The sequence below is a fragment of the Gallinula chloropus genome (genome assembly GCF_964237585.1).
Source record: "Gallinula chloropus genome assembly, chromosome: 11".
Lineage (NCBI taxonomy): Eukaryota > Metazoa > Chordata > Aves > Gruiformes > Rallidae > Gallinula > Gallinula chloropus.
The window spans coordinates 11,993,457-12,065,545 of NC_140096.1; the positions used below are offsets into that span (position 1 = coordinate 11,993,457).

Below are 72,089 nucleotides of genomic sequence, written 5' to 3' on the forward strand. Positions count from 1 at the left end.
GTGTATTCCATCACAGCTGGGCACACCAAGAGATGGGCACAGCTCTGAGACTGCTCTGCTGGGCAATGCGTATCTCTCCTGCTGTGAGAGGGAATCAGCTAACACAGGCTTCTGAGGCCAGTACTGCTGTGCTACCCTGGAGTCTTTGCTAGTTTTGGACTGCAGTGGGACTAATTCTGCAACTGGTTCTCAGAGATGAACAAATTCTCGTTGCGAACAAAGTCTCACTGCCATTTGACTAATAAGATGGTGATGGGCTTATCCACCAGAAGATTTGGAAGGCAGGCTGTAGGTTAGTCTGTTTTCTCTGAAGCTAAGCTAAAGAACTCCTTTTACTCAGAACTGAAGATCTGCAGTACCTGGTGTGACAACTGTAGATTCCAGTCTTGTCTGCGTTTGCTTAAGGACAGCACCTCCCAGACTCAGCAGACCACTCCTCCCAGTGCAGCAGAAAGGAAGGTGACAGCATCCTCAATTTGGAAGCTATTCTAGAACAAAATGCATAATCATCCTTCTTACTTAAAAGGTCTGTGAACCGCCTCCGCTCACTATAAAACATCCAATAGTTTAACCGAGATGAGGAAAACTCATTATCAAGATAGAAATCATTCATTCACCTTCATAAAGGGAAAGCTTTTCCCCCCTTTTTTTTCCCCTCCCAGATAGCTGTTTGTATTCTCAAGTCACAGTCTATTTTGGGAAGGGCCTGCTGAACTGTTTCAGGACAGAACATATAATACCCTCTAAGGTTGCCTTCAGCATTCAACTGGATGAACTGGCAGGAGGTTCAGTAATACGGTGCTAGATAATGGGTTGCCATGGCAACATTTCTGCCTCTGCCAAATTTTGGAGCTCAAGTTTAAAAGCTGATCTCAAACCAAGGTTTTTTCCAGAAAATCTCTAAGCTCTTATTAAAAAAAAGCAAACAGCCATATTCCTCTCCAAAAAATCCATCCCATATAAAAGAAGGCAGTCTTTTCTTGGTCGTGGACTTCCAGGGGTATTACTCCAGCTCTTCTGACCGTAGTATTGCCTTCTCTTATATTAAAATGAATCTGCCTGACTTAAAATCATGCATGCAATATTTATACACTTTTGTTGAAGCTCATAAAAGATATGAATGCCACTTCCTAAGCAAATAGAGGAAGTGCTTTTCAAAGCACCTTTATTCACTGCCCTGCAGAGTCACTGGCAAACCTTAACACAAGTCAAAGGAGAAGTCCCCAAATAACTGATTTTTCAGTTTCTTGGAAGTTCTGAAAAGCAGTAGAAATGGTTGCCTTAATTTTATGGACTTCAGGGGAGTGTGAAAATAACCCCAGACCTATCAAATAGGTTTTATTAATACCTAGATGGTAAGGCAGCAATAAGTTATATTCATAATAGGAATTGAATGTCATTCACAAACTGCAGCAGTGGCTAATTCTAGCATTATATTCTAACTGTTAAGGCATTTGAATTTAGGTTTATATTTCCCAGCTCTAAGTGCTCAAACACAATGTATTTTTAAACTGCATCACAGTGAAAAAAAATTCCAACAATCTGCAACAACTCAAAACCCCTAAACAGAGTAAGAATGACAGGAGATGCTGTATATAAAGGGTTTGGGGTTTTTTTTCCTTAAGAACATCAATCTCTTTCCACTTGGTCTTCAAAAAGGGCCCACACTTGGAATCAGCTAAAAATAAGAGATGCAGTTTAACAATCACTGGCATTTCAGATAAGATACATCTTCATCATCTTCAAAATCCCTCTCAGTGATGGATATGCCTATGGACTTTCTCAAACTTTCCCCTGTCAAGCAAATGCAATAATCCCTACATCAACAGCAAGGCACCCGCAGACCAGAATTTCAATACACACAGGCTGCCTTGCACATCTTGCTTGTCCATGCTAGAAATGAAATGCCTGGATAGCACCTCTGCACTGTTCAGCACTTAGAGAATCCTGCAGTGCAGCCCAGCATCGCCTCTTTGTGATAAGTGAAGGGGGCAGTTTATGTGCTCCGAACAGAGGAGCACAAATCAAAAGGAACGTGATGACAAGCCTTCAAATCGTGTGCTCTACTTTAGTCAGAAGGTTTCTTAAAAGCAAAAATATACAAATTCTGAATTCAGCATTTCCTCTTGCCTGTTTTTCTTTCAGAACATGATGGTTCTGTATCACCAGAGTGTTTCTCTGCAGATAACATCACAATATCAAACATATATAATGGATTACAAATAAATTCCATTTAGTCACTACAGGAGTGGTGAAAATCTACAAAATATGAGAGTTGCCTGTAAGAAATTCATCTTGTAGCCTAGAAAGCCTTCTCCAGAGGTTTTAGATCCTTGAGATGTTTGCTGCAAAAGGAATGGAATGGGGACAAAAAGCATAATGCACAACAGGTCGGCTGATTCATGCACAAAACATAAATCAGATTGCCTCACAAAATATTTTTAAAGAAATATCTTGGTGAAATATCTTGATCTAGGCTAATTATACAAATAACTGAGGGCAGAATAATTGCTTTGTTTCATCTCTTTCTTCACTAAGTGCACACATTATTATTGTATCTACTTTCCTAAAGCAAACTGAATCAACTTCACAAGCTAAAAAATTAAATAAGATGTAACTACTTAAATCATAAATCTCCCTGACTCTCTGTTGTCACTTTACACCCGGGTCTTATTTCTATTTCCTCTCATTATACCTCTGCACATCTGCTAATGTGTTTATTGTTTAGAGATTATGGCAACATGCTTGACTCTTTAGAGGAAAGTTCAAAGATAATGTTATACACACACAATGAGAAATAAGACTTTTTTAAGAGTCACATTATTTCCTCTGCAGTCATCTTAAGATATTATCCTGTCTTTAAAGTCTTAGTAAAAATCTCATAATCCTAATGACATAGTGATGTGCACAAGTTTCACTGCTTCCAACAAGTTCTTGGCTACGTAAGGGCTTTATAGATTCAGATCAGAGAAGAAATTACTTCAAACCTCTCAAAATATATTCTGGAGTTCAAGCAAAAAAGGCCCACAGTGTCATTTAAAAAAAATAATTCCAGAAAAGAGATCAGTAGAAATTATAGTAGTTTCATTCACAGCATTTCAAAGTAAAATAAACTCCATCCTATCCCATAATGGACCTAAAACTGTGGTATTTTAGAAAATTCTCTCATTACTGATGAGAGCTGTCAACGTCTCACTGACATTCTGTACCAATGACTTCTTTTTTTATAAATACACATAAATTATACACAGTTATCAGTACACACATACATTACACAGTACTGCAGGGAGGCACACTTCCCAAATGAAACCAGTATCCTCTAACTTTGGAGATGCGATGTCACAATTTTAAAAAGGAAATAGATTTTTAATTTTTTTTTAAATACAAGCATGAAATAATGCCTACTTTACTGTCATAATCCCTACATATAGCTGTTCCTAATGTAGTCAGTTGGCTACCAGAATCATTTGACTAGTTGATGGAAACACACAAAACTTTTGAGCTTCTGCTCCCTCACAGCTCAGTCTGACTTTAAATGAGGGTGTTTACAGAACTGTGTTCCCTATTGGCACCAGGCTTCTGTGAAAGCACGTACACAGCCTGACAGGCTTGCATGACATTAGTCCATTTGACTAAAAAACGATTGAACATGTGGGTTTTTATAATAGGAGCTATTTATCTAGATTAATTTACTGGCAACAAGATTTTCTGAAATAAAAAAAAAAAAAAAACTGTACAAGGCAAATAGACACTAGTCAAAGAAAAGCTATCCAGAAGTGAGTACCTTACTTTAAGAGTAAAGTCTAAGTAGCTTAACAGTTGCACTAATCTGTTGTGAGACACATTACTTCATTTTGAGATTTTCTTCTACTCAGGAGTCTACTCAATATAGACATTGGTTACCCAGTGAAACAGAATGGAGAAGGATTGGCTTGAGCATGTAAAAAAGTCTGTAGCTGCTGAATATATATTCTTTCCACCCAAAATTTCTTTCACAACTGTAATGAAAGCTGTACCATAAACTAGCCAAGAAACCAAGTGTGAGACATACAGTTTTGCAGCACAGCTTCAGTAACACAAATAATGATGGGAAGCTGTGTATCCCTGACATATTAAATTACTGTACAACATCTGCAAACTGACAGTCCATGCTACGTAATTAAGAAATAAGAGATTACTGGAAAGATTTATGGCTTGGGGAGACCCCAGTAAAGCCTAATAGATTTTTGACAGGACTGAAAAAGAATAGACCAAACCTAATAACTATGCTGGTGGACCACAAAATTTCCTGACTAAGGATTTATTTTTAATTTGAATTTTATATTACTTTTATTTGCTTTATAAACCAAGACATTCAGGCAACTGCCTCAAACTCAAAATGGAACTATTTCTATTAGTTAGGCTATTATTGGAACTACATGGATTACATAACATAATATGAAAACTTCCACATACATGTCTTCATTTTCTGCCCAATTGAGAGATGGGAAATGTGCATTCTGCTTAAGGGCAAATGATACAGGAAAAAATGGCTTTGAGGAAAATCAAGAAGACAGAGAAAATAAAGAATAAAATAAAACTGCTTTAAGCTAAAAAATACAGAGTAAGGAAAGGCTTTAACCATGCTATGGAATTCAGCACTGAATTCTTTATAAGAATGACAGGGTAACTGTGCATTTAAAAAAAAAAAAGTTTAGTTTGCAGTTAAAGAAAGAAAACATAACTTTAATGTGATCTTTTTTACATGGAAAGCAATGATCTATTTCAATTATTTGAGAGCTTAGCGAAGAGAACATAATGTAAGGACAATTTTGCACTGACCTGGACTAGGTGCCTGAGATCTTCCCATTTTGGATTATCTCATTAAACATTGTGATTGCAGCTCTGATACATTCTATTTCATTTTACACTGCTGACAGAGTATTTTGAACAGCCTTCAACAAAGAATATTTCTTTTCCAAGCATGCTTTTTAATCCTAGGCTGAAATGATTTCACATCTGTGTCTCACAGCCCTCCCAGGAGCGCCTATGCAGCATTTCTGATGTGTCTTGTTCCCACTAGGCAGAGCCCCTTTACATGGTGACAGCTCCAGGTGCCACAAAAACTGCGTCCAATGGTTTGAAAAGCCTCTTAATTCCATTGTTGAAACTCGCATCTCCTTCTGAGAGATTCACCTGGGCTGTCCCTGCACTGCAGAGCTCTCCATGGGTATTCAGTACTAATTCACAAAACCTGGGCTGAGTATCAGCAGCAGCTAATGAACACTAATTAAAATTTGTAAAGACTGGGACAGACCTAGTAGGTTTCCCTGATTCCCTCTTTACTTATATATTTTTTCTGCCATATATCAGTATCATGTGTGATTAATGTCTCCAGACAGCTCTGTGAAAAAGCTCTAATAATGGTGACACAAAGTAAAACCTATCCTTAGGTTTACTGTAGCACAAAGTAAACCCAAAGTTCCTATATACTGAGAGTTCAAGTACTGTATTTGTACTAAACATAAACTTCTATGTCCCACCCAAATACAGCCAGGCAACAAGCTTGCAGTTTGGTTTTCAGGAGACCATCCCCTACAATTAAGTATTCACAGAGCTTCTGCTAACATGTATAGCTCAGGATGCAGCTCTTCTGCAGTCTAGCTCTCAGTCTTACAAAAGCTGACTCATGCACTCTAACTTAATGAGTTAATGACATGCTGGCAATGCATGATGTTTGGTATAGGTAAGTGTTTTTGCAGGACTGGAGAAGCCTATTTTCCTTGCTCCCAGTGGTGGAGGACTGAGGCTGTTATAAACCAGCTCCAAAGGGCAAGGACAGGGCTGCTGTGTTTCTACTGTTAGGGCTCTGATAGGGAATGGTCTCAATGATGAAGATCCTAAAATTGTTTTCAACTGTGTTGTAGTTTTGCGTGGCTGGGTTCTGGTGGAGAAGGGGGGTGCAGGGTGGCTTCTGCAAGAAACAACTAGAATCTCTCTGCAGGCCCGACAGAGTAAACACCAGCTTGCTCAATGCCAGAGTTATTGTTGACCAAGGCCAAGACAATCAGGGATGATCACACAGCCTCTGTGAATCACATTTAAGAAGGAAAATCCACTACCAGCTGCTTTTTGCCACCACAGAAGGGAGTGAGAAGATGCAACAAACTGTGCAGACACCAAGGTCATTGAAGGGAGGAGGAGGAGTTGCCCCAGGTGCCAGTGAGAAAGATGCCCCTGCAGCCCATGGAGAAATCCATTGTGTAGAGGGTGTTCCCCCCCAGCCCATGGAAAAGGATGAGACCCCCACCTGCAGCCTGTAGAGAGGCCCCATGCTGGAGCAGATGAAGACATACAGAAGATGCTGTGACCTGCGTTGGAGCAAGCCTATGCCAGCACTTGCAGCCTGTGGAGAGAGACAGAGGATGTTCAGAATGAGGAAATAATATGCAACACTTCACCTCAAATCATTGAGTACTCAACAGACTGCACAACTGGCTTTTGTCATAAAAGACACAGTGTTTTCTAAATAGGATCTCTTATTTTCTGGCTTTCTGCACAAATACTTGGGGTTAGTGCAGTAGACATTAATATAATTTAACCAATTCAGACTATATACATTCATAGTCTTAAATTTAAATTAGAAGTCTCTCTGAGCAAGTGATTTTATTTGTCTCCATTTTCAGATGTAAACTTTTGTAAGAATGATACTTACATGAGTTGAATTTTACTTCCAGAAACACTGAAAATCTTGGAACCACTCTAGTTCAGTATTGTAGTAATATTGCCCAAGAGTTTAAAATGCTCTCTGGTCACTGATTTCATTATTAGTTGTACATTTTATTTTGCTTTTTAAGCCAGGTTTTCTTCACTAGGCCTTAGTTGATAATCCTGGAATAAAAAAGCCAAAACAAACAGGGTAGAATTAACAAGCTTATTCACCATTTAATGCTTCATACTCATGTATTATAAGCATATAATTATAAAACCTAAAAACTGAAAAAAACAATTTATATAAATGTTTTGTGTAATGTTAATCAAAATATTGACAAAAATAAGATACTTAAAGAATACTTAACTTTAGAACTAGGTGAAAAAGCAACTGTGATTTTGCAGGTTGTTGCAGAAAGAAAATAATTCTTATAGTGGTGTGAAAAAATAGAGAGAGCAATCTTCATCTATTTATTAAAACCTCTTGGACTCTACCAAGTCTGTTGAAAAGATCGTGATTAAAGATTCTCATATATATATAATATGAATCTCGTAGGCAGATTTTTAGAATTTCTGTATTGTTTCCTTTAGAGAATGAAATATGTGTTATTTTGAAGAGGACTATATGTCCTAGTAATGACTTTTCAGTGGCAAGTACTTGTTATTATCTAAGTGAGAGGTCTGCAAGCCAGAATGATTAGGCTGTGTCAGGCAGAAAAACAATGAGGTGTGTTCCAGCATACAGAATGCAATGACAGAGGGGAAAAAAAAACCCTAAATGGATCAGCATGGAGGAGTTATTAAGTAAGGAGAGCCAAATAGCTTTTCTTTTCTTACTGGCTTCTCCCATAACATTTTCATTAACATGAAACATAAAGTTATCAAATAAAGCATTAAAAAATAAATAAATCCACCGCTAACAGTGATTAATTGGCAAACACGTCAAAGCCTTTTCTACATGTTTCCATGGCTGGCTGAATCTTGCATTTTATAAGCGTGGAATTTTTACTGTGTTTATTAATCCCACATTACCACCACCACCACAATTACAGACTGTCCTTTAAAGTCAGGAGTAGTTTACATAAAAATGGTGATAGCATCAAGTATTCCTAAATGTTCACTGTATCAAGAAAGCATAAAGGCATCAGCTGCTCACTAACAGGAGCATTACTAAGTTCCTAAATTAATTTACTGGTAAACCAAAGTACCAATCACTGTCACTCCAACTGTATCAAGCATTTAAAGTGTGCTCTAAAGCACAGTACCTTATGACCCTGACGTTAAAATTGAGACCTCAAAATGATTTGATGCAAACATCCTTTTAAATTGATATAATCACTTAAGACTGTTTCTACTGTTTGTGACACGTGCTCAACTATACTAGTTAGAGATTACCAATTTATTTCAATAGAAGTTTGATTTCAGGAGACTTGCTAGGCTTAATTTCTACTACAACAGTTCTCTGGTTGTCTATTTCCAATATGACCTAATTTATTACAGAAGTGCACTCTTTGCTATCTCAAGAATTTCCAGTTAACATGCATTAACATACAGTTAATGTATACAGCTGCAACAGATTACCAACGAGAAAACTGCTATCTTCCATTGCCAGATCTCCTCTCTCTCTCTCTCTATATATATATATATATTTGTCCATGAGTGAAGAATATTTCTGTTCTGCATCTCTTCACATAGTTCAGCGATGGACCACGCAGGACATGGAGCTACCTGATGCTAACACAGAAGTACCAGAATTTCCTGCTGACCAGTACAGTACTGTAGAGTTGCTGTCTTCCAGACATGCAGAACAGACTACATGTACCTCACTCAAACACCCAAAACTGCACTGGAAACTTAAAATGGAATTTAAGTTTTTTGTCGTAAGGACTTCTTGTCTACAGTCCTTAACACAGAGACTCTGATTGTTAACAGAAAAGCCTCTCACTTCATTGATGTTTGGGATGGCACAAGTCACAGTGAAATTCCTGCTCAAGATTGAGAGATATGTGACTGGATCAAAGAAAACTATTGATGGAGTTTTGAAGAAAAGTTGAAGACAGCGTAATCTACTCTAAATCAAAAGAAGCTATTTGTCATCACACCCTTGGATATTTCAATCATTCCATGCTAAATAAGCAGATTTAATGTGTTGGATTCTGTTCTGTTTCTCTTTCAGCAGGCTGTACTTCTCTCTTCCTTTGGGAATCTGTCATGAATCGGCTTTGCCTCATAATACTGTATGTCATATTCAGTCACCTGTGCTTTGCTGGAGGTTCATGTTATTCCTCTCTCCCTGAAATTTGCTAGCACTTGCAGATTTCATTGCTGTGTTGGTTAGTAGCTTTTTATTTTTAATGAATCTACATGAAGATAAAACATACTATATTTTACTATCACTTCACCTTAGGATGCAGTACTCATATATACGACATCTATGTTTTTTCCCCAGGAAATATGAAAGCATTGACTAAAAAATATTTTTACACACCAAAAAATAGGTGCTGAGCCCATATATTCTAAAAATTGCAAACATGACAGATTTTTTTTCCCATGAGAAGGACGGGACTTGGATGTTTTAAATGTGGTTTTGTAATTTTATATTCTGGGCTGACATCACAGAGTAAAGTGCAGCCTCAAGGCGCCTTAGAAGCTGACAGCAGCTAAAGCCAGGCTGAACAACAATAATATTGTGATGTGTATCTGTATGGCTTTTTGTCAAAGCAAAAATTGAGTTATTGTGTGCTTTTACAGGTGACATGACCAAAAGGATGGTGTTAGGATGCTGGGAAAGAGTTTGCTGACAAGAATATTGGTCTATAGCACTCTTTCAGATGAGCTTTGACCATGATGCTTGTAATCATAGGATTTTGTAAAGTATTCTGTCCCTTGTATTCTTACAGCATCACAAAGGAGAGATCAAACATCAGTAAAAATTGGTTGGAAAACTGGTGACAACTGGGAGGAAAACTAAAAGTAGAAAGAAGGTTGATGGATTATTATGCTCTAAAAAGCCAACAGTAACAGTCTCAAACTTATTAGCCTTGTAAAAAATTGCATGCTTCCCTGTCTTAATCTAAAGGTAAACCAGATGGTATACCAGAATGTCTGTTTCCACACTTGTAGGCAGAACAAGCCAGCTTGTGTGAACTTGAGTATATGTCTGTGTTTGAATCAATATGTGTACTGGGAGCTAGATAAGTCATTAAGGAGAAAGACTTGAAGTGACTGGCTCAGACCTCTCAAACAACTGCCCCAAGGCAGGTCATTTTGCCATGAATAATCAAAGAGCTGTGTAACCTCTAGTGTCAGTGATCCAGAGGACATGCAGGGCCATATGTTTAAAGGAGATTTTATTGACATATAGCACCTTTCATGAGCCTCAGAAAACATTTGTAGGATAAAAACCTAAATGCATCTAAGAATCATTACATTCTACAACGCACAAAATTACAACTGCCTCAAGGGCTTCCCTCTCTTGGAATTAAAGGCAGCACTTAACGACTTTTTAAGAGTCACTGAACAAGAGTCACATTCAAAAACTTACCAGACAAGACTGACCTTGGGCATAAGTCCTTATTCTGTCAAGGCTTTGAGATGGCATATGATACAGACCTGTACTGACAAGTGTCAAATCTAAATACTAGGTTTTGTTGAGGGTATGCCAGATCCTTTCCATACTCTTTAATGTCCAATGATAATAATTGGTGGGTAAACAAGGGTTGCTATTATCAGTAAATAAGTAGAAAATTCAAGTATTTTCTATATGAACATACCTATCACAATCCTTTTAGAATTATGGAATATATGTCATCATATGCTAAGAACCAATGCTTGTTTTGATACAGTTACATGTAGTAAATGATGAAGGAAATTAATTCAATGAAATGAAAAGTTGCATCTACCAATCTACTTATTAGGCAGAGCAGTAGTCATCTTTTACTCACCCCTCATTAGACCACATAAGGAATACTGCCAAGTTTGCACCCCCTTTCCCCCCTGCCCCCAGCACCAGAAAGATACTGAGAAACCTCAGTGAGTTCAGCAGGGGGTCATCAAGATGGTTGGGGGCTGAAACACTTGCCGCAAGAGTAAAGGCTGAGGGAGCAGGGCTTGTTCATCCTGGAGAAGTGACAGTTTCAACAGCCTCCCAGTGCCCACAGGAAGGTCATCAACAAGACAGGGCTAAGCTTTGCGAAAAGAGAAAGGTCAGAGGAGGGAAGACATCAGGCAGGGGGCATAAATTAAAAAAAGGGAGGTTCAGACCCATTATAAGGAAAACATTTTTGCTATTAGGACAGTCAAGCACTGGAGCAGGTTTTCCAGAAGTGTTCTGACATCTCCATCCCAAAGATTTTCAAGACAAAAGTAGACAAAACCTTGAGTAACCTACTATGACCTCACATCTGGCCCTGTCTTGATCAGGACTTTGGGACAGAGAGCTCCTGAGATCCCTTTCAACCAGAATTATTCTCTGACAGCATAGCAGAAAAAGGTAAGGTATGCTTTTCTGTGATACAGCCTGTTATAGATTTACATTAAAACTATAAATAGTATTGTTGACAATATCCCCATAGTTCTAACCACCACAATCATATTGTGTAGGTAATTGTTTCCCCTTTTGATGGAAGATTATTAGGAAATGAAAAAGTTCTATACCAATTCATGTAGGAAGCACTGATAAGTTGATGGCATTTAATAAAGAAACAGTGCAGACGTACTTGCATTTGCTTCAGTTTCTACTTGTAATAACTGCTTTTGTAAATTGGAAACACTGCTATCAAGAAGAATTTAATCTCTCAGCAAAATGGAATTAAAACATGTAACAGTTTGCATGTCACAGTGTATAGTTAGATTTTCAAATTGCTTGGTTAGCATGTATTTTTTTTACATGAACAGTAATGATGACGAACTATATTTAGAGCATAGTTGCCTACCCAGTGTTCAAGGTTACTGCAGTATGGGACTCACAACTTACTTAATGCATGCATCCTGCTAATGACCTGTTCAGATCGTTTTCTTACAATAGAAAGGCTTACCTTACTTAGAACTCTTTCTTGCAGAGGATAATTAAGGACCAGTGAGAGAAGAATGAAAATAACAGTAGTTGAACTGGTAGGATACTTGAAGAATAAACAAACAACACTACTCCTACTTAAAAAACCACAACAAAACAAACAAGCCTGACAGACCCTTTCTGCCTTGAGTGTAGATACAGTATGATTCAACTTTGCACTTATTTCTAGGAAGTGTGACATTTGTGTGCTACTTGGAATGAATCAGGGAAAAGGGATGTTTCCTGCATTTCCAAAACACATTTTTCTGCATATCTGCTTTGTGCAACTCCCAGAAAACAACATATAAAATACTGAATCAGTTACACTGAAAACAAAAGCTTGCTGTCCTCTCACACTACAAAGATGTGGCATGCCATATGGAGGTTTAGTGATGTCAACACATTTCTTCGATGGGCTCTTATTAACTACGAGGTAGCAGGGAAGTTTGTTTTGATTTGGTTTATTTTAGAGGTCAATAGAGGGAACGAGACATATTGTACAAACTACATTAAGCAGGTCAGACTTGTAGTAATGTTTGTAGTAAGAAAAATTAAGCTTGAGAAAGAAGTGTGGCACCTTAAAGAAAGGAACTTCAAGACACCGTTCTTAGAGAAAAGCAACCTATTACTAGTAGAGTAATGCTGGAAGTTATGCTGAAACGGGTAGTAACCAGATTGAAATGAATAAAGCTATTTGCTAGAGATCTTTTGGGATGAAGGATTTAGAATGTTGCATGTGATATATTTATTATGGTCTACACATATTAAATTGCTTATATTCAAATAACATAGCATGATTTTCTTGAGTCCTCCGGCCAAAAAGAAAAGAGAGACTGTGTCACTGTATCTCTCCTCAACTGGACACAGATTACTGATGATGGCTTTGACTACCTCCTCAGTTCCAAGAAAGACTGACCTTCCATTAGTTGCACTAGCAAATCACAGTGTATCACACAGTGACTTGTAACAGTTTAATGCTAATAATAACACAGCTTGATTGTCAAGATCCTATTCTTTTTTCATTTAGGAGCTTGATGAGGATACAGTAACATTGCAAACATTAGTTTTAATCTAGATAGTTTCTATTGACTGTCTGTGAAGTGACAGATCAATTAGTGTGTTTTTGATCTGATAGCCATAGATGGTACATGTCATTTTTAAATCTGAGTTTCCCACCAGTAAGTAACAGCACATACATCGTGATGGCTTTTCATGTGTTCTCATTTGGTCAATGATCATACCTATTGGCAGTAGCAGTAATTGAAAATTATTTTCCCCCCATGTCTTCTCTTTCTTTTTTGAAAACCCATTTAAGATTTTTCTATTAGAAATACAGGGATTAGTTCTGTATTCAACTGGTTTGATTTTACATAGAAGAGAATGTTTATGTTTTGAATCGTTTTTCCAACAATAAATAAGTCTGAGGTCTTAGTCATATTTCTCGCTAACAAAAATCAATAGAACAATGTAATTCATTTAAATGCCTGGAAGAACTTAAAAACAAAGACTTAACTGGACAGGGAAACAATACCCTTCAGTAATTAAATTCAGTGTAGGATCTCTGCAGTTTTGCTTAATTAGTAAAAATTGAAAAGAGAGCAATAGGAATTTTTATGAAGTCACACTGTAAAGCACCTGTTTCTGAGACATGGAACAAAACCTTTCCTAGAAATTTAATTTTATCTCTCAAAAGAAACAATATTGTTTGAAATTTCAGAAGTTTTTTTAATCTTGAGTATATTTCATTTTATTTTAAGACAAAAGTTTCTTTAATCCGCTTGGAAAAATGTTTTTAGAAATGGGCTCTTAGAAAGTCCAAACACACCTATTAGCTTTCTAATCTGCATATAATTGTTTGCAAAGCACCACTGGTCCATGCAAAACTACAAATTGCCTTTTTCTGGCTCTGCTAATCCTTCTTGATGGTTGGGAACCTTACTCTTCAAAACGGGCAGATTTTCTAGAAGAATAGTAGCTCTTTGTAATTTCTCTTCAGATAAATTCCATGAATTTATACATACATGAGCTTTATCAAGAAAGTCTGCAATTTTCATAAGTACCAGGGAAGGAGCTGAGGAAAACCGCCCCCAGCACAGCTCATTCCAAACTCTCATACCAGCTGGCAGAGATTTAGAACAGCCACTGTTGCAGCAGAAGGGAAATGAGTTTGCAGAAAGGCTGTGTTACAGCTGTACCGCATACCTGCAGACTGGAAAGATGGATGCTGCAACCTGGCAGTGTGTTTACAGGACCATTTTCCTTGTTAGTATTGGACAGGGTAAGATTCGCAGAATTAGGGGATGGATGGAGCTGGAAAGGACCTCTGGAGGTCATCTGGTCTGTAGTAAACCTTAAAGGAAGATGAAGAGTTAGAAAAGATTTTCTAAACTGAACAGTATATTTCAACACAGTACCACTTAAATAACAGGGCTTTGGGAAGTGCTATGTTTCTGGTGCTCAGTTCTGTAAAAGAAGGCATCTGGAATAAACAATAATTTTGGAAAGTCATGGCTTTAACCCTTTGTCACCTTTCTTCATGATTCAAATCTATTGGCAATCGTCTTCTTTCTCTCATCTGCCTCAGTCCCTGGCAGCAAATAACAGGTATATTTTGATGGGTTGAAAAAGCTCATTAGCTTGGGCAACTGGTTCAATACTTCTGTATGCAGCAGAACAAGTGCGATGAACGGCTAAATTCCAGACTCAATAAATTAATAATTGTTACAAAGTTCCTGTACCTCTTCCATTTTAAGAGGCTGTAGTGTGGTGCTTGATTCTACCAGTATGTAAGTAAATAATTAATGTAATGATTGGCTTTTCTTGAGCATAACAGAAAAAAAATCAAGAAAAATATCTCAAATTGTACAAAATATTATAAATATCAGTATGAAATACCTTTATACACCTCTTTGCCTCTTTCCACATTTTTTCCACTCTTTTGTTTCTTGTTCTTGACCTGTGACACCCCAGTTTTGTTTTGTCAAGTCTCTGAGCTTACTTTTGCTGTAAAGTGGATATTTGCCATTTCCAATTTCATTCTGATATTTTGGATTCATTTTGAGGGTGACAGTGTTCTTCCTGTTTAGCAAGATCCCAATCAGACTTACAGCAGGCTTACTTCTCATGTTTAGAAATCTTGTGATGTCTCCCAGTTTTGGCATACAGCTTTGTAGGTGGGTTGCAATCTGGAGTACAGTTTCCAGTTATTTGAGGAAGCAATTGCGTTTAAATGTGTCAACACTTTTCCTTGAGTGGATCATCTCTCCGAATGTCTTGAGCTGATGTGCATTTACTGTGATTCAGAGTTTGCTTTCAAACAAAAGTTGAACTTTCCTGCAGGTTTTATATAGAGCTGTTTGTTTTTGTCATGTTCCTTTCCATTTAACTTTGACTTCAGTTAACTCTGGTGCTATGCAGATGTTTCCTGGAATATCTCTTTTACAACGGATGGAATAATGGGAGTTCTCTGGAAGAACTAGTTTCAAAACAGCATAATAAAAATATTCAGGTTGTTGTTCTCTTTATCTGGGCACATGTGCAGTGTAAATACACAGCCTGAATACACAAGCTGTGAAGACCCTGTAGAATACAGTGTTTAGGTAGGGAGGGTACAGCTTTTTTACAAAGGACCTTCTTTAGTTATCTACAATCTGCATATATGTAGATTTTATGATGCTTCCCCAATTGCGAGCACTGTGGAGTATACAGTATCGATACGAGCTTGCAATTACTTTCTAAAAAATGTAATATCAGAATAGGTACCAAATACCACAAAATAGACAAGAAACCATTCTTAATTTTCTGCGTGCAGCTTGCTTTTTTGATTGTCTCATTCAGTGTATGCAGGGTTTTTCCTATTTCGGTCAGTAATTTTGACATCAAAGACCTCTGGTCCAAAGCTATCCTTGACTTTTATCTAATAAAGCTCTTCATTTTTTCTGGTCTGCCTCACATCCAGCAAAGATCTACTTCATTAGCTCTTGCCAGTAATCTAGTCTTTGCAATACTCCTGACTTCAGAGTCCATAGATGGTATCTTTCTGGAATCATTCTACAAGAAAGATTATTGCTTTCTATTATTCTATGCTAGGCTTAGAAATCACAGAATCACAGGGGTTGGAAGGCACCTTGAGAGATCATCGGGTCCAACCCCCCTGCCAGAGCAGGCTCCCTAGCACATATTGCACAGATAGGCATCCAGACGGGTCTTGAATATCTCCAGTGAACGAGACTCCACCACCTCCCTGGGCAGCCTATTCCAGTGCTGTAACCCTCACTGTGAAAAAGTTCTGCATGTTGGTGTGGAACTTCCAGCTCCCTGCAGCCAGGATGGCACGCTGCCCCAGGTACGTCAGGGTCACAAAGAGCGGGACAGCAAAAGCCTCCCCCCCTCAGAAGGTGGGTGGCATCGCTGCCGCAGGGACAAACCAGGTCACCGCCAGCCTGCAGGCCTGCCACAGCGCAGGGTCAGGCTGATGCACGTCAGCATATCTGATGCATATTGGAAGATATTTTTCTAATAGGCTTTTCATACATAGTATCCCAGACTGGTGTGGGTCAGAGGGAACCTCAAAGCCCATCCAGTTCCAACCCCCTGCCATGGGCAGGGATATCCTCCTGCCAAATCATAGGGGTTGGAAGGGACCTTGAGAGATCATCGAGTGCAAACCCCCCAAAATTGGGTCCAACATGTGCCTGGTGCCTTCAGTCCTGTCACTGGGAACCTCTAAAATGGCCTGGCTCTGTCTTGTCTGTACTCTCCCATTAGGTACTGGGAAGCAGCAACTAGACATCCCTGAGCCTTTTCTTCATAAGGTTGTACAAAGCACATTCTAGCAGCCTCCCCTCATACATCATATGCTCCAGCTGCCTGACCTTTTTGATGGCCCCAGCTAGACTTGCTACAGACCTAGAAAATCCTGTTTGGAGATTTCTGACTGTGAGGGGAAAAATAATGCTATTATGGTGGATATTCATCTAAATGAGACCAGACCTATTAAATTAGGAAGAGCAGTAAGAGAAAAATCTTCTATCTTTTTTCACATTTAATAGATTGAACCCAGTCAGAGATACACCTAAAATACGTTAAGAGATTTATAACAAAATCATCAAGAACTAAATGCTCACATCGTACTCAGTTCCAAAGGAAATTATTTTTCTCACCAGCAGACAGATCAAAATGATTAAAAGCTGTTATATGGCATATATACGTATAAACATGATGCAGCTTTATGCCACATACCTGCTCCTAATCATTTCAGGCCTGAAGTTTTGCATTATCAAATCACTTACGTTGTCCTAGCACAGCAAATAGAAATTTTTGGTAACAAGCTGTGTGAAAAATAATCTACTTATGCCTTACCTGAAACATATTCCATGCTGACTCAGGCTGACTCTTTGAGGAAGACAGTCTCTTCAGCAAATGTCCAGTTTTACTGTTTTAATTTTAGCTGGATACACTTTACATCTGCCACAACATGTGCTGAGTTAGTAGGAAAGTGAGTAGTTCACAAACAGAATGCTCTTCATATATTCTCAGGTAAAATTCAAGGAATATGCTTTTGATGATATGCTGGGAGTAAAAGATGATTCCTGCAAAAGCAATTTAAGGGAAGGAAATCAACAGAAGCTTTGTGACACGGTGAAAAAATGTGGCTGAAATGTTTCAGAGCTGTTGCTAAGAGGAACTGACAGAGCTGCTGAAATAACTCAATGACCTGATTAAGACAGTAATGAGAAACCATGTTCTCTGCCCACTTCTTCAAGATTTTACCATAATTTATTTTATTAACTTGGTATATAGAGTTGTCCACCTTAAAACAGATCTCAGATTGCCATGTAGGCAATTCTGGGGAATATGCACAGATACCACTGAGTCTCGGGAGTTAAATGAAATTCAAAAGAAGAACCTCTATGGGTGTGTAGGCTGAAATTGAAAAGTAGAGAAACATTAAATATTATATAGTTGTAACACAAGGAAAGGTACCTGAAACATCAGCCTCAATATTCTCTGTAGCAACAAAGATGCATCGCCCAGGGGTGTCAAATGTCCTCTTTCCTCAATTCCCCCTGCCTTCTTTTTATGGGCAGCTCTTTCTCATAGGGTTTCTTTTGTACAAACTCCCTTCTTTCTGTCTGTGTATCAAAACAGTACAATATCCTTCAACTATTTTACTGCTTTACACTTGTCCTGTAGTTGGTCCCACATGAAGCGAGTCCATGACACTGCGTATCATTTGCTTGAATACCAGGAACAGGACGGGAGCTTGACAGCCCAGAGTAACAGCTGATGATTCCTTAGCTCTACCCGCTCATTTTGCATTTTCTTTTCAAAAGTGTACTTCACATTTCTCTGCTTGCATTACATGCAGACAAAAAAGAAAGGAAAACAGATTTTAGTGTTCGAACTCCCATCAGTAGAGTTTAGGAAAATAAAGAAGGAAAACTCCCAACACAAACTGAGGAAAAGGAAGTTAATATTGGAAGGTCTGAAGAGGAGGTGCATGAATATGTGTTGGGGGGGATACCTTCCTTTGGTTCTGAATTCTTTGTTACTGTTGCTGTGTTATGGATTTTTTTTATTTCTGACTACACTATTTGCAGTTGTAAAGACCACCAGTAGCAACCTGGGGAGACTATAATATTAAAAAAAATCTGGTCCATTTAAATATTTTCAATTTGCATGTGAAATGATTTTGTGTATATTATTTTAAAATGCACAGGGATCAGTTCTCACAGTCCTGCCTATTATGGATGGGAATTAATATATATGATCTCTTAAATTTCCTACATACTACGGTGTATACTATCAAGAGAAAGCTGTTTTCTAAAAAAAAAAAAAAAAATTGAAATATATCACACTTGTTTCACCATCCGTGAGAAATTAAGAGCAGGATGGCAGAGGGTGTTTACACAGGCACTTAGCCAGGAAACAGTGTGTTTTCCACAGATACAGTCATTCAGGGAGCACATCTCTGATTTTCATGAGCTCCCTCCCTCAGTTCTCATACCTCTGTAATTATATTAAGAAATCCATCCGTAGGTGAGAAAATACACACACAATTCTGCACAATGTACTCGAATGCTGCCTCTTTTCCTTTAGGTAAGTGCTACCACACTGAGGCCATTTGTAGGAATTTTACACAGCAAGATAAACAAATGCAAACCCCCTTAAGGAAACACATGAGCTGCAGGAGAGTTTCACAGTGAATCGTTACCAACAATCTGCGTAAGAAGACTATAAAAGAATTCTCTATAAATCTGTGAAACGTGGCGTTGCTTATTAGCAGGCTTGATAGAAAGTCTTGTCACTTTATTTGTATGTGCTTTCCTGCATCTTAAGTTGCTGCCCAGGATCCCTTAGGATCATGTGAGGCTAGGTTATATATGAGAGCGCTGTGCTATAGTGCTGTGAGTGTGTAAGCCTAGCAGCTGGGTAGTGTTATGGTTGCTGCTTTCCTGTGCTAAGCTGATTTACTTGTTTAAGGTCTGACCTCATCATCCTGTCAGTATGGATTCCCACCTATACAGTTAGCAGCAGCTTAGCATCGGCTTGAAGAGCTTGCAGTATATTAATCAGAAGAGAGAGGGAGAGAGCTACCGGTATTTGTTCTTTTGTTGTCTTTTCTTAAGAAGAGGAGTTGAAACACAAGAGATAACAAAGAATCCGTTTCCTTTCTAAAAGAATAGGCTTCTGTCTTTTTTTTTCCTGAAAAAAATGTCAGTATCTGGAAAGAAAGAGTTTGATGTGAAGCAGATCCTGAGGCTCCGCTGGAGGTGGTTCAGTCACCCCTCGCAAGGCTCCACAGGCACGGGGGGCTGCCATCAGCAGGAAGGATATGAGCACAGAGGGACACCGGTTCAGAACAGGTTGAAGAACCACTCTCGGGACAGAAATGGGCTGAAGAAAAACAGCAGTCCTGTCCACCACAATATACTGGCACCTGTGCCAGGTCCAACGCCGGTGCACCACCGATCTATTCAAATCTGGCATCAACAAAATCTCATAGAACAGCTTCGATCAAATGAGGATATTCCCAAACCAAGCACAGAGGAAAACTGTGTCAAAGAAGATTCAAATAAAACCACACAGGACTTGCAGATGATCACAGAAGAAAATTCAGATGAATCTGCAGAGAGGTAGGAGTTTTAAAGTCTGTGCTTAGAAAGCCATACTTCTAGCCAAGTTATTCCCTAAACTGTCTTTGTTGTAACCCCAGTTTCTTAATGCATTAGTTTCACTTTATGTATGTGCACACCCACACGTTAGAGAAATGAACAGGAACACTGTCATGAAATTTTGATCTTTGCTTGAGATACAGCATTTAATAACTATTCCATAAAAAATAAAAAACTGCCAGTTTGTCAATTTTTCTCTATTACAGTTTAAAGCATATTAATTTTTTTTTGTCTTGATTTATTACTTTTAAGTGCAACGAAACAATGAGCATTCTGAAATGCTGTCCTCATTCTGACTTTATCAATGGGGGCAACTTTGACAAATGGGAGTTGCTGGAGGTGCAGTCTGTGTGGTTGCCATCAGGCTGTCAAATTTCTCACTGCTTTTTTTTTGCTGCCTTCTTGACAAGTATAATTCACCTTGAACTAAGTGGACAAGAAGCATCATTACTTGCTTTTTTTTTAAAGGTTTATATGAAATCACATTACTTATACCGCTTGACTAGTACACTGAAATACAAATACTTTCTGCAAGGTCAGGTGAAAAAACATTACAGCTATGAGACCTTAAAGGCACAAGCACAAAGAAAAAGCTATTTTTAAGATGTTAACACAGAGAAGACAATATTAATACCAGACATTTGATTAAGCATGTCTTTTCTTTTTCCTCCAAAACTGATGTCAGTATTATAAGCTTACACAGCAACAATTCACCTCCTCCTTTAGCCACCTTGGAGTGAAATTATGCATTTATAATGTGATTATTTGCACCATTTGATAAGATTGCCATCAGTCTTTGGGAATATTTTAGGTTTGTTACACTGTACTGAGATGCAAATCTATCTTACTGGAAGTTATAGTTTCTCTCAGTAAAAACAAAGCTGACAGTGTATTTTTAGCAGTTTCTATTTTTCAAGTTGTGCATCTGGTATAGGGAACATCTGCAGGCTGAACAGAAAAAAAGGCATTCCAAAATGTAATTTTGAAAACAGTACTAGCAGTCAGCGTGTAGTACATAAAACCATTACAGAATAAAACCCGTGATGTAGGTATGTGGTAGGTCTGTATGTTTACTAGTGTACTAGTTTGCAATGTCTGAGAACCATACTCTTAGTATAACTTGTTTAAAATGACCATACACATTTCCTGAAAAACCACAGTAATATTAGGCACTGCTTAGAGAGAAAGTCAAGTTAATTTGAAGAAAAATAAGGAACACTGAATAATCAATGTATGATTCTATATCAGGTGAAGAAGGCTACAAAAAAGCATACTGAGTTCACTTTGGAAGGCAATAAGGCACTGGCTCCTAAAATAAGATATGACGTTTCTCCAGCTATATATAAAGTTTATGCTAAGACCTCATGAAGTTTAGTGCCTTCATATTCATTCAAATTTAAGTTCTTCCCTTGAGTAGTTTAAACACGCAGCTTTTAGAAAACTTTTGGGAATGTATTTATAAATCATTGTAATATTCAAATAAGTAGTTACTGGTAAAAACTTTTCATGCATTTTATAGATTAAAACTTACCTCAACATACACCTCAAAAGGCTGAATTGATAAAAAAATTGTTTAGAGAGTGATTCATGATTATGGTTTTCTCTATAATTAAAATTTTATGTTAAGGAAAAAATAGATCATTAATGTAGCTCCAATTTCTTAAATATGTTCTAACAGAAATCATTAAGTAAATTATCATTCTCTTCTAAAGCATCCAACACAGACCACACACAAATAGATATGCTAATTGACTGGGTAGAAATGAAATACTGAGAAGGAGAAATAGAGAGAAGCAGCCTTATATCTATATCATCTATATATCTATATCTAGTTGCTGAGTGTATTTGCATCTCTTTAGAACAATACTTCATTTTATACCTTTGAATTCACCCTTTTACATCCTTTTGGGCCTCATTCATTAGAAGTTTCAAACAGTCACAATCAATTGTAACCAATGGGATCTGCTAGTGATTAAGACTCCTGACAAACCAGGCATTTGCAGGATCCCCTGACTCCATCTCCTTCCACTATTAAAGCCACCACATAATGAACTATACAATGGTTGCAGCCATATGCTCTTTCACATTCATACCCGAGGACACCAGAGACAATCTCACACAAATCTGCTTTTATCCCATAAAAGGAATCCTATCTTCACAGTGGTTGTCCCTAACCCAACAAGTTTACCTGTACCCATTTTTAACTAGACTCTAAAGCAGGACACTGCTATATGTCACTTAGACGTTGAAAATGGTAGGAAAAGATACAAAATCAGATCCATACCTCAATATTTAGCAGACCATGAAAGCAATTTCTACTAGCAGTTAATGCTTCCTACCAAAAAAACTTTTGGAAACGTGAAAACAACATTCTCAGTTTCTTCAGTAAAATTTGAAGTGTTTGTCTCTAGAAACCTTAGGACTTAATGCTTTCAGCAATACAGACCTAGCACCCTGGGGTTTGATGGAATAAGGCTTGTTTATTGAGGAGGAAAGGTAAATAAGAAAGTCCCAAAGAACAGTTCCATTTTGAATCTGCTGTAGTCAATGTATTTGTTTCTGCTTTCTTCAATCTTTTATGGTACTTCTGTACCCAAACTAAATAGCCCCTAAAGCCCTTCTGACCTACAGGCTTGTTCCTGAATGATATTCCTTGACAAATGACAGACTATGTAAATGAGAGCTAAAGTGACCAAAACTCATTAGTGTCGTAGTAACGGTAGTTGGTTGAGTTGTGACCAACCAATAAATTCTAGGTGCATAAGAAGTAAATAAATTGCTTATTGGCACAAGGTTAAGTAACGTTTCCCAGCCTGTGTGGGACTGTCTTATCCAGTCTTGATAAGGGAAGGGATTCAAAAGGTATCAAAAGGTCTTCTGGAAGCATCTAAAATGATGGGCATTACCGGTTATCAGATCCTTATGGAAGCTACCTCCATAGTTCTGAAAAAAGCCTGTTGGTGGAAGATACACATTTCATTGACCTAGTGTGATTCTCATCAATCTGCTCTTTGAGTACAGACTGGAACTTTTTCACAGGTGAAACCCAGAGAAACGAGCTAAAACCTGACTGGATACCAAGTTATTTTGTTCATTTGTACACTGTATTTCTCACCATAAAATCATATTACTTGGGATGGTCATAAGGCTAAGCCCATGGGACATGGCTGTGCAAATGAAGAGCAAAGCCTTCAAAGATTTTAGGCTTGGTTTACAGTAAGTAGGAGTTTAAGTGAGCTCTGAAACAATGTATAGTAAATAAACTGTAACTTGCTTCTGGTTCAGAAGGCACAATTATGGAATTTTGTGCAATCTAACTAGTAGATGATCTCCTCTAACTGTCTGGAATCTGTCAAGGTTCAGGATCCTCTTTCAGAGAAGCAGTTCCATTTCTTTCAAGGCAAGTGATCCAGCAGTGGTCCAGAGAAATCAACAAAAAATCAAAGAATTTGATTACTAAATTTTGTTCAATGGTTGACAAAATCTTTGCTCTTGTGTGCAACACACAAACACACACTTGTGCACACACAAACTGAAAAAGCACTGGTACCTCCTAATAAGAAGAATCCATGATACTGACTTGCCTTGATGACTTCCCTTGATAATGCTGGGACTCACAGACCTGGTGTATTGACCTTTCAGTATGAGTGTTATGCACAGTATTTATTAACATTATGCTACATTGCCACATCAATTTAGGCATGCTTGCTTGCTGGGAGAAGTATTATGATGCTATATATAAGCTGTTGGATACCACGTGTGCTGGCAAAGCATGAGTGTACCTCTCTTCCTAGCTGCCCAGAGGCAGTTACATTTCAATAATGAATGTAGCATCCATTCATCATTTTCCTCTTATGCATTTTTTCTAATTATGCAGCTGAAAAATTGCTGACAAACCCCAGTTTTGTTGACAAACCCTAGATTTGCTAAAGATACATGCTTTCTAATTTCCCATATGAGGGAAAATATAATTCTAATTAATTTTAATAGAATCTTTTGATATCATAATCCAAGCAGTCAGTACTGATGTACATTCAAGAAGAGTATCCTCTTAACAGAGGCAATGCATTTACTGTAGTGACTATGTGATGTTCAGTTATTTTAATAGTTCATCTTAAGACATGATAAGTCTAATTGTCTTTTTCTTTTTTCTCATCAGGAAATAACTAACAGACCATTTCCCTTAATGTCTGACATACACATATATACATACATACACATGACTATTTTGGGTACTATCCCCTTTATAAGAGTTGTCTCTGTTTTTATTTCCAGTAGCAGATAATAGCCTTGGCTCATATTGCAGTATGAAATAAGGGTACCACAATGAAAACATACCCCTTGAATTATTGCAGTATCCCAAAAGATATTGATGGGGTGGAAATGAATAAATCTGTGCAGGGCCAAACCCCAAATTCTTGCACAGGTGATGCTGTTGGTTTTGGCTACTTAAGTGGCACAGATCAAGGACACATGCTGTCACATTTACTTCTGCTGATCTCTTTTCTGGGGAGAGCTATTATATATTTAGTGTAATACCACCATGTCCTCTAAAGTTTGTAAGAGATACTCACTGAAAAGATGTCTGCTGAATTATTCAATTAAAAAAATAATTTCCAAAAAAAGAAAACTGATGAAAATTTTTTGCATTGAGTGGTATCCAAGTAAGTAGAGTCGTACCACTGACTCAGAAGAATGACTGATAATGAATGACGATACATGTAGTAAATGGAAGGGCTACGAAGTGTCCTTTGCAGAGAAGATGATAGAGCCCTTTATTCATAGGAGTACCTCATGACACTATTTTCCCCTCATGAGTAAGAATTCAGTTTCATGAGCTCTCTCTGATGCCTAAGGCAAAGTTTAGAAATGATTATTCCTAATCTTACACAGCAGAAACTTTTAGTTTTAAATAAAGCCATAACTGCTCCAATTTTCTTTTCACAGAGCTTCCAGCATTTTGGAAAAACGTTTTCAAAAACCTTAACAAATAAAAGGTTTGCAAACATAGTAAAGAAGACTGGACATCTAGTGAGAGGACATGTCAATCCTTCTATGACAAAGTTGGATCAACTATATTTAGGCACTCATTATTTCCTTGCTCTTCCCTCATGGATACAGATAGCATATTGTGTTCCTTGCTCTTCTTACTCCTGCGCCATTTTTCTTTACATCATTTGCTTTATATAGTTGAAAATTGCTTTAAGGTTAAAAAGCTGTAATACTATGATCATTGTTGTTTCTCTCCTGACTTTCTCCAGCATGCCTGTCTGTCCTAGCAGTGCTGTGGTCAGATCTGCATATGTTCTGGTTAAAGCCTGACCATTCCAGTGTAGATGTCAGGATTACATACGTGTCATTCTGACTAAAAAACTTTTTGAATATCCTGCTCAGTGGGTTTTTTTGTCAACAACATGGTACAATTGTTCATGCCTCGCTTGTCATTCATGTGAGCCTCCTGACCCTGTGCCAAAGACCGGCTCCCTAACCATCTGTATTTTTGCAGTTGTTTGCTCGCATACAGTACTTTGCACAAATAAATTCTGTTATGTATATCAGGGAATGTCTCTAGTTTGCTGAACTAACAATGAGTTCTGATCCTGTTTACTGCCTCCAATTTACTGATTTAACATTCAGTTCTGATCTTATGCACCAACATACTCACAGCTCTTCTCAGTTTGGCATGATCTTCAATTGCAATCAAGTTCCTATCAAAGCTTTCTCTTTATTTCTTCCTCCCTCTAAGACATTTAAAGTCATAATGGAATTTCTTTTGAAAGTTCCTTAGGAATCCAGTTTGATTTAGCTTCCTATTTATCAAAGACCCATTGATAACTATTATAAAAGTATGACTGTACTAAAAGTGTGGCAGTTTTGCATTCATTCCATAGTTGTATACTCTGGACATTACTTGAACTCAGTACTATCTCATATGAGAAAGTGGCAAAAAGTATTCTCATGTCCAAGATATGACAACACTTTTCTGTTCTCCCTAATGCCTACTACAACCTGTTAATAAAGGACTGTGATTTATTTTGATGGTACACTTGCCAAATTCTTGCTCTTAGACTTCTCTTTTAAGTGCTAGAAATAATAAGTATATTACTTTTACACAGCAGAATGTGACAAGTTGAGCTAGGAAAAGAAATTATGTTTCTATCTGGTGGGGAATTTTGCAGTTTCTTTCATACTTATCACAACTTAATATATATTCAGCAGTGTATATTAAAAAGATGACTTTATGCCCATCTGGGTTATGGATAGTCAAAATGCGTCATTGCTACCTCAGGGACAATTGAAAATTAATTGTCTTCTAAAGCTGACCTTTATCTAAAGGTCAAAAATGAATTGGAAACTGGAGACATTTGAAATAGGTTATTTAAGATATTGTAGCTGATCTCCCAGAAGTGGTGCTTGAATAGCTCACGTGGCCTATCAATGCTATAGTGCAGCGGGAGAGCAGTTTGCAGCAAGGGAGTGAGGGTGACAGTCCATGCAATGATGGTTGATGAACACCCTTTTGGCATCACACAGATGCTGCATCTGCTGGTTCCAGAGATTAGATTTACTTATGTGCAAGGGCACATGTAGCACATGAGATAATTAACGACATTAACCTGCATTTAAGAGCATTTTACTGAAATTCATTCACAACTACTTGGAAAAAAAAAAAAGTGAGAGTAACCAAGAAAGCCTAGAACATTTGGGAAGTTATGGGGAGTGGAATCTGATGGAGGACTGAAATCTAAGGGCAGCTTTAACTTTTTTCCAAAAGTCGCTAATCTACAAGGAGGGACATGACTTCTTAGGCAATGAGTGAATGTAATGAACAGTGACCATTGAAGTCATTCTGACTAAACAAATGCTGTTGCTTCATAAAAGAGCTCTTGGTACAGTAATTAGAATCGATCTGTCTCAAAGGCATCATCATTTTATTCCAACCTTCTTCCTCTACTATGACATCTGAAGAGAAACTTGAAGAGGCAAAAAGTATGTAAAATTAAAGTGGATTGAAAGAGTTATTAAAGACTAAATGAAGAACTAGGGGTGTATTTTGAAATGAATTCTATATTTATACACTCTGGAAGGAGTGAATATTTATTCAAAAAGGTTTTTTTTCATAGCTACATAGAGTAATAGAATAATTTAAGCTTAAAAGGATCTCTGTGTGTCATTGATTCTAACACCATCCACCCCACCAAGAAGGCTAGAATAAGAAATAATATGACTCACTAAAACACAAAGTATTTCACTGGCTTACATTTAACATGCAGAACTTTCTAAGAAGAATTATTATAGGCAAGGGGAAAAAAATAACATTTAATAGTAATTTAAGAAACTAGGACAATTCTATGCATTTCAAAACAATTTCTTTATGATTCAATTATCTTCTCATTTCCACTCCATAAAGATTGCTCTCAGCAAAGACAGCTGTTAAATTACTTTTTAAAGAGTTATTGTTGTTTCTAAAATCACTTCTTAATGTCTCCAGAAAAAGTTAAGGAGATGATTAAACACACGCGACCAACGCAGAGCAGTTTTTACAGACAGGCTGAGCATATGCAATTGTAAAATCAATAGGAAACCCTTGGGTTGTTGTAGCATTCTTGGGAAAGGGGAAGAGAGTTTGGTTGATTTGAAAGTTATAGCTAGACAGCAGTCTGAAAGGAACAACCAATTTATTTTCATTGTTTTTTCGTGGCTGAATTGTTTACTTTGAACTATTTGCAATAGTGTAGTGTGGAACATTACTTGAATCTTTCACGCTTAGAGAAATAAAGGGATTTTTTTTTGTTATAGTCTAACAGCTAAGGTAGCCCAATATATAGAAATTTGTTTCAGCTTCTTTCATTCTGATGGAATAAAGAAACTATATTTAGAGAATGACTGCATCAGGGGATAATATAAAGAATTTGGCTTGTGTATGGTATACCTGTAGGCATAATGTCCAAATGAATACAAGAATGAAGCTGAAGTATGTTAGGATTCACAGGAAGAGCTTAAGGTAAGAATAGGAAATAAACTTAAGAGAGAATCTCTGAAAGAAAGCTATAACAAAATTTCCTCCTCCATGAAATCAGATTCCACCTCAGTGATTCTATCATCAGATACTGGCAAAAGAACTTCCCACACAGCTCTCACTATGAGTCTCCCAGTCCACCCCCTTACTTTCTTTTCCAACCAACTGCTTAATAGTCAAAACACAATTCAAAGCTAATTAAATAGATAGAACAAGACGTTAGAGCCTGGCTCTTTCCAACAGTTCTGCCCATCCACTAATTACCAGCATAAACCATCTTTCACTTAATTCTAGTAACTGTTTCCATTCCGTACAGTAAGTCAGGATATTTCAGTAAAAGTCTATCTGCTGCTCACAGGTACCAAGGATAAATAAAAATACTTCAAGGAACACCCTATCTTGTATCCATTACCATCATTTGAGGCTGCAATATATGATATGGGATCTACATAACTACAGGAAATAGGTACTGTGTTGGCACGCTGTGTTCTACAGTTGCACAAGGCTGCCTTATTTAGAAAGGAAACAGCACAAGAATAATATAAAATTAAAGCTTTGTTTCATTACTTTCTCAACTAAAAGCCTTTAGACTAAACAAACATTTTATTGGAAAAGACAACAATGGCTGATACCTGGTTCTTTCTTTGGTTTTGCTATGAATATTCTGCAAATCTTTGAAGAATCTAGATCTCTTACCTGTATATTAGCATTTGATTTAATCAAATTCAAGCGTTCTCAGCCAGCTTCTAACTAACATTTATGACTTCATGACTAGTTGCATTAGGATCTGAAAATCCTTACCCATGGGTTCTGTCTCAGGTTTGCTGCTTGTTTCTTATCCAGACTCACAGAAATCACTTAGGCTCTTGGTATCGCAGTTTTCTCATGATAAAAATAGCACTTGATACTTATTTTTCTAGGGAGACAATAAGAACTGATCAGTGTTTTCAAGCACCAGTATTTGCCTACAAAATGCCACTAAAATGCAGAAAGGAATGAATGCACATTATGACTGATGTATTGTAAGTGGCACAGCTCATCAAAAATCAAAATCTACTACATTAACTAGAAGTGTTCTGTTACAATAAGCAGTAGAGACCACCAATATACTTAAAATAAAATGTTTTGAACAGCAAGCATAAAGAGAATATATTGGATAAAGTGAACAGCCATTGTCACCATTTGCTATGCTTCAGTTTACCTGATAAATTGAAAGTCAAGAGGAAGGGAAGCATTCTTGCAAGAAATGAACATTTTCAAAGCTTGTTCATTTTAATAGAAGTTGTGAAAATGAAGAACCTTCTTCAACTGGACAAATACACCTTGATTTAAATGGAAATTGTGAGCAAATAACTAAGAAATCCAAGGAGTTAGAGAAAAGCTATTTTAAGCTATTACATATGGTTTGCGTTGCTAGGGAAACCTCTTTTGCAGTGTTCATTTAGCACAGATGCTCAGGAAAGCTCTGTGTCTCCATGTGATACCATTTCAGAATGTGAAGAAATAGAGATGCACATATACACACAATGCAGACAAAAATATGTCTTATTTTATCTTAGTCATGTTCTATGTCTTTGGTGGAAGATATTTCCATTTCTGCCATGACCACAGTGATAAATCAAGAGCTCAGTAATTAAATCCCTCTGTTTCCAGACTGAGGGCATTTCTTCAAAAATTACCTTCAGTTTTGATCCATTTGGGTTCACATATTCAGCAATCACCTGTTTTGAGTAAAAGATTTGCCTATGCCATATACATGGTGAAAATGTAAAACAAAGACCATCTCTGGTGATGCCATTTCTGGCCCACCCTGCTGACGTAGGGCAGATCTGACTTGCCAAGACGTATCATATAACCTGCTCTGGTCATTCTTCACTGCCATCATGTCCTGTGTTCTCCCTTTACCTCTTCAGTGCCCAGGCAGGTGAAACCCTGGAAGGCAGTTGCATTCTACTATGATCACAGTTACCTGCTGCTGTTAAGGAGGCAGGAGGGCTCAGACCCTGAGCGTGAAAATGTATGCTGCCTTTTCTTTCCTCTTTCAGCTCTATAATTTAGAGAACATAGGATTTGAAAGATTGAAAAGTAATCACCTTTTCACATTTTGGAATACTGCAGTCACAGTTTTAAAATACATTGTTTTCAGTTTTGGGAATAACGTATTATTACTGTATACCATTATCTACTCCGGCTGCACTCCTGGATCCCGCTACAAAGAGGACAGACAGTTAGGATACACCCAAGCAAGGCACTTCAAAATTGCATCAAAACTACCCATGGATGCAGCTGTGTAAATGGTAAGACCTGTGCAGGATGGACCTCCAAGTACACATTTTGGGGCTGTGTCCAAGCAGTCACATAACAGGTATACAGTGAGTCTTACAAGTATGCTGACGGCCCAGGAAAGAGCTTTTGGGAGTTTTGTTATTGGCCCACATGGTATGTCACCAACCAATATTTTGAGTACTAAACCTTTAAGGCTCTGAAAGTTTTGCTTACATTTTAACACTGATTTGTAGTTTGAACTCTACTCAACAAAATAAAAAAAAGCCTTTTTCTTTAAGAAAAAAAAAATTTAGAGAGATAAAAATTAAGCCCATTTATGGATGTTCTATTGAAGGCACTGCACCCCATAATGTGCTATTAAAGGCACTTGATTTTGGATTATTCAGTCCAAACTACAAAGAATACCAAAGAGACACTTGCTGATGAAGAAGAAAATAAAGACTATCTGAACAAAAAATATGATGTTCTACAGTTTGAATTTGTGTCTGTAATAGATAAATATTGATCTAACCAAACATTAATAACTGCAGAATGCAAACTTGCCAGTATCATGCGTTTGTGAACAAAGCTAGTTACATTTCGGGGGGTAATGTCAGGAAAAGACAGACAAAGCAGGGTAGAGATTTGTAAGGTCTTAGCACCACTAAAACAGGTTGATACTTGGTAGGAAAGAGGCAAAATTGATTTATGCTACAAATGTAATTTGGAGTAATGAAAACCATCTGTTATTCTGGGCATCCCATCTACAGCTTTCTGCAGAAGTTCTTCGTTTTGTCCAGTGCACTGGAGAATTTTGTGCTTTATTTCTGGGTCATGCAGTGTAATTCAAAATAGATGTAAACACCACAGTATGATTGTATCAAGAGTTCTAAGCCAAGCATACATAAGTATCTTTTAGGACAATACTTGTAAAAGGCATTTGTAGTTTGAAAGGCTTGTTCAAGTCATGATTTTCACGACGGTCTCTCAGAGGACATTCACAGAAGCTTGCCTCCAGCCTATCCAGCTAGTCTTTCAGTTCACAGAAGACTATGTGTAAAGCCAGAAATTGCCTCCTATGCCCTTCCTTACACCCACCCCCACCCTTTCTATGTGCTGGTGGCACAGTGGTTTAGGATGGACTTTAACTCTTTCTGTCTGAGATGTCTGACCTAGTAAAATCATCCAGCAGTACAGCCAACTCAGTCTCTAGATATCTCTTGTCATAGTGGATTTACAAGCAGTGTAAAACAGCTTCCTGGGAAGTTACAGCGTTGTGATCATGCTGGAGCCAGACTGTTCAATCAGAACACAGTGAAGCAGTAAGAAAGCACAGAAAGGAACTAGGTTGTAAGTCAAACCTGATTTTTTATCTTAATTTGTTTTTTTTCCATTCACGTAAATGTTTCCAAATTCATCTATAAAAGAAGTTTAGAGTGGCTTTGTGTTACAATATGCCAATAAAGTTGCTCAGCGTGAAGCTCCCGTGGGACACCACAAAGCAGTAGAGTTCACGTGTGCCTCTTAGTTCCACATTCAATATACAGCTCAATTACTAGTTAGCTGTTTAAAGTTTCCTTCTACTTACTTCACTTGGCATTACAATGAATTTGAAACTGAACTTAACACGTCTAGTAAAAGAACAGGACTGAAAGTCAGGACTGGAAGGACATTTTGGCTGGTTCAGTGGAGCAGTGAAGCTGTGATATGTTTACTAGCAAGCTACTGAGCTTTTATTGTTTATCTGGAACCTGGAATTATTTCCTTATATATCTTAAGCAATACATCAAGTTGATACATAATTGTATTTTCACAAGTTGTTTTCTTTTAAGTCCCTACAGTTTCTAAAGCATCCTTTGTTCCCCATATGTCAAGCCACTAAGTGAACAGGCTGGTATTTCACTTACACTGGCTTCTGCTGTGACATTTAATGAATCAGCTGATGCTAAATCCCCCAAATTTTTACATTTTCTAGTAAGTAGATTTCAATCATATTTTTAAATAATTTTGGAGAATAACATCACTGAAATGTGAAATTTCTGATTTCTAGACACCTCTAACATCCTCACCTCTTACTTTTTTATTCTATAAACTGTTGCTGAAGTCTTTCTGGTTTTCCTATACCACAAATACTCTCTCTCACACACAAGACTAATTTCTAATACAGATTATTTTGAGGAAAGGTTTTCTGTACACTCACAGAAAGTTAGAAAGGTCAGACCCCAGGAAAAAGAGATCCTGACCCAGGAGCACCATAAAGAGTTTCAGCTTTACCTAGTTCAAATTAATACATAAATATTTCATATTGATTTTGGAGGAAATATCAATTTATTCAAAAAAGACCTGTTCAGCAGACAGTATCTAGCAAAAGGTGAGCAGGACAGGCTGACTGAGCCTTAAAACATTTGATTAGCTTTGATTTGATCTACTCGCTGGTGGAAAAATGGTCAGTAGGAACACAGTAGAATATATGTTTTGTTATTGCAGAAATATTGAACAACTAGCAGTAAATTTTTACGGTCATAACAGGAAACTCCGTGAGAACTTGTGCAGCTGTCCCAAAAGAGAAGCTTAGATCATCATGATTTCCAGAGAGGGGAGCTTCAATGCTCTCAGCACAACTTTAAAGCATTTGGATGGTAACGGATAAATGTCTGCATGAATCTAACTTTTTTTAGTCTCCAGTTGAAATCCTCATTAAGTATATTACTTCCTCTTCCCAGTTTTTCAAATTACCAGGAGTCATAGGATCATAAGATCACAGATAGTTTGTGTTGGAAGGGATCTCAGGAAGCCTCTAGCCCAGTCCCTGCTCAAAGCAAGAGCGGCTGTGAGATCAGCCCAGGTTGCTCTGATCGTTATCCAGTTGAGTCTTGAAAAATCTAAGGATGGAGACTACATGACCCGGTGAATAGTCTTAAGGCATACATTGTGGCATCTTTTCACTGAAACAGCACAGATTGCAAGCAACCTCAGTAATCAATTCTTTCTTCAGGAGGCAGAAAACAAATCTAAGGAAATGATATGGGGTTTCTATCAAGATGAGCTGTGATAGCATATTATTACATGCCTCATTTAGTTATTGTTATATTATCACCTTAGCAAAAGTTGTAATACATATTTTATTGAATAAATGAGATTAAATGGCCCTATTATATTTTGTACGGTCACATTATAGTGTATAGCTTCCTTATCCTAGAATAAGAACACAGGCACTCCAGGAAAAATCTGTCATACTAATACTATAAGCAATATTTTCTGCAGTGCATATCAGTTCTACTTGTACTTCTCAGCCTTTTAAAAAATTTATTTCATATAATACTTTTATTTAATGTCATGATTTTATTCCAGTTAGGTTCCAGTTGAGCTGATGTTGAGACAGACCCTAGCTTGTTGGATCAGTTATCAGTATTACCTGCCAAAATAAATGCCAAGTCACCAACAGTATCAAGAGCACAGGTTTTCTTAGGACATGTCAGAAATAATCTTAAATACACATGATACTGTCAAATAAAAGTAGACCTAATAGCTTATCTGTAAAGGTTGTAAAGACAATTCTCTTTCAGTTGTACAGATATGCTACAGACTCACGAATAGAGGACTCCTCAGTAAGCAATTATTGCACACTGCTGTCTCAAAACCCTACTTTCTGAGGAAGCATGCCAGATGTTCAGTGCAAAATGCACATTAACAGTAGCAAAAATGCATGTAATAATGAATACTAAGATATTTCTCAGCCACTATAAAAGTGAAAGTGAGCAAGGAGGAGATAAAGCACAATAGTCTACGTAATTTATAACATTAACAGTTCCTTACAGCATGTATGGGAGGGTATTGAGCATCCGAGGCTCTTACTGTATGGACTTCAAAGAAAATCTACTCAACTGAGTGAAATACTCAGGTTTAAGTTATGGCTTTCGACACAAAAACCCAGAGGATAACTAGCTGGAGAATACTTTGGAATCAGGATATCTGTACCTATGAACACAAAGAAATATTTGCTATAACAGAGGGAAACACTCTCAGGGTATAATTACAGAGTTACAAAGAGTGAGGAATTAGCCACAGATTAAATTGTGTAGCTAACAAACCCTTGCAGAATAAACAGCTTCAGTCTCCCCCACAAGTGTGCGCTCTATCAATTCATCATTGAATATAGGAAAATATTATCATTGAATATAGGCATATATCTAGTATAATAAAACACTCATGGAAGCACAGGCAGTATCCACACTGATTAGATATTGCCAGAGCTCCAATTTTAGGGAAGTATCTCATGCTGGAAATCAACGTTCTTAAGCAATGCCATTAAAAACATTTAGAGTAAAGTTTCATATTCAGATGAGCCTGAAGCAGGAAGAGAATCATTGTTTTAAATGAAAACTCCTACAATATTACAAATTAAATAACCAACAGGGCACTGCAATAAAGTCCTAGTTATACTGTGTAATCCAGTGGCCAAGAAATATCAGAAAAAAGATTTGCCTATTTTTGCCTCTCCAGCCCTTTCAGCAAATTCAGCAATTTACACTGGCTCACAAGACACTTTGCACTCTGGGCATCTGGGCAGACTTTACTCTCTGTGGAGCTCCATTACCACCCCGTGTCCCTTCAGGAAGGCAGTCTGGGGCACTGCATGCAAAGCCACAGAGCCAACAAGACCCATTCCATGGCTCTTCCCCACCTATCCTTCCGACTTATGAGAAGTGGAGACCTGTTGACTCTTTATTTTAATGTCTCTTGAAATTTATGAATGGATCTGCAATAAATTGCTAAACAATTTTCAAAATGCAGCCCCCAAACTGAAGAACAAACTCCCATAAGTGAGTCCCGAAAAGGATTTATATAATAATGAAAATTTAAAATGTTTGCCTTGAATAGTTGAACAGAAACAATTCACGTTATACTACAGTGCAAATACAGAAGATCTGGACCAAATGCTACTGTGCTTTTATACAGCAATAAACTACAGAAACTATTTACTAAATGCACAGGAGTATCCCATTTCTTAATTATCTGTGTACAGCAAATTGTGTACGTAAGACTCTACTGTACATGCAGGATGCCAATAAAGGAATGTGTGAACCTTCCAGCAACCTGTCTTCCCAGTAGCAAAAGATTAACCTCTGAGGGAATACACATGCTAATAACAATTTGCTCTGCAGTGAGCCTGGGAAATAATTTCATGTTTAACCTTCTCTATTAAAATAAATACACAGTTTTGAAAGGAAAACAGCTGGCTGGGAAGGGTGTTTGGATTAACCCCTCATGTACTATGAAGTCACGGTGTGGCCACAGCTGACATCACCATAAATGACTGCACAGAGCTCAGGGGGTCTGCAGTTTCATTGGAACCTCTTTTCCACTGAATTACCCCACCAAATACATACTTTCTGTTCATAGGAGAATTCCAGATATCCTAACCCAAATTCATCCTGATATGAATCACAACAGCATTCATCTGTATGTTAACAGGTCTGAGGGGAAGAACAAAACTCATAACAGCTACAGCACTTTCAGTGGGATGCTGAACCACCTGTGCTTAATGATATGCACACTCATACTAGTACTCCAAATGGAAAAATTTATTTTAACTAATGCCAACTGAGAAAAATGGCAGGTTTCTGTTCATAGTAGCAGTAAAAAAATATTCAACTCAGGCATTTTCAAGAGCTAAAAGTTTTAAAGGAATTATCAGTATCAACTTTTGATTTAGGTAGGTCAGACATCAGCAGTCTCCATGTAGACTTAAATAATGATACATTTCAAAGGCTTATTTCTTAATTTTCTACATCATTTTCTGCCATTGTTACTGCCTCATGTTAATGTTACTACCTCACCAGCCATCAACATACAGTACAAGATTCCCTACTCTATTGTATCAAAGTTTTTACCAAAACCCTAAAAACTTCAGCTGCAATATTTATGAAGAAAAAATAATAGAGGAGGCAACTGCAGTAGAAATTTTAAGACAGAGGTTGGGACTGTTACTGATGTGGCATAATTATGTCAGCAAGCAATTAGTACAGCTGCATCGAATATCTCATTATTTTATCTGTGTTCAGAAATGGTTTCCTAACTGAAATAGTTTCTTATTTCTCAGCCAGCTGATGTGGTTTATCTCTAACAGATGCTGGGGTCCTGTGTTTTGACCTAGGAAAACCACACATCTCAATCTCCAACCCCATGACACTGCCCGAGAGGCAGAGGGTCAGAGCTCAAGCAGCTGCACAGGAGAAAATCAGCCTGTGGGGCTTAGACTGCACTTCTCTTGAATAAGCAGAAACAAAGGAGAGGAGGGGGGGAAAGATGAGTTGCACTGTAAATATTGCTGCACAAACAATCTGAATTGATGAAGTTGCAGTTTTTTCTCATGCCTGGCCACCGCTCAAGCGCATCCAGTGCACCACAAGCTGAAGTCAAGTAAGTATCATAAAGTCCTTAGGATGTCTAACATCCCAACTGGTATCCAGTTTGCTGCTGGTATGATTTACACTGCCAAGGCAACCTGGCGCAGAAATCAAAATCTGTAAGTGACACTGATAACTAAACTGTTTCCTGATTAAATGGAATTTCACAAATATTATAGCAGGTTAATTAGGTACATTCTGAATGAGAAATGGTCGCTATAAAAATAAAAATAGCAGCCTTGTCAAGGTAAATAAAATTAAAATACTGCATCTCATTACCCACTTTTCATGTGATATTATTCTCCTAAGCTTCCTTATCATCAGGTTTACCCTGTTTTTTGGTCATAGGCACACTTAATGAGGCACTTTAAGAACATAGTGGATTTTAAAAAGAATGTGATAAATAAATGGCATTTATGCTTTATCATGTTCCAATTAAGTAATGAGGAAAATTGAATTTATCCTTTATATACTGATTAATGAAGTGTGCTGTGCTGATTAATGAAGACAGAAAATAATTTTAACATAATTATGAAATTTAAAGAATTATAGGCCTGGAATGAACCACAAACTCATCACCAAAGAAAAGATCAAGTTTTACCTCCACAAGACCAATTTTGAGATCCAACTTGTCTGGGGTCCAGTATAATATAGCTGTGACCTCAATTCTAATTTGCTTAGCCAGTGTTTCATTCAAACACTCAACAAACAAGTGTGAGCAGGTCTGTGAACAGTAAAAAATTCCCTAAAGTTGAAAAAGGACAAAGGCAAAGATGGCCCTCAATTTAAAATCTGTTCCAGAAAAGTTTGTGACTTGCTATTGTATCCTAATGTGACAATTAAACCTTATATCTGTCTTATACTTGGGTGTAATAAAAACATGGAGCAGGATCAGAAGCAGAACTTGCCTGGATTGGAAAGTGAATCTCTGATAAATTTTCAAGAGTAGCTATGCAAGTTGTTGCTATTTCTTGTATTTATTGCACTTAAATCATGCCATCATAGCTCAATTTTGAAAATGTCATGCAAAATAGTGTCAGAAGTCATCCAAAAGTCAAGATGACTTTGTTATCTTGTAAAAAAACCAGCCAACCAACCAAAAAAAAATGTTATGACATGATTAATTCTGAACAGCTGCGCTGGCTAGTATTTATCCCCTTCTTATCATCCAGACACTTAATACTTTTTGATTGTTACGTGAAGTCTATTTCAAAATGTCATGTTGCTTCTTTTTTAAAATGGTACCATATTTTCACCATCCTTCACAAGTCCTTGCAGGAAAACTCTGAAATTATTATACTTGGTTCTCTACCTTAGATGAAATTCACAGAGCTCAGCTATGAGCTCAGCTAAGAGCTCTATTAACATTTATTTAATTGGTTAACTACAGACTTCTCTCTGCACTCCCTAGTCTAACCCATGTTAAGCCATTATTACTAATTACACCATCCTAGTGAATACTGACACAAAGATGACATTAAGGAATTTGGGTTTCTGATTCTTCAGAACAGTTCATTGATAATTTTCCCTCCTAACTGAGTGCAAAACTACTTCCTTGGTCATCACAGGGCAACTGCACTTTTGAAAACTTTTATTGTTCAATATTTAGATTTTGTTAGTCCAGACTTGCACACATGTTACAGAACACAAATATTTCTCCAAATTCTCCATGTTTCCTTTCTGCGCTGGTTCACATCCACCTTGATTTCTCTCCACGTGTTTTTCTCAACACACAAACACATACCACGTAGAACAAGATGTGACAGGAAGGCATATTCGTCCATTTATAGCTAGCTTGTCTGTCTTTCTACTACAGTCCACAGCATTCCCTATTAAAATTCAACATAAAGGTGCCAGTCTCCAGGATATTTTTACTGACTTTTTCTTAAAGGAACTTTAACCTCGGCCTTTAGTTCATGATCATATATTCTGAAGGCCATTATTACAGTTCCTTGCAGCGATAGGAAAATATATAAATATTTATCTTTGAATTTAACTTTAGCATTCCATAACATACTATATCTACCATTTTGAATCAGCTGCTGTAAATAAATCAGGAATTATAATATTAACAAAGATATCAGAGCAATATTTTACTTCCAGTATTTTCCAGTTTCTGAAGACCTTTGTCTTTGAAATAATTATTTACATTGACAGTATTTCTACTTTGGTTAAAGGTCACTCTACAAAACATGCGACAAAACTACTGAGGACTGAAGGAAATTATTAGACTTTAAGTTGCTTTGTAAATATTTGCTCTACCCACAAGTATATACACACCGTGGGAAACTACTAATTTCAAGAAACTTGTATTGTGCACGTGCAGTAGGGACAGCTGAGTGTTATTTTAGTTGATTTCTCCACACATCAAGAATAAGGGGAATGTAAAACACGTTTAGCTACAATACTTAGAACGGATATAATGAATCTGAAAAAAAAGAACAAAAGCTTAAGAGGTAAATAGTAAAACATGGATGTTACAGAGTATGAATTTGGCATGCAGTAGCTGATGCAAAACTAATGAGCATATAATCCAATTTTGCAGCTTCTTCCTTTTCAATGAAGCACTGAAGGAAAACAAATAAAAACGTATCATCATTGAACTCACTGGGACAAATTAATTTTTGTAAGCAGTAAACTACAAAGGGTATGGACTATAGGTGAACTTGACTTGCCCCTTTTTCTTTAAAAAAAAACAGAAGAAAATGCATTTTAAATTGTACTAAAGAGCTTCAAAAGAAAGCCAGAGAGTTTATTACACTGATTTGCTCTATCTTAATGTGTTTGCAATTAGTGAGCTTGCCTTGATGGAAAGACACGTGCATGTACTGTGCACACACACAGTATGCCCAAGGGTTTCAGGTGCATCAGGTCTGCTGTTTCTCAGGTGATGTCTACGTACTTCTCAGGGCTGAGATGCCTCAGCTATACCAGAAATTATGTGTCTCTACAGACTGTAAGCAATCTTATAAATCCAGCGAGTCTGGTAGGGCAGGCCTGAATGGATCTGCTGAACTCCAGTGCATCTGAAAAGCATCGAATGCACTGGGGATCTGAAGGCTTTTGACATACCAGTGCCCAAAAGATGCCGTGTTCCAAACAGGCTGGGGGATGTCTATAAATGCCCGGCAAAAATCCAGAGAAGTTCAGCTTGAAAGATTTTCAGATGGAAAAAGAGATCTGGAAAACCCCAGACACACAATAGCCATAGCAACTGCAATTTTGCTCTGTAGTGTTCTGAAAAGCACTGATGTACAGTAACTTTCTTGTATTGCAGGAGGAATGTAAAACTCTCCTCTTTCTCAATTCAATATTACATTATAATTTGATTTCTAATTACTCTCCTTTAATTCTGATTAGCTATTTAACGAGGTACAATCTTTGAAAATGTATGCTCTAACTTAGCTCAATTTTCTGATAATATTATTGAGTCAACCTGATTTACCCCTTTTTATTTCTATCTTTTCTGAACTAGATGTTCAATTGTGAATATAAACCAATATTCTGCTAAATTTAATATTAATTTCACAAGGAGATTTTATCTTTCCTAATCACTTATGAATATGCATTAACAGAATCAAAGACAAACAGTAAATTTAGCTAGTCAGCTGCCATTATTTCCTAGCTGGGCTCAGAAATTAAAAACACTCCAAACAAACAGGTGCTTTAAATTGATGATATTAAACTGAGAAAACATTTTTCTAAAAAAATCTTTAACTGCACTTGCTGCAGGGTATAGTGTTGACGATTGCTGCATGTTCAAGATGTGGTATACATGTATACTAACAAAGGCATTACTGTTTACTAAAAACAGATGAATACAAATATATTTTTCTGAGAAAATCTTGAAAAGGCTTTTCAATCTGCAACATAATTCATATTCAAAGGCAGTAAGGAAGGATGTCTTAAAAACAGTGAAATAAGAGAAATTGTGTATATAGTTTTCATGGGTGTTTTTAAGTGGGACAGCTAAAAGGATTCTGGAGTGGGAGGAATATATTTATAGTGTACTTTTTCACGAAAAGGCAGAAAAATTGGCTCATCTTTATTATTTGTATTCAGGATCTAAACGCTATATAATGTACTGATTTCATCAGTTTTTAGTTTGGTAATTTGTCTAGAATTACATGGTCCTTATCAAATTGTCTTCTGATTCATTCCCATTTAGTAATGTAATTTAAAACATGAAGAGAAAAATATGTGTAATATCCAAAATTTCATAACAAGATATTTTAGCTATTAGTATCATAGGAAAAGAGATTCAGTTTTTATGTATTTTGTTTGTGAATGATCAGGAGGCTGCCTTTATCACATCAATGATGTGTAAACATTGCATCATTGACACGGAACTGATAGGAGGCAGAAAACTCAGTAGCACCACCTACTACAGGTAACTGTAGTTAACTACAGTTTACGTGCAAGTCTTACAAATGAAAACCTGCGGACACCCAACAGAAGAACAAAATGGAAGAAGGCGCGGTAAGACCAGCATCGTAAGAGCTTTTTCATTTTAAACAATCCTGTGATGCCATTTGAATGTAATCAGCATTTCTGATGCTACGGTCCTCACACTACTTCTTTCCTTGCAGGCTCTCAACAACCAGCAGCTCACTGCTTGGAATGAACACCAATGGCTCAGATGAGTATTTCCAGTCTACAAACCACGCAGAGCAAACTTTCCGCAAAATGGAAAATTACCTGCAGCAGAAGCAGTTGTGTGATGTTCTTCTGATAGTTGGAGACCAAAAGATTCCAGCTCACAGGTACATTTCCCAGTATTGTTACCATGGCTTCAAAGCCAGAAACTTCCCAATGCTGGGTCAACTTATGCCTACCCTGTTCAGTTATGAATGAACAGTTACTACAATCAGGAGATCAACTAACTGTGGAATAAAATGATGTGATTAATATTTCATATTCATTATTTCAAATAGAATGAAATTCAAATACGAACCATTGATCCTGTCCATCTTCCCTTCTACTGCTGTCAAACTATAGTGAGATCAGTGTAGAAAATCTGCCCAAACAAGCACTGCAGGAGAAAATTAGATTACTAATTGCCCTTTTAACTTTATTGCTCACTGCTGTAAGGTTTGAATCTATGTTAAAGATAATGTTTCTATTTCACACACAATTTATTACACAATAATACTTAATTTCATGTTTGGTTTGAGATGATGAAGTAATTTAAAGTCATACTAAAATGCTTTTATTTCAAGGTTGGTTCTCAGTGCAGTGTCTGATTATTTTGCTGCGATGTTTACTAATGATGTGCGTGAAGCCAAACAAGAGGAAATCAAGATGGAGGGAGTAGACCCAGATGCGCTGAAAGCATTGGTGCGCTATGCCTACACAGGTAATTCTTCCTCCAACACCCACATTATTCTTGTAAAGGAAGGCAAAATCTGTTCAATGCATAGATAATTGCCCCTCCTTTCATTTTGTACTAGTACATATGCATATGCAATGCAAACCTTTCTCTAGAGAGGATGAATAAATATTTCTGGTTTATATAAAGACTTATTCTAGAATGAAATGCAGAAAAATGAACATATAAATTCATATTGGACATATTTCTCTGACTAGATACAAGTTATTTTGGAAATTTGAAGGAGAGAACATATTTTGCCTGTTGCTCACCTCATGTAGTGACAGAAGAGTGTGCGATGAATCTTCCTGTCATGGGTAGCTACAGAAAAGGTCTGTCTGGGTGGCAGCTATTTGGCTCACTCAAGGCTCCTGAGCAGGAATAATCAGAGGAAAACAGGAATATGATCACACCCATGAGTAGAGCAACTTTTACCATGAGAAAGTGCCGCCACATTTTGGAAAGGTTTAGTTATGGCCTCTTGAAAAATTATAGAGATTTTTTATCTTACTGAAATTAAATATTGTTTTTAATACCAGAATATATATTTTCTCCCCTAATTTATTTTCTCCCATTTTCAACATTTATCCCTGTATGGCTGAATCTGAATGGTTGAACCAAATAGCCAAAAAGACCAGGTCAGAGAACTGTGAAATCCCTTTCATCTGCTTGAGAGTGAACAGAGAAAAATGCTGTAGAAGATGATCTCTATAGTAGTATATATTACAATTAGAAATATCCAGATCATTCAAACCTTTGCAGATTCTGGAAGTCTGCACATTCTAGTACTTGGCAAGCCTCTTGACACAGATGGCAGCTACTATAGCCAGGAAGATAAGAGGGAAACCCTTTTTCCCCTGCCAAGCTGCGTGGTTCTGTGACACAAAAAAAATACCCAAATCTCAAAAAGGAGAAAAAATTTACCCTTAACCAACCAGAATAACAACTTTATGAATTTATAAACAACTGCTCATAAACCAATCCATCACCTCAGTTAACAGCTATTATCAATAACATTTACTTAATCCTTGTCACCTGATGTCCCACACCAGACATTGTTGCTTGCTTTTGAATGAAATAACACAATTTTGATACTGAGATAGGGAAGATGGAGGATGTATCACAGGTATCTATTGATAGCTTTATAGGACTTTAAAAGGGCTTGGAATATATTTTTTTTAATCAAACTAAAACAAAGACCCCATTATAATCACCATATTGACATTTGCATAAATGTTAAAAATAGGAGAAACTTCATTTGCGAGGTCAAGCACTTCGTAAATCTGGACTGTTGCATGAAGAGAGAACCCTCGAGGAGAATAAGCAATCTGCAACCCAGATCAGAAGCATAAGTTTCTATACACAAAATAGACCCCATTAGAGGGTAAAAACAAGCAGATAAATACAGAGGGCCAGAGGGAATGCTGCCTAACATGTATAATGCAGTGATATGGTGGCAATGAATTAGCATACATTACCCAAGGAAATAGATTAGTACAAATGCCTAGAAGCTGGGCAGTGGGATGCTTAGAATCCACATGTATCTCAAAATCATCCCACTTGAATAAATCTCATCTTTTTCAGTTTAATTAATGCAAAACCATATGAAAGAACGTATTTAAGACTACAAAAGCAAACAGCAGGCTATGAAATAGTGTAAGTTTGCTTGCAAGATTCCCTCTTTGCTCTGAGGCGTTATATTGCAATCTTTATTTACAAGAACGTGTACTGGTTTTGCTACATACCCTCAATGAGAAACGGTTCTGAGTTGTATGGTAAAACTCAAACATCGCCCTATTCTTCACCCTGCCAGCCCTTCCTCATTTTTTGCCAAAGTTGGATGGTATTAATCAAAAAGCAACAGGCATGAGGAAGAGATGGATTGTGTCAAGTTAAGACCACTGAAGACTGCAGTAGAAAACTGAATTTTCCTACTGTCTCTGACATAGGTTTTTACATGATAACAACCAAACCTCTAAAGCTAGTGCTACTTTCCTAAGTAGTGAAATACAAATGTGACTTTCAGAAACGAGAGCTATATCTTTCCAAATTGTTTACATATTCTACTGAAATAAATCAGAAGAGAACTTTGGACAAGAAACCTCTTACAGTTCTACTCGGATGATACTTCTGACTGTAATCTCTCAATACCACCCTTCTCCAGCTGTTGAATAAAGATGGTGCGTATCATCCTTCCATAGACACAGCTGGAAAAGAATTAAAGTTTCTGAGGCAATTGGATGTTGTAATTGTAAATGAAAACACAGTCATAAAACACCCTCCCCAGCTCTTTTTTCAGAATAGGATTTAGTGCTGGGTATCAACTAGGGAATTGAGCCATCCACTGAGCAACAAGAATGGAAGAATTTATTACAATAGCACATTCCAGTCTATCTATAAACATAAAAAACTACTCATGTCATGTAATAACTTCATTAAAAATTTAAATGCACAAGTGGATGATGGAAGAAATCAGGTTTCCTGCACAGGTTGCCGGCATTTCCTGGGTTTTGATACTGAAGTTCTCATGTATAATAGAAACTTCTGATATACTATTTAATTCATATATGAATTTTAAGACAGGTTTTTCACTAGACACGTCTTTCTTTTTATTTTATCAGAGCTAATGCTGTTAAATTCCAATAAAAATGTTCCAGTCATATTCAAATCCACCAAATCCTTTCAGTCTGTTAAAACATCTGTTTAAAAAATCCTTCAGATGGAAGGAAAGAAAATGCATTTGTGAATCATAAGACACTTCAAAAATTTTCAGTGGAGAAAAATTGGGAAGTGGGAAGCTTTCAAGTAAATAAAAATACAAAGAAAATGACTGAAACCTTTTTTCTCCCATATGCAAACTGCACAGGTATTCTGGAGTTAAAGGAAGACACGATAGAAAGTTTGCTAGCTGCAGCTTGTCTTCTCCAGCTATCTCAGGTCATTGAGGTATGCTGCAACTTCCTCATGAAGCAATTACATCCTTCCAACTGTCTGGGGATTCGTTCTTTTGGAGACGCCCAGGGCTGCACAGAGCTCCTGAAAGTGGCCCACACATACACGATGGTAAGATGAGCAATCTAACTGCTTTGCAGTTTTAATGTCAACAGCAAGTCCTGGAAAATATGCAGGTTTGGTGAAGCAGAGCAGAGCTCAGGGCTGCTGCTTTCTCCAAGACAGATGCAGTGGCTCTGCTCTTCCTACACTGGCAGGGTCAGTGCTTTGAAGTCTTGATGCGGCGGCATCTCTGCCCAGCTCAGACTCCAAAGGGGAATTTAAGACCTGTGACTGTTACAGAGGTACTGGAAGGAGAGAAAAGCATGCTCAGAAAAATAAATATTGAGTTCTATTGTTTCCTGTTTCAGAGTTTTGCCTTGAAGGAGGACATACTAATTGCATATTTGCAATATGATTTGGATACATTTCTTCCACAAAATGTAATAGGGCCGGAACATGGCTAATGTCAGGCAGCAAACAGCAACATTTGCCTTTTGATTCGGCACAAATAGAATTCTGAAGCTGATTTTAAGGTGACACACACATAAAAAGAGACAAAATAACAAATGTACCGAAAGATTTGGAATGCTAAAAAGCAACACATCCCTGACTGGAGCATAATCTTCCTCTTGCTCAAAGCAAGAAATGAATATTCAGAGTGTGGGAAAGAGAGAAGCAAGATAGCTTGCTGTGAAACTAAATCAAGGGATAAATATTCAGGGCAACAAGATGTGCTATAGCAACTCTAAACACAAAAAGAATAGCAACTGCTACAGCTAAATAGATATAAAAAGAACTACTTGTTAGGAGACACATGGCAGCTTTATGCTTGAAATATTAGCGTAGTATGTCAAAACCAGTTTAGAGGCTTCATAATGCTGACAGCATTCCAACAAGAGATTGTACACTTCCATATGCTGAAATAAATGAGAGTGGCATGTACAGATGAGAGATTGAGAGCGCTGGTTGTGGTCCTTCTTGTCATACTAACGGTTTGTTTAGCAGCAACAATTTTGCTTTAAAATTTTAAAGTTTGAAAAAGGGCATTTAGGATAGAGGTTCACTCAGCTTCTGTTTCAGTGTTGTCCTTGCTGCTCCACATGATCTTATGCTACACCACAATCACGCACTTCTCCCTCTCCTGTTAGCTCTTTTCTCCCACCAGCCCCAGCACACAGACACCAACTTTAAGAATTTAAAATTCATGGCCCATACTTCTGCAAAATTGAACTAAAAACCTATGATTAGACATACAATTTTGTGATGTCAGAGAATAGGGAGCCTTTTCTGGTTAGATTATTTTTTTTTTAACCATTTGAACTCATCAGTTGTCCCCAGGAATTAGAATTTTAGTGTCTTTTAAAAGTGGGTGTCACAGAAATGAGTCAGGTATTTAAGAAGACTTGTGAATGCGGAGGCTCATGGTGTATCTATGAGACTCAGCAGTGCTGTGCATATATAGCCCTTGCAGTGTCTTCCTCAAAGCATTTCCATCCCTAGAACCGCCTCCTCTACCTTGCTTGAAACAGAGGATGCTGCCACGCAAGGGGACCTCGCATGTCATGAAACCACCTACCAAGTTGGCAGCTACTGACAATTTTAGAGACAGCAAAGGAAGTCTCCACCTCTTTGAAAAACCTTAAAGAAAGAATTTTTTTAAACCCTTGAAGTGATTTAAAAAAAAACAAAACAACTTTGGAGCATAAGGGTTCATAACAATGCATACACCCACGAGTGTTGCAGAAGAGGATAAATAAAACATTCTGTTTTGTTTCATGCCAACCTCAAACACTACACAATATGTACCTTAGGGAAAAGTCTAAAGTTGTACTGTAAATATACAGGTGATTCTAATGAACTAGTAGTATTTAAATGTTTTCAGAAGATAATCAGCTGTGAACACACCACATCCATTCAACAAAACCAGACACAATGGAGACCTTCCCCTTCAATTATTTTAGCCATTGATGCAAAGTATTAACAGTTTCCTGCCTGGTATCCTGGTAGATTCGTGCGGATAGAGCTCATTCTGATAAACATCTTGTGCTATATTTGTATCTAAATGTGGACTGGTCTTCCTGTTCCTATTCTCTGAATGTCACAAAACATTACAGCAGGATACATAGAACAGAGCAAAGTTAACATCTCCTTTAATCACTGACAGTACTATATTTACATCCTTGGTACCCTTGAAAAGTTACAGAAAGCTATGAAACTACTGAAAAACAATAATACAGTTATCAGTTACTGAAATTTCTTCATCTGCCCCATTTCAATCTGGTTCCTAAATAAGATGTATTACTTCCAGTTACATAAATGGAAATTAGTATTTCAAATACAGACATGAATTCCTTCATGTATTTCTTTGCAAGTAACATAAACAACTGTTTCTGTTAACAAAATTTCTTTTCTTTTGGAACTAGCACAATTTAATCTATTTCTACTAAGCAAGCATATTTAATATATTTTACTATGTTTTAATACTGTTGTAACTCAACTGTACAATATATTGTTTTTTATGAAAAGTAATTCTTTGAAGCATTCTAAGGATTTAATGTTTGTGGCCATTTCTGGAGCTGGTGAGTTTTATCATAGCAATAGCTTAAATACTGAGACCCTTTGTTGGGACTCACACAATTTTCTATTGCCCAAAAGGCACTGTTATAACTGTGAGTTTAATTTCCCTTGCTGTGTTTTCTGCTACTGAGTGGGAATGGGCAGTCAACATCTGGCACAGCTCACTGCAAAAGGATTGGAATGTTTCAATGTCATTTGCTTAAATCTTTTGAATCTGATTGTAACAGAAGTTAGACTGTTTATTTGAATGCCCACTTGGCATAATTAAGATACACATTGTATCTTCTATTTAGCTGCAGTGTTAGGATCACTCTGATGGACTAAGCCGTTCGTGGGCAATCTCTAAGACAGGTCATACTGACAAGAAGCCTGTAAGGATGCTAGCGTGAGGATGATTATTCTTCAATCTTGCAAAGAGTAAGGCAAAGCAGCAAAAAGCCAACAGAATCTCCCTTAAATGGTAGAAGAATCAGTGACCTGTAGAATATATATTGCATTTCCCTACAGCGCAGAGAGGAACAGGAATGAAATACATGCGAAGCCTGTTATTTCAAAGTGTGAATATTGTAAGTGCACTGAAATCTTGTTGTCTTTTTAGGAACACTTCACAGAAGTAATAAAAAATCAGGAATTTCTTTTACTGCCTGCTAATGAAATTGCAAAGCTCTTGTCCAGTGACGACATCAATGTCCCAGATGAAGAAGCCATATTCCAGGCGTTAATGATGTGGGTGAGGCACGATTTGCAAAACCGGCAACGAGACCTGGGAATGCTTCTCTCTTACATTAGATTGCCTCTACTTCCACCCCAGGTATGAAGGTGAAGGGCCAGCAGGGAACGCAGCTCCCAGCCAGAACGCTTGCCCCAGGCACCACCGAGACAGAATCCTGGGAAAGGGTCTGGTTTGGGCTGGTTTTTTTTGATGAGGTTTCTGGTGGGGTTTTTTTTTTTGCATTTTTTTTACCTGTGTAGTAGGCACATTTATCAGCTGTAAAGCCACACAGTGCCTCAGAATTGCCTAAATAAAAATGTCAATCTAAGGCTACATCAAAAGTACAGTGCTTCTTTGATGGCTGACAATAGTAGTTTTCCTCTAATAACACAGCAACTTAGTTACCACGCAAAGATACTAATTTATATTACCAAACTGCAGGACAGGTAAGGGCCAATGCTGACTTCTTTATTGCCATAAAGGCAATCAAATCCAAAAGAGTCTGCATTATCACTGATTCATCTGAGCATTGACATTATTTGTCCTTTAAGAGGCACATCACTGAATAAGTTCCAGAGATGGCCACACTGGTTTATAATAAGCTGACACGGTTGTATCTGTGTCATAGAAGAATCTGTATATCTCCTCAGAAAAGCTTTTAGGAATATCGAGACCTTCAAGACACTACAACTACTTTATGGATCTCCATGAGTGAAGCAGCAAATATTCAGCTTTAGATTAAGTATGAAAATACTGTCTATATTTAATTTTAAATAGTTGCCTCATTTAATAATAATATTCAGGGAGACGTCCACTATTTTCCATTCACAGGGTGCAGCACTACATTTTAACTAGTTTTAAAGGTTAGAAGAAAGTTTTTTTAAAAAATAAAGAAAAGACATCATACTTAAAGACTTTTCCCTACCTTTGTATTGTTTTTCTTCATTAAAGAAGAGTTACCAGCAAAGCTCAAGTGAGTGATGAACTGAAAATGAGAGTTTGTAGCTAGAATTACTTTGATTACTAAATTACATACAATTTTAATGGTTTAGATATACATAAGATCCTCACTTTTCATTTCTTAGTTACTAGCCGATCTAGAAAACAGTCCGATGTTTGCAGATGACCTGGAGTGCCAGAAACTTCTTATGGAGGCTATGAAGTACCATCTTCTCCCAGAAAGACGGTCCATGATGCAGAGTCCTCGAACTAAGCCTAGAAAATCTACAGTGGGTGCACTCTATGCTGTAGGAGGAATGGATGCCACCAAAGGTAAGTCCAGAATTAGTTTAATTGTACTAACTTACTCTATTACAGACATCCAGATTATATATGACAATTCTTTAAAGATTTCTGTTAGGAAAATGGCAATTTAGGGTTGAAAAATGGAAGAAAAAAAAATATCACAAAACATAACCCTACATGTTAGATGTTTTTTCTTCCTGCAAGAATCATGTTTGTAAATAATAGACATGCACCCTGTAGTGCAGACTGAAGAAGCTTGAATCAGATAGTCATTTTAAAGGTAAACTGTCAGAATTTGTGCATATAGTTTGACTTTACAAATCATAAGAAAAAATATTATGAAAATAATTCAAGATTCATTCAATGTTGGTTTAAAAAGTTAGTAGGCTGGAAATAAAATAAAGAGGAGGAAAATAAAACTAAAAAGCATTACTGAACTATCAAGAACTCTTATCTAAAGCTTAGCAATCCTTTTTGTAAAATTTTAATGGAAAAATTTCTACTTCTTCATGAGTGCAACAGCATGTGCAGCTGCTTTTTCAGGACTCCATACACAGGGTTTGTGAGGTTTGTAGTTCAAAGTTAAATGTTAGAAATGTATTCCAGTTTTTATTATTTGATTTCCACAACTGCAATCAGCTTACAGCCTTACACATTACACTATTCTATTTAGTAGGCAGTATATTAAATCATTTTCTACAGGAACCTTAACTTCAAACCCACAGCTTGGAGCCAAAGAACTATAATTAGTTTAGTCTAGCGACTCCCTGAGCAGTGTTACTTTTAACTGTGTGAGTTCACTTTTAATAGAATCACAAGGAAGCTAATCCATTTCATGGTTTGCAAAAAGTTGCTGATGACAGATTTTCCTTACATGAGAGATCTTGCCAGTGCTACCTTGCTGTCTCTGTGCAATCAAAGCCAGTGCAAAATGCACATCCATCTCCATCACAACATGAGAACACTCATTCCTACCACTGTTTAGCAAAATGACGTTCAACTGTAGCAATTCACATAGTTACATTAGCAACACTGATTATTTATGAATTATGTAAAATAACCAAGAATTCAATCTTTAAGTTCTGTGAAAATAAGACTAAAATTTCCTACTAGGTTTAACCTTCTCCTTGAAGGTTATGCAAAGAAAAGTCTATTTCAGTCAACATCTGCACTTCCTGTTGGTGCCTCTTCTACTTATTACCTTGGAATAAAGCCAATTATTTGAACTTTTGCCTTTTGATGGTTAAGAAGAACAGCACTTCCTCTCCTCCCTGCTGTCCTCTACAGCTCTGACTCATACTTTGAGCCTGTGATGGATAGTAAGGTAAAGGAAACAGCACCTAAGAGACTACAATGGACTGGAAGAACAGCTCTGAGAAGGGAGTAACTAGTACCTCTGGCAATAATACGTTTTCTGTGATAAAGAAAACTCTGAGGGAATGCCAGGTGTGGCTTTGTATTTATCTCAGGTGGTATACAAAGTCAAATCTCAACTTCAAATGATCAAAAGAAGATCAAAGAGCCACTTTGGGGCTGGTATTTTGAAAAATGTGAATGTGCCTAACACATTAATGTTCAAAACCTACCTCCAAGCACCTGTAAAAATTACAGCCTACAGGGTGTATATGAACACACTCTATACCTCAATGTGTTTTTCCTGTTTTCAGTTGGCATGCAAGATACGTCTTTTGAAGCTGAGAACTTTGGGGCACTCGCATATTAGCATACAGTAAATGAAAAGGAATCAAAGTAAAGCAGAGAAAACACACTAACAAATTGAAAGAACAGTCAAAGAAATAATTTTTCAGAATGAAAGATGAAAGGAAAGGAGAAAAAGTAGTATTTCTTTCTTTTATCACAGACATTTCTGGTAGTTTCTTTCCATGCATGTGGAAAAGCATGTAGAGGAGAGAATAGGTATCATGAAATAAGCTCTTACTTCACTAACTTTATTGAGTATAGCAGATGATCTCTAGCAGATCTCTAAAACAAATGCAACCTTCATTTTCTGCTTTATTGCAAGCTTGTTTTGCTGTTGTAAATCATTCCTCATCCTCTGCCTATTGTAATTCTCAAAATACTACTTTTCAAGTCCCAAATCCCAGCCAAGGAGCAGGCAGGAAATCAGCTCTTTCTCACATCTGGTTGCTTTCAGTTGAGCTGAAGCTGAGCTCCAGGGTGCTCTGCCTGTGCAAGTGCCAATTGCCTCTTCTACCTGGGCTGTTACTCAGCCATGTCTCTTGTGCTAAATCAGCTCTCATAGGAGCAATTACAGCTGCTGGGTGACTGACATGAGCCAGTGCATGGAAAAGTGTCAGTTTTGAATGGCAGAGACTTAGAGCCCTATGAATAGTCGCAGTAAAAGCATTACTAGAAGTTCAGTGATCCGAAAAAATTGGAAATACAGCTTATATATATCAGCAGACAAGCAAAAGGTGCTTAGGGAAGCTACCTGTGGGAAGCAAGTGGGTATTCACGTGCAACTCAGCCTTCTACCTGTCATCAAAAGGAAAATATCCAAGCTATTCATGAAGACGCATGCCAAAGTCCTGCCAAGAGAGGCAGACACGTGGATTCATTGTTAGTTTTTCATATCACGAATCGTTTAAGCACAGCCATGGTTAGAGAGTACATAGTTGTGAGGTATTACACTCCTAATGAATTAAAAAACTCAACCAAAACCCACAAAAAAAAAAAATTAACCTATCCTCATGGTATTTAAACGAATAACAGATTCAACTTACCTCCAAAACTTTCATTATTAAATAAATGGCTAGCATGTAATTCTGCATCTATGTGTCCCCAGTTTAGTCTCAGAAATTTGACAGTCTTATCCACATGCAATTAATGCAGCTTTCTCACTAGGTTCACATTTTGCAACTGAAATTCTCAGGGAGCCACAGTAAAAATCCACACCCAGAATTTCAATGTATTACAGTTTAATCATGCTTTGGGTTGTAACAACTACTGACTGCTGGGTACTGAACAGGGTTCATGGCTATCTCATAATATTTGTGCTTTTAACAGGTACCACTACAATTGAAAAGTACGACCTTAGGACCAACAGCTGGGTACAAATTGGTACCATGAATGGGAGACGATTACAGTTTGGAGTTGCAGTAATTGACAACAAGCTCTACATTGTGGGAGGAAGAGATGGTCTGAAAACTTCTAACATTGTTGAGTGTTTCAATCCTATCACCAAAGTTTGGACTATAATGCCTCCCATGTCAACACACAGACATGGCCTAGGTAAGAGGTGATCTTAATTTCTAAATACCTTGGATCACATACAGGTGAATTTTTGATTGACATGTAACATTTTAAAGCATTTAATAACATGTGACATGATTTGCAGAAGATATTTTCCAGAGTGGCCTATTGCCATGACTTTATGACAGAAATTATTAATTAGCATTCACCTAACTTGCACTGGTCTTTAAAAGTTAATCAGGATTTCAGAAAAATCAAAGTATAAGCAGCAGTGAAATTAGTCAAGTCTTCATCCAATTTAGTAATCAAGAGATGTGTTTGCCATATAACAATCTGTTTTCCTTTAAGTATGACTTAAGAGTAGCCCATAAGTACCTAACATCTCTAAAAATCAGATCAGAGTTACACTGAAGAAAGCACTGTGATAAGAAAATATATAAAATTTCACTAATTTTAATATTGTTGTTACAAGTTTTACAGAACTCTGCCATAAGCTAGTATCTGTGGGTCTTTTCTGCCCAGTAATCCTTAATATTATTCACAGTGAATGAATGATATAAATAAGAAATCTAGCATTTATTTCTGGATCTATAGAACAAAAGATCAAGGAAAACTTTACAGTTGAAGAGACTCTAAGGTAGGGAATATGATGTTTTCTGAATGATTTACATAATAAGCTTCTCATGTAAAAACTGGCTTCTCTTAAGTTTACAGAAATAGGTAATTTCAAATGACAGAGAATTTTTGTTTTCATGAAGAGTAGAAAAAGATTGATCCAGAATTATTTGATAAACCTTTGCGGACCATATCACCTTATCACAGTGTAGGACCCTGACCAGCAATTTTATAAATTTGTCAAGTTTATAAAAACAAATACTGGTAGGTAGCAAAGGGCAAGATGACAAAACAGATTAAATAATTCTCATTGAAGTCTTTATAACTGCATGGGCATCATTCCACCCAACAAGTAGGTCACAGAGGTAAATTTGAGTCCCTGAAGTTAGGCTTCTATCTGTGCATCAGCCTGGTTTGCAAAGCCGCCTTACACTTTCAGCTCTTACTTGCTTTAGTGTGATTTTTCTGGAGAGTTAGCACTTTCGGGAAAAAAAAAAAATCAGGCCATGTATATTTAGGCCTGAAAAGACAGATTTAGAAAACTTTTAAGCAGCCAGATTCAAACATTTTGCCTTATTTAACAAAGGAAGCAAAGTGCTGCAGCAGCAGCAGCTCCCCAAAGGGGAGGCACCAAAGCCCTTCTCTCTGGAAAAGGACAACGACACAGGCTATGTCCAAACAGAGCTTTGTGGAATCAGCCAAGTTGACTCTCCTGTGCCTCAAGGACAAGAGATATCAGCCAACTTTTATCCAAAAGTATTTTCCCCTTACAGGCATTAAAATGTTATGGTACTTCAGCTATTAAGGACAGCCAGCTATCCACCCACTGATACTGCAACTGGCTCAGAATGAGGGATAGGTGGTTGGCTTGGGTGTATTTTTCGTTGCCTGCCTCTCAACCTTTGCATTTCTTTAAAAGAATAGCACTGCTTCTCCTTTAGAGACTCAAATCGAATTCAGAACAACGTCAACAGAAGAGAACACTAGAACTAAGCAGCTTTCCTCTAATCTTTTTGCAGAAGATAATGCTTATTCAGAAAAAAAAAACCCTGCACATGAGGTATTTTGTTTATTCTGCCAAATGACAAGGCCTCTTTTAGATAGATCAATACCAGCTGAAACTGCTTATCTGCATACAGAGAATTAAAATATGAAGTTAATATACCACTGGTCACTACAGTTATTCCATACTGTAATCTGTCCCTAATTCTATCATTTCAGGAGTAGCAATGCTTGAAGGACCAATGTATGCTGTTGGTGGCCATGATGGGTGGAGTTACCTTAATACTGTAGAAAGATGGGACCCACAAGCGCGACAATGGAATTACGTTGCTAGCATGTCAACCCCTAGAAGCACTGTGGGGGTTGCAGCATTAAACAGCAAGTATGTCAACAGGAAAAACTCTCTTTGGTGTTTCATTTGTTTCCTTCCTTGAAAAGAGAGTTTCTTAAATTTTCTTTTCAGTCTTATAGTAATTAATCACCTTCAGAAAACAAAGAGAAAAGGCAATGCAGAAAAATAAGAAAGAAAAGTGTTTCCTCTGTTCTATGGTAAAATTGTTTTCAAAGGTGCAGTCACGTTTTAAACACATTTAGGCTCTCCTAATTCCAAGCTTATATTGACATTTTAAAATCACCTTGTCTAAGGAAGCACCCTTTAGGAGAACTTGCACAGAAAGTGATTCATCTATTATTTACACCTCCTGCATCTACAACTTGAACATACAAGTTCACAGTGAAGAATACTTTTTAAAAGGTGAAAAGCATATGGTGCATTCAATGAAATTAAAAGAAGTTTATAATTAGGTGTGGTATAAACAGCCTTCTCTAAGTCTTATCCTAATCAGATTTCTTCTGCCCTTCATCTGTTGATGAAATACTCTGAGGCTGTGTGTTCACTACACATTGGTTATCCCAGTAAGTTTTTCAAAATTTGTTTAAACATCCCCCTAAAACACTAAAGCCACTCAAGCACTTTCATGTAGGAACAGGCACATCTATGAAGTCAGTGTGTAAGCTGTATTAAATAGCATGCTACACCTTGCTGACCCTGTTTGAAAGTAGTTGTGTTTCAGCATGAGGAAGACTGACTCATAAATTAATGCCTAACAGAATTCTGTTTTCCTACTTTACCCACCTAATCTGGTGTTGAAAATACAAAAGCTTTTGTAAAAGGCCCAGATTGGGCTGGAGAGCATGGCTTGAGCCAACCTTCCTTCTCATATGGAATAGAATTTTTCAGTTAGAAAGGGCTTAAAATGATCATCGAGCCCAACTGGAAGACCAAGAAAAAGCATGTTATTATGGGCATTATCCAAACACCTAGTAAACATTGACATGCCAGGGGCATTGACCATGTCTTTGGGAAGGCTGTGTTAAATGTGTGGAAAGCTCTTAGCACAGAGCCTGGGAATATTGCAGTTGCAGACAGACACCTGCAAGTATTCTGAAACTTTATCACTGACTTCCCTGTTCACTTCTTAAATTCCAGAGAAAGAATGAGAGTAGAAACAAGGATGCCAGCAGGCAGATATTTGCAAATAGGGTTTCACATTCAAACATGATACAATTTTAATTATTAACTCAAAAGTCCAAGAGAGGTAGAACTGCCTTTTCAAGTCCCTGTTGTATCTCAGAGGAAACGTTCTCAAGATAAACTTCACCAGAAACTCCTGTTGGTACCTTCCACAGCAACGTGCAGGAAACTACTTTGTCAAAAAGGAAATCCAGCCTGATCCTGACTCTGTTTCTCAATCACGCCCGATACAAGCTGTCTCCAGGCTGGCTTAAATCATGTCTGTTAGTCTACTGATGTAATTTCTGGCATGCCAGAGGAAGCAAAGATCAAATGTCCGTCATTCAGTGCTACTGCTGCAGTCTAACCAAGCAGACTACTTCTCCTTTTCCTGTTTCTCTAAGTCACACCATATATTTTATATTCAACCCCACCAGAAAAAACGTTAAATTTCTGTGCAGCAACCAATAAACAGTCTGTTGAAAACATTAGTCAACAATAATATATTTGTTACTTTCCTTAGAGAATGGGAAACACTACCATGTTACTAGAGGCATTACAGAAAACAAAACATCCCAACCAATCTGTTAGTATATACAGCGATTTCCTCTCTCCTTAAAAGCTGTGTAAACAAGGAGTCTGTCTCTAATGGCACGATGTAAAGAGAAACCAAACCAAACCCTCAAGATTTTTATGGGACAAGCATTAACTGCACAGCCAAACTCAAGCCTGTCTTACATTCACAAACATTGGAAGAGTAGTCAAGAATTTTCTATTTAAATTATGCATCAGAGCAGAGAAAAAGAGACACTTCTCAAGCAAAATTAAACTTATCTGTTTTAGATGACTTACCCTGGACAAGTCCACGTCTTTCCTAAGTCTCTAAGTAGTTACAGAAATTAAATTCATGGCCTTGGCAGGAAGGAATAGCCAGGATTTGAAAGGGGCCTGAACAATTAGCATGCTCAACATCTAAATGTGCCTGTTACATCGAGTATGCATACTGTTACACTCTAGAAGCATCCAAGTTAGCTTGAAACACAAAAGAAATTCAGGCTTTGTAAAATTCATTGACAAGAAGCTAACTCTCACCTTCATCTCTCACTCCCCCCACTTCATAATGTGGGTTTCTTTGATTTATTCTTACATATTGTCCAAATATCAGCTGGTTTATACCTCCAGTTCTTTGCTACGCGCCTGTAGGCTGAACAGACATGATGACATACCTGTCCAGTAACTTGTCTAGCAGATTTTCTTAAATACAAACATAGAGAAAATTTTAATATATTTTGACATGTTTTTAATATGTAATGATGTTATTAAATTTATTTTATATATTAAAATATGTTGATGTAATATTAAGATGCCAAATGCTCCATCAGCCTATCGTAGGGAACACTACTCGTGTTTCAAACACATTCAGCACTCACCTATAGCTCACACTTAAAGCAACTGATACGCATTTTTAAGCTTAGTTTTCATATGTGACTGCTGGAAATTTAACACTGCAAATGAAGAATGCAACTTCCTTCATATAGCATGCAAATCCTTTTGTACAGAGACAGTTCTGGAGTGCAGCTGTCAGATAGCAAATATTGGGCATAATCATAACACTACAGCGAATTTAAATTGAATGAAGTAAACAAAATAAAATTACTATTAAAATAAGAGACTAAAGACTGAAATTATTTTTCTTCCTGTGGGTAATGATCCCAGGCTGTATGCTGTTGGTGGACGAGATGGGAGTTCCTGCTTAAAATCAATGGAATGTTTCGATCCACACACAAACAAGTGGAGTATATGTGCTTCCATGTCCAAGAGAAGAGGTGGCGTTGGAGTAGCAACGTACAATGGTTTTTTATATGCTGTGGGAGGTCATGATGCACCTGCTTCCAACCACTGTTCTCGACTTTCTGACTGTGTAGAAAGGTAAGAATTTATTTTTGTTGTTGTTTTTGGTTGTTTTTTTCAGTCCAGGAAAGAAATATTAAATAATTTCTGTAAGCAAGGGAGATCTCTACATGATTGGAATGCTATGTTTGTAAAACTTATTGTGCTTTCTATAATAGTATTTTGAACAGAATAACTGGTTTCCAGTGCTCCTGTGATAACAAAACAATAAACCCACAGAGGCACACTCCTCCCAGCTCCCACTTCTATTTGTGCTGTCCAAGAGCCAGGGAAAGACAAGACAACAAATTTAACATGTGATCTATTTCTCAAGAAAAAAATAAACAAACAAACCAAAAAACAAACAGAACCCTAAACCCAGGTTTGGGCTACTTGTATCACATATTGTAGGAAGTAAATATTTTGTGTGTCAAATGTTGCTTTGCCACTGCCCTGGCACATGCCAGAATATGGGAGGACAAGAAAACACTTGAGTCCTGGGTGAGAAGGGAGCATAACGAATGGGGACAATTCGCTGTTTAAGGGACACTCCTTTGTTTTTGGTGACAAGAAAGTAAAACTGAGCAAGTTTTCAACTCCCCATTGTAAATACCAATGGCTGTTTTGTTGTCAGTTAGATGGTGTAAAGATGGAAAGACCCAATAATTCACTTGAATTTATGTTGAAAATTGACGGAGTACATAGCAGAAATAAAAGCATTCTGAAGTATATATACTGCCTCTCATTTTGTTTTACAAACTTTTAGCAACTGTATGAAATATTTAACTACCCTGACAGAGAAATTTTCTGACAATGTTAGTTCTGACAAGAAAGAGTAAATGAAAACTCTTGTGGAGAAAAAAACCCAAACAAACATACTGAAACTAGCTTTGCTGAGTCAACTGATGGCTATACTACCATTCCCTCAGGCCTCATTTATGTTCAAAATGTATTGATTGTTTCATCTGACCCAGAGAGACTGGAATAAAGTCAAGATATAGGTATGTTTCATGTGCTTGAAGACCCCTCTAGTGGCTAAATTAAGTATTTAATCACAATACTTATAATCATCTATACCAGTTCATGGTATAAACTGAACTACAATACAGGAGAAAATAAGCAACTCTCAGTAGTTACATTTTCATTGTGCTCCTACATTGTATTTTTCTAATTTTGATCATAAATCATCCTAGGTATGATCCTAAAACAGACACTTGGACAACAGTGGCCCCTTTGAGTGTTCCTCGGGATGCTGTTGGAATTTGTCCTCTGGGTGACAGATTATATGCTGTTGGAGGCTATGATGGCCATACGTACCTGGACACCGTGGAGTCTTATGATGCTCAAAATAATGAGTGGACAGAGGTAACAGGAACAATTACCTAATAAACAATAATAATTCTTCCCAGAAATAGGAAGGATTCTGTTCAAATAATGGACAAAAAAAAAGGTTATTGTTGCAAAATTATAAATGGTTTTGTGGGAAAAAAAATTAAGATGCAGTGATACTGCAGAAGGGCTGGTATAAAATATTGGCTGCCTCTCCTGGGAAATAACTGTAAAATTTTTCATACTACAGAGTGGAGGCAGCCCATGTCCAAGTGAAGCAGGTTGCACAAATCATCTTGTGCTTGAAATGCTTAATTTTGCCATTGCCGGCCTGTTTTTGTCATCGTGCCCTCTACTGACAGCACTTTCAAGTTTCCATATTTATGACCATCATCACTGAGACCAAGAGGAAATATTTAAAACTGTCAAGATCATTTTGTTTTATTTTACGTCTTTGCAAGAACAGAAACAGGCCACATTTTTGGTACGTGGAATTTGAAGGTCTTTTACAAAATTTAAGAGCAACAGCACCAGCTTACACTCCAATGACTCTACACAGCTGCTGAAGTCTGTTCCCCAAAAGTCAAAACTGTGTTGCCAGTGTTCCAGTTAAATCTAATTCTTTTAGCAGTACAGTAGTTTTAAATAACAAAATGCTTTCTCTTCAATCAGCAAGTCTTTTTTTTTCTAGTTCTATCCCTAGGAGTCTAATAAAAAATGTTTCCTCCTATTTATGTTCCTTTTTTTTTGTTTTCTTTTTTTAGGAAGTTCCTGTCAATATTGGAAGGGCTGGAGCATGTGTTGTTGTTGTGAAGTTGCCATGATGACTATAAATATTGTGGAAATAATCTGAGTGGAGTTCCATGAAAACTGTGTCAAGAAAATAAGAAACCTTTCCAGAAAGCAGTACAGACTACACACATCTTAGCAGCCCTCCACTATAGAGAACACTTATTTCTGAGCCATCAGGCTATTAGAGCACAAGAGTGTCTTCCTGTATTACAAAAAATCAGAGATTTTTACATAAGAGAATTATTTTAATTATGCCTAATACATAAAAATTCAATAACAGGTTTGAATGGTTCAGGTTTGTTATGGAAGTTTATCTGTAACTTACAAAATACAGTAGTGAAGTGATAAATGGGTGCATAAGACTTCATAAACTCTTTTCTTCTCTATGTTGGCAGTAATGCTAATTTTTTAAAAAGCTTTTATACTTCAAGTCAATGAAAATGAATACAGAAGAGACTTCCAAGAGAAACTGCTTTGGCAGGGAGGCTAGACCCGATGATCTCTTGAGGTCCCTTCCAACCCCTACAATTCTGTAATTCTATGATTCTATAACTGCAGAGAAGGAAATATTTGCTCATAAATATCACTGGCAACTGAATGTTCTCTACAGAAGCAACTTCATTTCTGCATTCAGAAATTAAGTCCCTAAACTAACTTTACAATCAAATCAGAGCAGCATGGAATTTGGTTGCCGTTCAACCTCTGACATGGCTAGAACTGGGACAGCACACCATTCTAGCAGTATGTTCAACTCAGTAAGCAGTGCAAGTTAAGAAATATTAGGGCTAAGGTATCCTGATGTACTTAAGTATATGCCAATAGAAAGAAATCTCTTTTATCAAAACACAATGCTAGTAAATTTGCAGTCATTTTGGCAGCACACACATACGTGATATTTCAATGCTGAACAGTGTCAGGTTATTCATGGATTTGGTTTTGCCCACTAACCATCTGTGAGTATATGTTAAAATAATTTGACTGTCCTTGGGATAATCACCATGCACTAAATTGTAAAACAACCACACATTTACATTCCTTGAGTATCACTTACAAATGAAGTTTTTATATCATATTGATATGACAATCTTTGACCTCAGCTGAAGATCACCAGCTTTCTCTCATGTACAGTAGAAATACAGTAAGAAAAAAGCCACGTTCACTGTGTAACATTATATGCCATCTATATAAGCATGTTTAGGCTTTATTTGAAATTAAGGGAATGCTAAGAGTCAAGAATAAACAGGAAAAGAATAATCCAAAAACAGCACACCATATTCCACATGCATGATATTTTCTTTTTGTGTGCCAATTCTAATGAATGTTTTGATTTGTTTCACATTAATTTGATTTTTAAAAATAATTTCAAATGCTGAAAGTGTATTTTAGAGAAAGAATGTATGTAAAATATTCTATGCTGTAAAGCACAATATTTGGACAGTATCTACTTTAGTGTTTGTTACATTGTTGTTTTGTCAGTATCTGAAAATTCAGGACAGAAATTAAGATTCTCTGAACTTACAGACTAACTTTCCTGATAGTATACTGTGTTTTCAGAATTCAGCAATATGCGATTTAAAAAAAAGAAAAAAAGAATAGTATTAATCCTATTGAAAGCTTCTAAAGATGAAATCTCCTAATTGTATTTATAAAATTAAGAAAGTTTTTAACATTAAAAATCAATTATGTTTCTATATAGCATGCTACATTCAAATAAACTTTACTTTATCTGCTAAGAACACTGAAACTATCCTTTAACAAATTCATGGGTTTAAGTTTACATCTTTTCAGGATCAGAAAGCCCAGGAGCATAATTTCTCATTTTTATATTCTAAATCACCAGAAGATCATATGTCAGTGTCCTTACTGCATCTGGCCCACAGAAACTTAAGTTTACCTTCCTTCCAGCACTTCTTTTTAGATAAAGTTCATCTTTTTTCTTTCTTTGAGTCCAAAATAGTTACCAATGCTGTCATGACAGGATGCCCTTTCTGTGATCAGGGCTCACACAGTCCAGCCCTTGGCAACCTGGGTTGACTGCCTGCAGAGAGCTGGAAGTACAGCATATTTTAAGAGAATTTCTTGTGGGGCCGCTATGTGAGGCTGCCCTACAATAGAAACTTGTAACTTTAGCAGCATGGAAATACCCTCATTCAGTTATTAATTTCTACATTAATGTGTAAATATCTTGCTAGCTCTATGGGCTGGGAAAGAAATTTTATTTCATATCTCTAAAAACCACAGAAAACCCCTAGCAAATAAAAGGTGCTAGCCATAAAGATTGTCAGTGAACCTGAGCAGTAAAACACTTGTGCATGTGAAGTAGATGGTAACGTATTGTCCCTGTCTCCCTTGTCCTATAGAAAACCTCTCAGACCACCTACCTGGGACATTGTTTTGCAGCAAGTATTAGCTTTAAAACATTACTTCACCCCTGCTTCAGTCATGCAACAGCCATGTGCACTGTTTTATATAAAGATGTGTGTCCATCAGAGGGAAAGGCTTATCTTTCAGGCACTAAAACACGCTTTTCTCATACTCTCCTATAGCAGCACATCATTGTCCCCAGTAACCAGGATAACCTCATTTATTCTACTCCTGTACAGAAAGCACTAATACTGCACGGTCATTTTTAAAGATTTAAAATATAAATTATACAATGTGCAACTAATGTCAAGATACGTGCAAGAGGCGCATCAGAACAGGTACTAATAAAATGGCAATACCAAGGGGCCCTTGGTACTGAGCCTTGGCATGGAATTTAAAATTTGCCTGGGCTAAAAGAAGGTCCAGAGCCTCCAGTGAGAGAAAGCAAGAACAGGGCCTTGGCTAGCAGAGTGCTTTACAAAATACAAAGCTGTATCTAAACACATAATCAAGTCTACAGTAAAGAAAGAAACTGAAGAATCAAGCATAGAAGAGGCCAGGTTTGAAGAACAGAAGCTGTGGGTAAGTACCTTAGCATAAACACACAGGACCAGCAGTGTTGCAAATGTCACGACTGTGGAGATGACAGACATAATTCCCCTGCCATTGTCCCCTCCTTCAGTGTCGAGATTTTATTAAGGGCTTTAAAAGAAAACAAGGAATGAGACAGGAAAAAGACTTAGATATAAACAATCCCTTTAAACATGTCTTTAAATATGCCACTATTTCTGTAGTTTAATAAAGTTTCAAAAGAGTATCAGAAGAAAAACACACATTTCTTTACTGTTCTCTAAAGAAATCAAGCCATGAGATCTACTTAATTAAAAAAAAAAAAGCTTAAGAAAAAATTGTAGCATTCTTTTAGCTTGCAGAGGCATGCAGCTACATTTATCACTTTGACAAATTCTGTAGCTCTTCCTACCATGAACCACAACCACTGAGAGTATGTGAATATTTGCATATGTATGTCAATGTGATGAGATGGGTACTAATTTCTATGACAAGGCTGTGGTAACTACTATACTTTCTAAACTTTAAGCTTGAGACCATATCTTATTATAGAAACAATACAAGGATAAAAAGAGGTAAGGGGAAAGGGGAAAAGATGGGAAAGCAGAGAAAAGTCAGGGAGCAATCTAAATAAGACCACGTAAATTAGAGCTGTCAGCTTGGGGAACAATGGATTTAAAACCCGCCTGTGGAGAACTAATTCTGCATCTCTCTCTCCTGGAGTGAAAGCTCAAACTTCAACCTGGATCTGATGAGGAGGTATTGAAAAGTCTGCCATGGAAAACTGAAGTGATGAACTATCTGTATCTTTGCACCAAGTAGTTCCACATGCAACTGCACAGCTGGGAATCAGGCTGTGTACAGGCTGGCAATCCTGTTAGGACCTGCTGATACAAAAGTTCATTTCAACATGGAAAGAATAAGTGCAATGTTACACACACCTTTAATCTAAACCAGATTATTTTGAAACTAGAATTACCATGAGAATAAAATTTGAAGTGCTAGAAACAGGTAAAATTTGGGCAGATCCTTGAATTTAAGCAATAAAAAGGCATAACTGACTTTTCTAGAGGAAGCAGTTCCTCAGTGGCTTTAATACTGAAGTTTGCTTTGCTTTTTAATTCTGTATAATTTTTACAGCAGTGAAAAATCACATGAAAGGAAACCAGTGATTTCAAAAGGAAATTGGACACCTAAGAGGAAGTTAGGATAAAAGCAAATAGGAGAGAATTCATAGATGTGTAGACATTATTAGGTGGGAGAAAATACTAGAGATATTCTCTGAGGATGTGCCACCCTCTGTTTCTCCAGACATGGCGAAGCGCAGCAGTTACATATCATCTTTGCTTATGAGGTACCCTGACAGCTGCCCACTGCTCTGTGCTATTCAGCAGGATTATTTTGGGCAAGACTCTGTGAGATTGGATACAAAACAAAAATATCACCTAGGTGACTAAATTTTGGCTTTTCAAGGCAGGATTTCTCCATCTTACATTTACTCTTTCTTATCCCTTCTTGAGTCTGTAATTTAGATGGCATTCCCTGATCCATTGGAGCAACAGCCTCCACATTCTCTTCTTCACTAGATGTAGGCAAAAAAAATATGGAAAAGAAAAAAAAAACAAACTAAACAACCTTGGTTCATAGACAAAATAATAAATCAGAGCTTTTGAGTTTTTAGGTGGCAGACCATGTTCTGTTAGAAGATTATTGCTTTATCTTCTGCTCCATAAACAAACTTTGTTAAAGGGGACTGAACCTTTCCCAGAATAAATTGAGTAAATGCCAGGAAATTCCAACAACTAGTAAAAGTCACAACAATCAACCAAACATCATCTAAATTTAACTGCAGTCACCTGAAACTGAATTGTGCTCTGTTCTCCTTCCTTTGAAAGCAAAGCATCCTTCAGAACAATTACATGAAAACTATTTTTTATATACATACATGTATTTTTAAGAAAATAGCACACTTGCAAGACTTTAGTCTCTAAGTAGATGCTCTTTTTTACTTCTGGAAACATACTTGAACTTTTTTGGTAGGCTTTTTTTTTTTTTTGCGGTTTTTATATATATGAAGCCACCTGAAGTAATTTCCTTGTATCAGTTTTCTGTTTGTGGAGTTTTTTAAAAATTGTTGCTTCCCCCTGTCCCCTTCATTTTTCTATAGCACCTTCAATTTGTGCACACTCATAATACTACTACCCTTTGATCACATCATTTGCAACCTTTAGAGGATCATAAGCATCTCTCTACTCTAATGCAAAATAGCTGATCGTTTAAATAGTGCAATAACCCTGTAATATATTGCCAACTATATAGTTCAGAAAAAAGTTTGCAATATGAAGAGAAATGCATAAAAACCTAAAAAAAAAAAAAGGTGAAAATAGAGTATAATTCTACATTGCTTGCATAAAATACTTTTTCTAAACCACCATCCGTACCAACTGATTACAGAAATCAGGGACTCAATAGCCTACATTCAAAGCTGATAGGAACTCTGTCACTGTTCCCTCAATCTGTGCAGTAGCAGAAGATCTTTTTATCAGCAGGGTCTCACTTCCTTCCTCTTCTACACAGGTATTTCTCACTGTGAATTTCTAGTGAAGTTTTCGGTCACGGAACACATGAACCTGTTAAACACAGACCTACTACTTAACAATCTGAGTCCTCTTCCTCAGCAAATTGGATCCAGGTTTACTCCTAACCCAGTGCTGGAAAAGTCAGGTATCCAATACTGGAGGTTTCCTCACACTGCTCGAGTGTGCAGTGAGACATCACAGCTCATGGATTTAGGTCAAGACTAACAGTTTGCAATCCAGGGTTTGCTCAGAAGATGGTGCTATGCGACAACTTTTAGAGAGTCCTGGCTCTTCCCAGGAGCTACTTTAGCAACATTTACCCTTTAAATCTAAGTACATGCTTCCCTATGCCATAATCTCAAGAGAGTTTACTACATTCTTAGTGAAACTGCCTTTCATTCCCCTGCTTTCACCTCATGCTCCAAACACCTGCTACTGACCTCTTAAGAGCAATTTTAGAATCAAAAAGTTACAAAAATACAGCAAAGCCCCTTTTGTAAATACTTCTAATGCACCAGTTGGTATCTCTGTGCCTGGGCTTGTCCTGGGGGATTAGTGCATTAAAAAAGTATCTTGCTTTTTCTTTTACTGAGCACAAATAATGAAAACCATTTCTTTATTTGCAAAGGTCCAACATGAAAAGCCAATGACATATAGACAAAGAGAAGCTAGTATTTTCCAATTGGCCATTAACCAGCTAGCCCATGTCACCTTTCCCTGACTTAACACAGACACATTTAAAATGCAGTCCCTGAGATGGGGTATAGTCTATACATCTCTACCTTTTCTAAATGGGACTAAGCAAGATGAGTCCATAGATTAAGACCATAAATACAACATAACATGATTTTTCTTCTGTATCTCCATTTTCTGTATCAGAAGAGTCATGTAAAGGAGACTGGGGTAAATACAGCATGCTTTACATGAAAGATAAGGAAACTTCACATAATCCTCACACTTCTATCAGGTATTGTCGTGGTTTAACTCCAGCTGGCAAATTAGCACCACACAGCTGCTTGCTCACTGCCCTCTCTGGTAGGTCAGAGATGAGAATCAGAAAAGTGAGAAAACTCCTGGGTTGAGACAAGGACAGTTTAAAAGGTAAAGCAAAAGCCAATCACACAAACAAAGCAAGACAATGAATTCATTCCTCGCTTCCCATGGGCAGGCAGGTGTTCAGCCGTCCCCAGGAAAGCAGGGCTTCATCACGCGTAACAGTGACTTGGGGAAACAAATGCCACCACTCCATATGTTCCCCCCACTTACTTCTTTCCCCAGCTTTATATGCTGAGCATGACATGATACGGTATAGAATATTCCTTTGGTTAGTTGCAGTTAGCTGTCCCAGCTGCATCCCCTCCCAAATCCTTGTGCACCCCCAGCCTACAGTCTAAGTTCCAAGATTTTTGTCTATACTCCATCTAGGAAAGTTAAAACTCCATAGACATATTAATAATCTGTTATGAGACACCAGTATTATATGGCAAAGTTTTGTGTTTTTAGGACATCCCTCCCCTTCAAAAACAATGCCTCAATAATTATAACTCTGATGCAAAAGAAAGCCCTGAAGCTCTATTTCCAGGGTACAAGCAGTAGAGGTAGAATCAAAAATCCAAAGGGATTCAATGCCTTAACTTCCCAAACACTGCAGGCTCCACCTGGTCCATTTTAAAAGCTAGAGATAATATATATATGCCACTGTTTACATGAACAGTTGCCATCTTTCCCTCACTCTCATCATCAACCAGCGGTTTTACACCAATTCTTTCCAAGTTTTGGAAGCAGCATTTCACTAAATAGCTAGCCTATTCTATGCATTACCTGCTTTTCTAGTCTCACAGACTCCTTGAAAACAATTACCCTGCCCTCAAATTCCCCAAACCTCTACATGCCAGTTACATGGACTTTCTTACCTTTGACTTTTTCCTTTGAACAATTTAGTTCAACACTTATGTGACACTGCTTACATGTAAAATCATGCAAGACACAATAATGCCAGTTGTCAAGCAAGCAGTCCAAGTAGGAACAGTTTTAATTTCAAGCATTCAAATGTAAGTTAATCTTTCTTAAAATAAAGATGAAATCAGCACTTATAGATGAAAAATAATCTGTGAGTACAGTGACTGAACAACTGATGATAATTGAAAAAACACATTCTGCCCAAGACATTTCTGATAAGAATTGATTATCAAAGACCTCATTAGTTTCTTTCACTCTACCCTGTTTGTACTGAACAATAGTAAATAAAAAGTCTTATGATGACTGTGTCTTTACTACTTTAAGTATTACACTGACACTCAGAAAAACATATGCTTGTCAGATTCACGGTTGGGAAAAACAGTTCGCCATATAAAGAAAAATTCATTTTAATCAGACTCAGTAATCAGATTCTTTTGTGACAAAAGGGGCCTGCAGCTGCTAGATGGAAGCAAACGCACTTTAAAAATAAAGAAAAATCACTGTGGCGTGTTTTTCCCAAGCAACATTGTACATACTTCATTAACAATATTCTATAAAAATGAGAAAGATTGGAGAGAATAGGTCAGGAGCCAAAACAGACAGTAAGGAGAAGGAAAAAACCTAAAAAGAAACTAGATGGAATAGATAAGGACCCCAAGAAACCTCTCAAACTACATTTCAGCTTTTAAATACAGTAAGATACAATATAGGAATCTCATTTGATGATTTACTAAACTGAAGTAAAAAGAGCATGAAGCAAAGCAGAAGCAATGAACATATAAGATTATTCAAGAGTGTTCATTACAGACTTTTTTCCTGCTTTCTTCCTGCCAAAGAAACAATTTTGTCAGATCAGAAAGCAATGTGGTGTTTGGAATCTGATTCACTCTATACTTAGTATCTTACAGATGAAATCTTGTGTGTGTGTATATATATATATACACATACTCATATTTCAATTATCTGTCATGCAGGCACAGAAATAGGATTAAAATTCATGGTAACTAAATACCAAGAGGTTTTTATTTTATTTAGCAAGTGAGCCCACAAAGCCAGCCATATGCTGGGCTGCATCCCCAGCAGTGTGACCAGCAGATTGAGGAAGGGATCCTTCCCCTCCACTCTGGTGAAACCCTCACCTGAAGTAGCGTGTCCAGCTTTGGGTCCCCCAGGACAAGACTGAGGTGGAGCTTTTGGAGTGAGCCCAGAGGAGGCTATGCAGATGGGGAGACCTTACAGCAGCCTTCAAGTACCTAAAAGGGGCTCATTAGAACACTGAGGACAAATTTCTTAGTAGAGCCTGCTGCAACAGGACAAGGGGTAATGGTTTTAAACTAAAAGAGGGTAATTCTAGACTAGACACAAGGATGAAATTTTATAAGGAAGGTGGTGAAACACTGGAACTGGTTGCCCAGAGAGGCTGTAGGTGTCCCATCGCTGGGAATATTCCAGGTCACATGGGACAGAACTCTGAACAACATGATCTAGTTGAAGAAGTCCTTACTCATAGCTAAGACAGGACTGGACTAGATGAATCATGGAGATCCCTTCCAACCCAAACTATGCAACGAGTCTATGGCTCTATGACTTAAAGGTCTTAACTGATCTCCTTTAAAACCCAACAAAATTCAAAATACAACAGAAATTCCTTAGGCATTAAACATCAGCCTCTGTGAATTTCACTTTACATATACTTTGTATTTGTCTGTGAGCTCCTTGTATTTGTTCTCTTTTGTTCACAGTGAAGTTTGTTGGTTGTTTTGGTTTTTTTTTTCCTTTGCTAGGTTGTCATCATAAAGCCCTTATAATTCTCTCAGGACTGTCAAGTTTGTTCAGACCTCGAGAGACAGATATAATGCAAGTTCCACTACATATGTTGGCAACTTGTCGTAAACGCACTGTAGCTAGAGATGAAAGTAAAGTTTTGCTACAGTTATTTCAGGAATATTGTTTGGAAACCGATTCAATAATTGTCACTATCTTGAAAGGTTTATAGTCCCATAATTTATTTATATAACTTTTTATTATTATTTAAAACAAAATCTTCCCAGGGAAACAACCTTGAAATGTCTTTACGTAGTTTGATCGCTTTTTTTCCCTCACAGTAACTACTGAGGCAACCCACATTTTTCCGTAGCACATGTCCATATTTTTTCAAAATGGTTGGCAAAATGGCATTAAAGTAAACAGATATACAAGAGAGGAATTTGTTATAAGCCCCACAGTATCTCACATCCAGCCTTAACCAATAAAGCATGATAGAAGGAAGAAAAAAAACTAGGAATCAAACTATTGTCTATTTGTTTCTAAATGTACTGTGGAGTTACACATTTTATTTAGACAGACACACAATATGTGCTGGAAAAACCTCAGCAGAAATTCTCATTTGAAAACAGACACTTGTGAGAGTAGAGAACAGGATTTTGTAGAATTGTGCTTCCATACTGATTGATAATTACAAGTAACAAGCTGGAGATTCGAGCTGGAAACTAACTTGTTTTTCAGGTGCCAGATTTATAGACTTCCAAAGGAAACCACTGAGTACATCATCATCATCAAAAACACCAACAAAAACACCAACACCTCCTCAACCTGTCTGTAATAAAATACTGCATTCAAAATCTTTCCGGTTATTTCCCAGGTGCACATTTTGGACATGCAACACCACCTACACCAAATAGTGCACTCGAGCACAATGAACGAGCAGCATTGCAGTGTGATAGATGTAATGCCTCCAAAGGGAAATAGAAAACAACTTCTTAAAAGCAACAGTGAAAAGCACTTTTTATGCCTGCTAGAATCAGGATTTAAAGGATCTAGAGGTATTTTGCAAATTAAAATCTACCTTCTGTGCAGCATACTGAAAGTTTCTCTTTTCCACTGTTAAAAGTTCATTTGCTTTTCTGTTATAAACTGCTCTTAAGTAAATAAGTTCAAGCTTTACAGTTCATGGAGAAATAAATCACTATTATAGGCATGATACCATGCCTCACCCTCTGGTAAACAGATTTTATTTTCTAAGTTTCATGTACTATGAAAAGTACAGATACACTTTATAAAACTGTAACTTAAAATATAGTACCTGGCAGACATGTATTCTAACCCCAGGGGATATATTACCTGTATAATGTGCATATACATACCTAGACATACTACAGTATATGCCAGTGACTACATGGCCCATTTTACACTCTACCATCCATGTTTGCTCTTTGTTCTGTTTACTACTCCAGTACTTCATATCCTCAACATTTCTCTACTATAATTAAGTCCTTCCCCTCAATTAAATTTTAAACGCTCTTTCGGGCTAAATATATAGTGTCATAGTTTCCATGTGGACAAGGAAGGGAAATAAATACATTTTTGAATCTGGAAAAATTACTAATTAGGTGCTATAGTTCAGTGTCATGAGCTTCTGTGTAGTCTGAGTAAGATATTTTCTTTGGTTTCATGACTTTCTCCTCTTCTGCAGTTTTTATAGGCAGTGAATGGACATTACAAGATGTTACGGTATATTGCTTCTCATACTCAGTCATCTACCTTTTTACCAGTATCAAGAGCCAATCACAGTGGGGAGAATAAAACCTGTTTAAAAATAATTAAAAAAATAAAGGCAACCAGTTTGGTGAAAATTTCATTTATGTGTAAACTCCTAGAGATTACTTTCCTTTGAAATGGTGACCACAAATGGAACTGAAAAGTAAAACCAGCTCTTGCTGTGGAGAACTAAGATCAAACAAGAAATTATTTGAGAAGGATCAAACACAAAAATATGATGTGCCATTTGACTTTTCATCTTTTATGAACCAATACTAAAATAATCAATCTTTCAAGCTGCAATAACGAACTCTACGGCTGCAACAATTCAATAAAAGCAAGGAAAGACTCAATATATGCTCTATCCCTCCTGAATGAATAACCTTGGGATTTGCTTGCATTTCAGTCTTAGGAAAAGTTTGTGTTGCATTAAACATTATATCTTTAAAACTCCCTACAAGTTGAAACTCCTGGCATTTCCTCCCTGCCTAGCAGCGTGTACAATAGGCTTGTAATTCAGCACAGACAAATTTTATTTTTAGTGTCCCACAGGTGATATGTCAAAAAGTCACACAGTCTAGCCAGTATATCTGTAAATGGCACTCCAAGCTATTTTTACAAAGCAAATTGATTTTTAAATATGGTATTGAATTACAATATGAGTAATTTAATTTTGACTTGAAAAAAATACCACAAACAGCAGACTAGCTGATAGAATAAAGGCAGAGAGAAGAAAAAACTGCATTTAAACTCAAGAGAAACTGAGGTTTGGATTATATAGAAAATTCAAAATAGCTCTGAAGCAGCGTTTTAAATGAAAGGAACAAAGATACAGCATATCCCCGACTGCATATCCATTACTTTTCATGCTTTTTAAAAGTTTGAAAGCTTGTTATGTGTCTCAGTTGCAACAGATTTAACAGCAGGAAATGATATTACTGGAGAAAAAAAAAAAAAAAAAAAGCTGCACACAGCTCTTAGAAAAGGGGAGCACTGTCTGTGTATGTATTCCTACAGTGGACTCCTACTGCTTGGGAGAAGAGAAAGGGTGACCATTGACTCAAAACGTTAACGAGGAAAGGGATTTGCTTAGAAAGAGAACTCAAATTAATACCTGATATACTAAAATTAGGATACTGAAATACATAATATTTTAGAGAAAAAGTGCTTCTTTTGCCTGCATGTTTATTTGGACTGACTTACAGTAACTGCATA

General features: G+C 37.2%; 1 protein-coding gene across 1 annotated transcript; it reads left to right on the top strand.

Moving 5' to 3' along the window:
- Positions 1-19,459: 19,459 nt before the first annotated feature.
- Positions 19,460-59,897, top strand: KLHL4 (kelch like family member 4; the record flags this gene model as incomplete). The annotated part of the gene is made up of 11 exons (XM_084269011.1): positions 19,460-19,881; positions 41,205-41,378; positions 41,835-41,971; positions 44,850-45,046; positions 48,153-48,365; positions 49,352-49,538; positions 52,539-52,763; positions 54,561-54,723; positions 57,571-57,783; positions 58,938-59,109; positions 59,838-59,897. The coding sequence occupies 11 exons, from the start codon at positions 19,460-19,462 to the stop codon at positions 59,895-59,897; spliced, it is 2,163 nt and encodes a 720-aa protein (XP_084125137.1).
- Positions 59,898-72,089: the final 12,192 nt, after the last annotated feature.